The following is a 72,089-nucleotide window of genomic DNA, read 5'->3' on the forward strand; positions in this document are numbered from 1 at the left end:
ACTTAGTGGAATATGTGTGCTACTGATAGCCATGTCAAAGGAGCAGCAGATGGTATTTGTCTTCAGGGGATCAGCCCACCAGGAAATAAAACTCTGATGGTGAATCTTGGATAGGCAAGCCCCTTAGAGCCTCAGCTCTAGAATATTTCTTGCTACTGCTATGTATTTGCTTGATTGCTGCTGCCATTCTTCTCTAGTATCCATCTGATATAATGTGAATGGGCATGGGGAGATCCCCACTGTCCTTAATGCAGTATGATTATCCCTTGGAAATATCCTATTCTACTGGGGATTTTTACCTGTGAATTATTAGGAAGATAATTTTCCCTTAAGCTGTATTGTTTAACTGAAGCAATGATTTCATACATTAATAGTGTTAGTTGAAGCAGGATTTTGATGATTGATGGTTTTTAATAAATATAATAAGGAATTATGATAGAGGTTAGTTTAGTGGAAAAATTAACACAGGTAAACGTAGGATAAAATGTTGCCCCAGCCTCTGATAAAGTAGAGGTTTGCAGAGGATAAAAAATAAAACAAAGAAATGTCATAGAGCTAGACCACTTGAGTTTCTATTGATGAGCTGTATAGACTGAGGCTTAGGTCAATGATTAAGAAAACCAATTGAGTCCCAGTATCCCAGCTAGCTAAAATTCTTTTAATGTTGGGAGATGTGTTTACAGATTTCAGAGTGCATCAGAGCTGAAAAAAAGCTTTGAAAATAGCTTAAGGTTAGACTAGGACATTTTTATCAAATAGCTTTGCGGTGAAAAGCCCAAGAAGACAATCTAAAGTTTTAGAAAGGTACATAATTGAGTGAGGGACTCATTAAGGTCAGGGAACAAAAACAAAGCAGCATAATTATTATTGGCTGACATACCTTCCTTACTAGGATTGTTGGCTGGTGATCGAAGATGATGATTAATTCCTTATGCCCATTTCTGCCCTCAGCTGAATATATATACTTTTGATGAGTGGGTATATACCCTAAGGATTTAAAATAGAGCTGGCTGATTCTATAAAAGTTTAGATTTGTGATTCTTCTAAGATTTCTTATATGATTACCTTTTGAAATAATAAAATAATTGATCATTTCTTTGTAACTGCAAGTGCAGCCTGCCAGCAAAAGAACTGAGAAAAGTACCTTGCTTGCTCATATTCTGTTAATTTATAACAAGTTGTTTAGACATGAATGTGCATTGATTCTTGGGACAACTTGTTTTTCACCTGTAATACATAAAATATTTAATCATATAAGGAATATGAAAAAAGATGCTGTTTTTTCTTGTATTCACTGTAATCATTCACTTGAAAAATAGAATGTAAGCACATTGCAATTTTTATTATTGCTTGAAATATTTTGCAGGGTATATAAGCTGTAATGTAAAAAATAATGTTAGTTAGAAGGAAAACATCAAGAATGAGGAAGGAAATCACCAGGAAAGATGTAGAGGAAGAATACAGAAGAATAAACAAAAAATCAGAAGCAAACTATCAAGCGTGTGTGTGTGTGTGTGTGTGTGTGTGTGTGTGTGTGTGTGTGTGTGTGTGTCTTTCTCTTTATTCTCTCAGATAAAAAAGTACACCAACTCGGTGGATCCCCTTTGAGCCCTGTACTGCTGTAGGCTGGTCTCTATGACAGCAGTAGTATGTTTTGCAAGCTCTTTTTCTTATGTGTTCTTTAGGCACTAATGATTTTAAATGAAAGTGAAATATAAAGCAAAAGGACTTTTAAAGAGGACTCAATGTGAGTACAGTGCATATCTCACTGAAAATCATTTGTGAGTGAAACAGTTTAATAAAAATTTTGGGATCAATTAATTATACATTAGCAGGGAAACATGGAAGCTAAACATCAAATCTGTGGGTTCCTAAAGTTCACTAAAGAGCATCAAAATAAGTGAAGAAAAGTTGTATTTGTATGTCATGGTCTTCCACATGCTTGATGTCAGTGGTCACAAATAAAAAATGGCTACAAGTAGTGAAACTAATAAGAAGAAATTAATACTTCAGTGGACTGTGCACAGGGAAAGAGCTTAATGATAGAGCAAACACATCCATGCCTCTATGATCTGTCTGTCCCTCCAAAACTAAGGTTGAAACTTAACTCAATATACCAGGTGAAAGTTGAGCCTTTCAGATGTACTTAGATGGGAAGGGGTCATGAAACTGTGATCCTATAAAGAAACTGCTGGTTTTTTTTATTATTATTATTATTATTATTATTATTATTATTATTATTATTATTATTATTTTACAACACCATTCAGTTCAACATAATAGCCACAGAATCCCCTGTTCTCCCCCTCTCGCCCACCCCTCCCCCCAGCCCACCCCCCATTCCCACCTCCTCCAGATCAAGGTCTCCCCCGAGGACCGGGGTTGACCTGGTAGACTCAGTCCAGGCAGGTCCATTCCCCCCTCCCAGACCGAGCCAAGTGTCCCTGCATAAGTCCCAGGATTCAAACAGCCAACTCATGCAACGAGCCCAGGACCTGGCACCAATGCACAGCTGCCTCCCAAACAGATCAAGCCAACTGACTGTCTCACCCGTTCAGGTGGCCTGATCCAGTTGGGGGCCCCTCAGCCCTTGGTTCATAGATCCTGTGCTTCCATTCATTTGGTTATTTGTCCCAGTGCTTTATCCAACCTTGGCTTCAACAATTCTCGCTCATATAAATCCTCTTCTTACTCACTAATTAGACTCCCAGTGCTCCACCAGGGGCCCAGCCGTGGATGTCTGCCTTCAGATTCCTCAGTCCTTGGATGGGGTTTATGGCACCACTATATTGAAGAAGATCTCAGAAAATGGAAAGATCTTCCATGCTCATGGATAGGCAGGGTTAACATAGTAAAAATGGCAATCTTACCAAAAGCAATTTACAGATTCAATGCAATCCCCATCAAAATACCAACACAATTCTTCACAGATCTGGAAAGAACAATACTCAACTTCATATGGAAAAACAAAAAACCCAGGATAGCTAAAAGAAACCTGTACAATAAAACAACTTCTGGAGGCATCACAATCCCCGACTTCAAGCTCTACTATAGAGCTACAGTAATAAAAACAGCCTGGTATTGGCATAAAAACCGACATGTGGACCAATGGAATCGAATTGAAGACCCTGACATTAACCCACACACCTATGGACATATAATTTTTGACAAAGAAGCCAAAAGTGTACAATGGAAAAAAGAAAGCATCTTCAACAAATGGTGCTGGCATAACTGGATATCAGCGTGTAGAAGGCTGCAAATAGATCCATATCTGTCACCGTGCACAAAACTTAAGTCCAAGTGGATCAAAGACCTCAACATAAATCCAGCTACTCTGAACCTGCTAGAAGAAAAAGTAGGAAATAGTCTTGAACGCCTTGGCATAGGAGATCACTTCCTAAATATAACACCAGTAGCGCAGACACTGAGACAAACAATCAATCAATGGGACCTCTTGAAACTGAGAAGCTTTTGTAGAGCAAAGGATACGGTCAACAAGGCAAAGCGACAGCCTACAGAATGGGAAAAGATCTTCACCAACTGCTGGTTTTTATAAGAAGAGGGAAAAAAATGCATGTGTGGCACACTCCATGTTTCTTAAAAGTGATGTCCAAAACATGATACAGCCACAAGGCCCACACTGAATGCCAAGAAAGTGCTGGTACAATTTTTTTTTTTTTACTTCCCTAATCTCAGTTAAAAACCAAACAAAATCTTTACCAAAGCTGCTCTTTGGGCTCTCTCATTAAAGCCTTCTTAACCATGTGTTGTAGCAGAAGGAGTAAGCTATGGCTGTAGAAGTCAGGAAAGCTCTTTTATCACTCTCCTACTGTGTCCATGTTCCAGCTGGACCCTCTCATTCCCTTATGTTCTCACCCCCTATCCCTACTCTCTATTACCTCTCTCACCCCCAGTTTATTCATGGAGATCTTATCTATTTCCCCTTCCCAGAGCGATAAATGCAAGGGGCATCAAGATCATGATGGGGATACCTATAGAGACAACTGAACCAAGCTAGTGGGAACTCATGAACTTTAGACCAACAGCTGGGGAGCTTCCATGCTACTGGACTAGGCTCTGCATAATCGAGACAGTTGTATAGCTTGATCTGCTTAAGGAGCCCCCTGGCAGTAGGGTACGAGCTAGCTTTTTGGAGCCAACTATCTACTGTGGGACAACTTGCACAGCCTTGATGCAGGAGGAGCTTGGACATGCCTCTACTGAATGTACCAGGCTCTGCTGACTCCCCATGGGAGGCCTTACCTTGTGAAAGGAGGGAATGGAGAATAGGTTGGGTGGGGGAAGGCTGGAGGGGGGGAGGAGGGAAGAGATGGGTATCTGTGGTTGGTATGTAAAATGAATAAAACATTTCTTAATTAAAAAAAAGAATTCACCAAAGCAATATAAGGCCATCAGAGTATATAAAAAGGTACAGTCCCTCCATCCCTCCCTCCCTCCCTTTCTCTTTCTTTCCCTCTCATTTTTCCTACCTCTCCTACATCCTTTCTTCCCATAACTTGATGGCACCATGCCGGGTTGATGATCTGGAAGTGGTTTTACTGCCTCCCTCCCTTGCTAATCAGGCATCACCTTCCTCCTTTCCTGATTTTTATATTTGTGCTACTGTTTAAGATTTTTGATTTTGACAGAAAATTATCTACCTTTGAAATAAAAGTGTCTTCACCTTTATTATGAATAATTGTGCAATTAACTATTTAATTATTAACATATAATGATAAATTTTAAGGTTTTTTGTGAATATTCAAATATTTTGGCAGCTCTGAGATCAGAGATCTTATAGATAGATTCAAGATTATAATTTTGGCATCTTTCTATTTCCTGCCTGAAGTGGGAGATAAATCAATTTCATGATCAAGAATTCACATTGTAAGGCTGGGCAGTGGTGTTGCATGCCTTTAATCTTAGCACTTGGGAAGCAGAGGTAGGTGGATTACTGTGAGTTCGAGGCCAGCCTGGTCTACACAGTGAGTTACAGGATAGGCTCCAAAGCTACACAGAGAAATCCAGTCTCAAAAATCAAAACAAACAAAGAACAAAAAAGAGGAATCACATTGTCATGGAAGATTTACCAAAATTAGTTCATATCTTAAGGAGAACTAATTAGTTGAATGTTAAACCTTTTTACAGAGACCAAAAAACTTGAAATGTTCAGTATCTGTAGATGTTGCAATATTTTTAAGCACAAACCACTGCATCTGTAAAACTTAAACCTATGTTGGGACAATACAAAATTCTGCGACGTTTAATAGGCTATATTCTGTGAGCACAGTGTAATTTGTTAAAAAGCAATCATAAGAAATATCTAGGAAAACTCCACTTATTTGAAAATTATCAAAATATATCCCAATGAACAAAATATTAAATTATCAAAATACAGAAAAATTTGAAAAATAAATTTATAACTCAAACAATAACACCTGTAACTAAACAAAATGAGAATGTAACATACTTGCAGGCATAGTATACAAATAATATATTGTTAGGAATAAATTTAGGAGCTTATATCCTTTTAATAAGAAAAGTAAAATCCTTAAAATTAAACATAAAACCAAATCCACACCTAAATGTGTACTTTTAGAAGTTAGAATGCATATCAAATAAAAAAGTCCAAAGATAAAAGAGGAAAAGGGAAAAACAATAGCAAAAATAATAATGGGAAATAGTGAAATCAAAAGAAGATACAATGGAGATAGAAACAGCACATCTAATTGTTAGTTATCTGAAAGTCTAAAATAATTGACAAATCTACAGCATGATTAAGAAAAATAAGACAAAGTATCAGAATGAAAGGAAGGCAGAACTAAAAGCTTACATCATTTTTTAAATAAGAATATCAGAAAAGAAAAATATTCCTCTTGAACTTGATTATGTAAATAACGTAACTTGTGTTCATAAGATCATCATGATACATCTGGCAGAAAGTAAATAAATAATCCATCATGACCCATTTGAAGGTTCACTTGACATCAGCAGACAAGTTATTGCAAATCAATGTTATGAGATGATTAAAGAGATATAGGGGAAGCATGCAATGAAAGTTGGCATCCCTTTTTTGATAAAACCTCTTCCAAACCAGCAACTGTAGAAAACCAGTCATGCACATGGCTTCTATTTGATTTCAGTGTGGATTGTACTTTTTATCTACTTTGAGCATTTGGCTGCACATTTCTCTGCTTTGGGGATGTTACTAGAAAGCATGAAGGCTCTTAGTCTTGGCATGAGCAGCCCAGAAAAATGCTAAAAATTCATGCAGAGTTGCAATACTTAACTACTGGATTTGAGACTATTTAGTAAAGTGAGTGGATTCAACATATAAGTAAAGAACTTGGAATAAATTGATTCACCACAATATAAAATTCTCAGAGGAAGGTTTTTCTCTAGAAAAATACAGAAGTTAGCGTACCCCATTTTGGCTGACAGAATCTGCTTTGTCAGAAGAGTGACTCAATGGGGAAGCATAATGCATAGCATTCCTGTGAAGGTCACATGGAAAGACAGCATTGCAGCATAACCTTTCCTAGAGAAAGATGAACAAGTAATCTGTTCACCTCACATAGGGCACTATTGACGCACCCAATGAATCCACCCAAGTGAAGCTTAGCGAACCACTGTGCTTATTGAGTTCCTTACATGGGTGACTTAGAGGCTACTACATCACCACAAAGCCCACTCAGCATAGATGGTCAGTCATGAAAGCTGCATCATAGAGGTTTTCTCTACAACCGATGGGTAGCTCTATAGAAGACTTCTCTCCACAAGAATTATTTCTATAACCATGTGGGAGTTAGACAGAGATGTCCTGTGAATTTTAAAACTTCCTTATTGTTTCTTGTTATTATGTTGTTGATTTTTTTTTTTTTGGTAAATTTCTGTGAGTTTTGTGAGCCTCTCATCTTCCCTGGATGAGGGAATGTTTCAATCCTGAGAAATAGCTCCTGAACAAGAACCTGTAGCTCATTAAAACATTTTTATATGAAACATTAAGATAGAGATCAAGTTGAGTGTTAGGGGAACCTACTGAGTGAAGCATTTAAGGTTGTTTGAAGGAGATTGTTTAAAGGAAGCCTTCCTTAGCGCGGTGTTTGAATGCTAAATACAGTTCGCATTGCATAAGCAGGGAAAACCGATGTTACCTGGGGAAGAGAAATTGAAAAAAGGGCATCTGTAGGAGTAACAACTGAGTCATTCATCTCTAGAGTAAGGGGTATGGTGACAACAGCTTCTTTACCTGTGGGCAGTGACCCCATATGGCTCCTGCAGCAGTAAGTGGAAGTTATAAAAATTTGCTAGAAAGAAGAAATTTCTCAACATGCCATGACCCAAACTGCATTTAAAAGTAAATGTGTAATAAATTTGGGACGTTACAGCAGCACTCACACATGTTGCATTGTGTGACTCCACCTCTGGCTGTGTTCTGAATGTACCATATGCACACTCTGGACAGCATGCCTTCCCATTAACAGAAGCTGCCTCCAATCCAAAGACTATTACACCTTAGGAACTGCACTGTTTTTACTGCTTGTGTGAAGTTTTCTGCTCTTATAGAAACATGCAAGGTTAATTATGGAAAAGAAAAACCACTTTGAATATTTTCCTTCTCTAATTCCTTAGCATGTAAGTATCAAAGTTGCCTGTCTTTTTATTGGACTATGTGAGGATGATTAATTTTTAAAACCACTTCTTAATTTGCTAATGAGGTTCAGAAACATTGTCAAATTAATTTGGGGGATTAGGACAGGATTTTTGACAATTTCTGAAATGATCCTTAACATGCACCTGCCATTTTGTACTATGTGTTTAGTAAACATATGTTCTTGCCATTGGTTATTTTAAAATTAACCCATCAATCAACTCTGAAAAATGAAGATGCTCTACTTTTCTTAATACCAAATATTCAATCAAAGTTTAATGTCTTATGTAAAAATAAGGAACAGAGCCATTATGGTAGTATGCAGATTGCCTTACATCCTTAATAAATGAAAAAGATATATGCTCAGCAAAAAAATTATTTTTAAATAAATTTCTTTGAGTTTTTATCAGTAAATACTTAACATGAGTACCTGTTTGCTTTGAATTATGAAAAATTCTTAATATAAAAGATCTCGTGCCATAAGATTACAAAGCCCTAGGTTATACCACCAAGAGTTGCATTCGTGCAGGCCCTGGGAAAATGGGCACATTTGAAATATCTGAGGAAATAATGACATAATAGCCTGGATTCTAGATACATGGGAAAACAATAACTGAAAGGTGAAAGTCTTATGGATTCTGGGGAGAGAAAGATGGAGAGGAGTGAGTACCTGGAGAGACTGTGGGGATAGGTGGGCATTTAGGTAGTGATATGGAAATCTTGTGCAGTGGAAACTTTCTGGAACATATGAGGGTGGCCCTAGTAAGGACTTCTAGTAATAGAGGATATTGAGCCATCATCTATAGGCTCCCAGTGGTGAAACCAAGACACGACCAGCCACAAAACCTTCAACCCACAACCTGTCCTGCCTAAAAGATGTTCTGGGGCAATAGTAGCTCAGAGCTTGTGGGAGTGGCCAACCAATGTCTGGTCCAACTTAAAGCCTAAATCATGAGAAGGAGCCCATGCTGGACACTGCCAAGATGATCAGAAAGTGGAAGCTAGATGGCCAGAGACCTAGGGGAGAACCAAACACAACTGACAAAAACAACCAAAACAAAACAAAACTAATGTGGGAATTTAACAAGGCAACCTCATGTAGTTTATCAGGTAGTTATAAGGAGGTTTATTTTGGAGTAACTTACAGCCAGAAAAGGGGTTGGCTACAGGATCTGGGAGAGGTGAGGTACAGTCCAGTGGGGTTCTTTGAAGAACTCTGACTTGATCTGGCATCCAGCATCCAGAATCACGAGGAGCCAAGAGGCATATAGGATCTTAGATCTTGGGTCTTAAGGGCTCCTGTCTTGGCCATGCCCCAGTTGCAGGTCATAGATAGGCATGGCAGTTACTGCCTGCCTCACTGGGGTGGTGCTTCAAGGTCAAAGCTGGAACAGCTACCCACTACACAAAACAAAAACAAAAGTCAATGAAATAATTCCTAATGATATTTTGATATATTCATAGGTCAATGTCTAGCCCAAATGTCATCAGAGAGGCTTGATCAAGGATCTTTTGGAAGCAGATGCAGAGAACCACAAATAAACAGAACTTGGGGAACCCTGCACAAGAGAGGGAGGAAGGGTTGTAGGAGCCAGAAGGGTAGAGGACACCAGGAGAATCAGACAACCCTCAAAATCAGTTAAGCAGGGCTCATAGAGGCACATGAAGACTGATGCACTAATGACAGAGCCTGCATGGGTTTGACCTAGGTCCTCTACATACATGCTGTGATTATTTAGCTTGGGGTTTTTGTGGAACTCCAAACAGAGGGAGGGGGTGTCTCTGACTCTTTTGCCTGTTTGTGGTACCTTATTACTTCTCCTGGGGTGCCTCATCCAGCCGTCATATGAGGGTTTGTACATAGTTTTATTAGCTCATGTTGTGCCCAGTTCAGTTGATACCCCTGAAGGCCTGCTCTTTTTCTGAATGGAAATGGAGGATCTGGGGGAGAGGGGATGTTGGTGGGGATGACTGCAGGAGGGGCGGTTGTGGTCAGGTTGAGAGAATAATATTTGAATGAGAGAAAAATTATAATATGAGATAAGAATAAGTGAAAAAAAAAAAAGAAAAAAGGGAAGTTCCAAACTTCACCTCCTCTGGGAGAATGAGGCATTAGCATGTGTTTTAGAACCTTGAGGGATGAAGGAGAAAAGGAAGACAGAAGTTAGGATGAACCATGTTTCTTTTTTTTAATATAAAAGGAAGCAAAAACAAATGTTAATGGATAAAATTTAAAACATGAACTTTTATAATTTAGATGCTTAGCCTAGGTGTTTTACTCAGTACTGCATAGCAGATCTCTGGAATCCATGATTAAACATGGATTAAATCATTGCATATTCATCTTAAGTACCACATGTTCTTCTAAGGATATGACATATCTTTTAGGAACTTGATTGGATATTAGAGAAAAAAGGAAAAGAAAAACCTTCTTCAAAACATTCAAGAATTATTGTATAGGCTAAACAGAATATTTTTGTTTCTTCAGCATATGAAAATATCCTAATTTTGCTTACACCAAGGCATATAAAATGACTTTTCAACATAATGAATCTCATTAGACCATTAACAAATGAAATTACCTACAACAGAGTTTAAATACTCTTTTAGAAATGAAGATATTCTAAAGAGACACTTCTGCCTCTCAATTTAACTACCAGACTGTTGAAAAAATGGAACCCAAAGAAATGAGAATTTTATTCAGAAATTTCATGCTAGGAGAAGGGAACAGCACCAGAAAAAGGAGGAACTTGTCTCCAGGAAAGAAATTTCACCAAGTTCTACTTGTCAGACCAAGGCTGAAACTAACACCCAGAAATCATTGGGTCAGTGGTGGTTGTCACCATAGCTTGACTGAGGCTACTTAGATATGTTCATTGGCCATCTATTTAAACTTTAATCTTACTTCAGAACCCTGAAGATGGACTTGGAGGTTTCCCTAGATCTCTCTGTTCATCATCCCAATGTGTTCACATGGAATACATCTTTCTTCTTTTCAGTTTTAATTTGGCTTTTTAGAATATTGGAGCCAGGTGGCCAGACCTGATTTATGGGGAAAATTGTGACACTCACATTCAGGAACAAGAGGACTTTTTTCTTCCTGTTGCTGAAATGGAAAAGTGGGGAAGAGAAATGAAGTTACACACACATTGTCATAGCAGGCATACTAGACATGGCAAACCAGCCTGAAACACCAATGACTCTGGCTTACAGAGATCTGATGCTTCAAGTGATGATAGAAGAACTATATTCCTAGAGGATGATGGAAACAGTGCTTTATTTGTTAGTGCTGCACCTGGTCCAATGGTGGCATTTCAAGTCTCACCAACTTCTCTTGGTAAAAATCTGAGCAAATGTCTTACTTCTGTTTTATCAGTGTGATCATTTCTTATGAGGCAATACTTTGAGTTATATATCTACATGTTTCCCAAGTAAAGAAATAATTTAGTTAAATATTTGTATAGTAGGCAAACACATGTGATGTAAAAATAAAAGGGCATACAGTAAGGGTGGAAGTGGCTAAGCAGAGGCAGAAAGATTTAGAAAAAGCTGGGGTGTTGGGAAAGGTCAAGAGAGAACAAGTGTGTATGAAAATGTTATGAGGAAACCAGCTACTTGCATTTGAAAATTTGAAAAAAAAAATTAAATAACTTTATGGAGATTTAGATATTTCATAGATTGCCAAGTATCCTAAATTGACTCAGTCTACCACACCACTTTTTATTCATGTTGTTCTAGGGTAGTCAAAATATCCTGAAATGTTTATTCAGCATATGCTAAACTCTTTCCTCTATTTTCTATCATAAGAAATTAATTAATGGGATAAAGTATGCCTAGAGGTCTTAGAAAATTTCAAAGATGTTGATATTAAATTGAACTGTATACTCAATAATTCTTGAGTTGAGCTCTGACTACAGTACACACAGTGTATCCTCATTTGGAAGTTGTCGGAACATGGCACTTGAATGAAGCTGTGTGAGTAGTTTTCTGAGAGCTTATGAGAAAACTCCAAATAAACAAGAAAAGAGTGTTGTAACCTATGTTCCTCTATAAGATAGATTTGTTCTTGAAATGTGCTTCTGTGCCCTTCCCAGGTGCCCCACCTGCAGGACTTCAACGGGTTCTCGACCACCCTAAGGAGGGATTGTAGGGACAGGAGATACAAAGGAAAGACACCAAGTCTAGATTCTGATCAAGGTGCCACTTTATTTCCTTTCACAAGGGTTTATATAGTTCCACAGGGTGGGGGGAGCAAGAAGCTGTCACCTGGATAAGGTGGGGCAAACTAACAGGATGTTTGTATAGGATGTTTACAGGGTGAAAGGGTCAAGGGCTCTGACTCAATGTCCTGTTGCTAGGCAACCTGACTGTAAGCTGATCTGGTTCCCTGTCTTATTTGGGGTCTGTATTTTTCCACTAACTAGAGATTCTGTCCTTGTCCCTGACACCCAGGTGTAGTAAATAGGAGTGGGCTTGCTTCAGATTATACAAGACTGCTTACTTTTGTTATTCAGATATTTCCAAGAATGGATTGTCATTGTCACTGGATACAGCCTAAAACCCATGTGAACGTTGCTTATGACCATGATTGGAAAAAGTACGGAGAGAGCTAGCCAGACTAGTGGGAACACATGAACTGTGAACCAATAGCTGAGGAGCCCCCATGGTACTGAACTGGGCACTCTGGATAGGTGAGAGAGTTGTTTAGCTTGAACTGTTTGGGGGACCCCCAGGCAGACCTGTCCTTGGTGCATGGGCCGGCTTTTTGGAGCCTAGTGCCTATGCTGGAACACTTTGCTCAGCCTTGGTGCAGGGAGGAGGGCCTTGGACCTGCCTCAGATGAATGTACCAGGCTCTGCCTACTCTCCAGGAGAGGGAGACCTTGCCTTGGAGGAGGTGGGAATGGGGGTTGGGTTGTGGGGAGAAGGCTGGGATGTGGGAGGAGGGAGGACAAGGGAGTCCGTGGTTAATATGTCAAAGGAATGGAAAATCTCTTAATAAAAAAAAAGAAAGAAAGTATCAATGAAATATTATATTTCTTAATGCCTATGTGTCAAACACAAGAGCAAACAAGTTCATAAAAGAAACATTACTGTAGCTTAAATCACATATCCACCCTCACACAGTGATAGTGGGTGACTTCAATACCACACTCTTGCCAAAAAAAAAAAAAAATTAAACAGAGAATACCAGAGCTAATTGATGTCATAAGCCAAATGGACAAAAACCACATTTATAGAACATTTATCCATAACCCAAAAGAATATACCTTTTTAGTACCACATAGAACATTTTCCAAAAATTGACCAAATATTTGAACACAAAGCAATTCTCAGCAGATAGAAGAAAATTGAACAATGCCCTGCATCCAAACTTACCATCACAGATTTAAGTTGGATATCAAAAAAGAAAGTGTAAGAACTCTTGGAAACTGAACAACAAATTACTGTATAAAAAATGTGGCAATACATAAATTAAGAAAGAAATAAAACTGTTTAAAAATAGAATGAAATGAAAGCACAACATATCCAGACTTATGGGAAACAATGAAAGTGGTTCTAAGAGACAAGTTAAGTACCAACACAAAAATTTGGACAGATCTTTTAGTAGCAACTTAATGGTACATTTGACAGCTCTAGAAGATATATTCCCTGTGGGGGATCAGCTCCCACTTTTTCTGGAATGAGATATTAGGTAGAAAGATAGAGAAGAGAGAAACAGAAGCACAGGATAGCCTTAAGAGGACCTGGATTATTATCCACTGGCCCCCTTCTGTCTCTTCTAAAGGGCCTTTTATACGAATGCCAAGGGGTGGAGCAAAAGACCTCCCTCTAGCACAGCCAAGTACAGACCCTTCCAATCACCTGGTAACCACACACGTGGTCAAGCAATTCTCTAATGCAACCCTGCTGGGTAAAGCAAGCTCAGATCTCACTAGAAAACCTTTGTGAAATTGTGGAAATTGCCTCCACAATTTCAAAACAGAGTAAATGGCCAGAAATAATCAAACATAAGGCTTAAGTCAATACTATCAAAATGCTACCACCAACAACAAAAACAATACAAGAATGAGTGAAACAAAGAGTTAGTTCTTCGAGAAAAGCAGTTAAGATTGACAAAACATTAGACAAATTAACTAAAAGGTATAGAGAGAAAAACACAAATCAACAAAATTAGAAATAAAAAGGGGTAAATAGCAATAAACACTAAGGAAATCCAGAGAAACGTAAGGACATACTTTAAAATCCTGTACTGCACTAACTTGGAATATCTAAAAGGGATAGATAATTTTTCAATCAAGATTAGATAAGCAATTTGAACAGACTATAACTCCTAGTGAAATAGAAACAGTAATTAAAAGTCTCCCCTCAAAAACCAAAAACAAACCAAGGCCCAGAACCAGATGGTTTTAGCACAGAATTCTACAAGACTTTCCAAGAAGAGTTAATTTCAGTCTTCCTTAAATTATTCCACAAAACAGAAACTGGAGGAACATTGCCTAATTCTTTTTACAAAGGTACAGTTACCCTAATACCTAAATCACATAAAGACTCAAGAAAGAAAAAGAATTACCAACCCATCAACTTTCCTTATGAACGTAGATGCAAAAACTCTCAATAAAATGCTTGTAAATCCTATCAAAGAACACATCAAAATGATTAGTCACCATGATCATGTAGGCTTCAGGGCAGACAGATTTTTCTTTGGGATGGCAGCTCACAAAAATGACATCGAGACTTGTTATTAATTATGAAAGCTTGGCTGATAACTTAGGCTTGTTTCTAATTAGCTCTTATAAACTTAAATTAACCAATATCTTTTAGTCTATGTTCTTTTAGATTACTCAGTTATTTTTACTATATAATATTCATTCTGCTTGCTCTGCATCCTGGTGCTTCTTCCCTTCTTTTATCCAGCATCCTCTGTTCCTGGTAATCTTGCATAACTATTGGCCATTTAGCTTTTTATTAAACCAATCAGAGGGACATATTTACACAGTGTACAAAAAGATTATTCCACAACATTTCCCGTTTTATTCTAAATAAAAAAGACAGGTTTTGACTCTAACACAGTAAAATTATGTACAATAAGAACAATTATCAGGTAAGAATTACATTTATAAGGTCAGCAGTCCCTTTGCATTGGGCAAATTTAGAGAAAATATCCATTATCTGTCTTATCTTAGTCCAAAGTTTTATACCTAAATAATTTTTGTCATAACTTGTATTACCACCCTAATATCCTTTTAGATAAACAAATTAAGCTTTTATATTTCTCAACCATATAAACTTTACATCTCTTATCTAAGTTTTTTTCTGAATTTGGTAATAAGGAAAACTGCAAAACTATAGATATCTAGTCTTCAATCACCATCATCTACCCAAGAAGGATAAAATATTACTTGAGTAAACAGAAGTGCAGAGTAAACAATTTTCAAAACTAAGAAATGACAGAGACATCAAGCTGCCTGGACAGTCGCCCCAAGGTTCTTCTATAACATTGGGACAACTATCTTTGGCCTATAGGCCTAGAGTATCTGACAGATTTTTGCCGTGAAGCAGGAATTTTGAAGGATTGTCCTATATTGTCTTGGCAAAGTTTGGCATACACTTATCTTTGTGTCTTGCTTGTTCAGTTTGGACAGTATACTGTCTGCAACTGAGGCAAAGGCAGTTATGTTGCCCAGTGGCTTTTGTCACAAAGAAAGCAAGCTCCGTATGGAGTTTATTCAATGCCCATCATCTTCATCTTCACTGGGCCTGTGTTACTGCTTATCTGCAATCTTTTTTTGTCTACATGAGCAAAATCTTAAACTACCACATAGATTAGCTCATGGCATGCTGGTGGCTTAAGCTCATAGGCATCAGCCAGGAGATGCGTCTCTGTACTGTGGCCCACATGGGAGACTGTGAGACAGGGAGCCATGTTTGTCTGTGGCTCCATATTTGTGTATTTAGAATATTTTTAAACTTCTCAAATCTTATGTGGAAATATGTAACCAGACCTTGGATGCCATTTTATCCCAGAGATTCAGGCATAATTCAATATATGTAAAATGATAAATGTAATCCACTATATAAATAGACTGAAAGTCAAAAAACCCTTAGTTATTTTCACTAGGTATAGAAAAGTCTTTTGATAAAATTCATCACCCCTTATGGTAAAAGTCATGGATAGATTATAAATACAAGAGACATACCGCAGCACTGTAAAAGCAATCTAAATACAGGAACAAGGCAAGATTATCTAGTCTCTTCATATCTATCTAATATAGTGTTTGAAGTCTTAGTTGGACAAGAAAACAACTAAAGGGGATCTATGGGATACAAAGAGGAAGCACAAAAGTCAAAGTATATTTATCTTCAAGTGACTTAATAGTATATACAAATGACCTAAATTTTCCACCAGGAAACTCCTTCAGCTGATAAAAACTTTCAGCAAAGTAGCAGGATACAAAATTAATACACAAAAATCAATATCTTCTTATATACAAACGACAAATGGACTGATAAATCAGGAAAATAACACCTGTCATAACAGTCTCAAAAAATATATTTGTGAATAACTGTTGCAGGATATTTGATTGCACTGTTTAAAGATATGTCACTGTGATTGGTTTAATAAAAAGCTGAACAATCTATAGCTAGTCAGGATTTCCAGGCACAGAGGCCCCTGAGAAGAAGAGTGGAGTTGCCAGGAGATGCAGAGGAAGCTGGTCATGGAAGAAATTAGACAACAAGCCATGAGCCACATGGCAGCATATAAATGACTAAAATAGGCTAATTTAAGTTACAATAGCTAGTTAGAAACAAGCCTATTCTATCGGTCAAGTTTTCATAATTAATAATGTCTCTGTGTATTATTTGGGAGCTGGCTGGCAGGACAGAGAATGACTTGCTACAAATAGTGTCCAATGTGGGGACATGTGTTGCCACATAAGACCTGAGAAAGCTTAAAAACCAATCCCAAACACACCAAAAGGAGCAAAATGTGGCTTCCTAGTTCTTTAATCTCTCATGCTGGATTCCATACAGAGAGAGGTCTCTTGGCCATTGCCTGCCAACTTGAACCACCAGTGCACCATGAACTAAGCTGCCTGGCTGTGGTGATATTTCATTTGTGCTGAAATGTGGTGATATTTTATTTGTGCCTTAATAAATAGAGCTTGCCTGGAGATCAGAGGAAAAAGTTAGCCATTATAAGTAAACACAAAAGTCATGCAAAAGTAGCACATGTCTTTAATCCTATCACTTGGCAGGCAGGGATCTGTCTAAATTTCTGTGAGTTCAAGGCCACACTGGGAACAGAGCCAGGCGTGGTGGCACATGCCTTAAATTTCAACATTAGTTAACCATGGAGGTCTGGAATTCTGTACAGACAGACAGGGAGTGACAGATCTGGGCAATAAAAGAAGTAATGTAGCTGGACAGAGAGAGTAAATCAGATGGCAGAACAGCAAGGCATATAGACGTGGGTAGACAGGAAGTATCTCGCTTTTGGAAGCTGCAGAGTTGGTAGGTGAGGTTAGCATGTGGCTGTTCCTGTTCCTCTGATCTCTCTCAGGTTTTCACCCCTGTATCTGGTTCCACGTTTTTTATTTAATAAGACATTTTAGAAATTCATCTACACCTGGCAGTTTAAGGTTTCACATATGCAGAGAGAAAAGATTCAGGTTCAGACAGAAATAGAACCTACTAAACAGTTTATAGTGTGTTTAACAATTTGTGTAGGCTTAAGGAAAAAAGGATACAGATAGTCATACAAAATAGTTTAAAAATAATGAAATTAAGTTTTTAAAGAGAGAAGTAAAGTAAAGTAATAATAATAATAATAATAATAATAATAATAATAATAATTAGCCACATAGAGATGGGAAACACAGGGAGTCTGGATCCTGCATGGTGTTGTATTGGCTTTAAATGTTTTGATTGCTGATGAACAAACAATAGCTACTGAGAGACATTGGATTATAAAACTTACTAAATTAAACCAACCTATATATTTTAAAAATGTCTTAATTTCAAAATGGAAGTAAAAAAATGTGTTGCATTGGATAAGATGTGATGCTTTTTTTTCATTAATAGTGAAAGACTAGATTTGTTCAAAATTAAAAAGGATCATATTTGATTGGGGGACATCCCCTGAAAATCCTGGCTACAGATATAAAGAAATATAATATATATATATATATATATATATATATATATATATATATTTACCTGCTCAAACATAAAACAAAACATCATCTTTAACTGACTTGTGCACACTACACATTCCATATTTGTGTTAATGCAGATACATATGTTACCTTTGAAAATTTGTGTGTTTTCCAGCTAGGGACCAGAAACCAATGAAAATGGGTGGCTCAGGTCATCCAATCTCTCAGACTGCCTTTGTTGCAGTTTCCTCAGAGTTATACATTTAGAACAGTTTCAAGGCTGCTGGCTGAGATGATCCAGCCTCACAGACTATTGTAGCCAGGACTTGACCATTTTCCTAATTATCCCAGGACCCTCCAAAGATGCCAGGGCCCCCAGACAACAAGAAGCAGTCTGCAGAACACAGTGCCCATATTCCCAAGAGATGGGGTAGATTGTTTTTGCTAATTTGATGGGTTATGTATGTTTGTGATTGTTTAATAGGGGTTTGTTACAAATTGTTGGTCAAGGTTAAAAAAAATTGAACAAAGAAAATTAGATTCAGGGATCTCTTTATGGAAGGAAGATGGGGATATAATATAGAAATAATGGGATAAAAATGTAGGTTGTTGAGTCTACTTCTAAATAACCAATAGTCTCAAATATTTTACACTGGTATTTATTTGGCATATTGATAGAAATTTAATGTTATTTTTGTTATACTTAATGTATTTTTCTATTCTTGTTTGGGGTATTGAACTTATGCAGCTCATTTAAAAATGTAATATATATTTAAGAAATGTATGTTAATAGTTACTCATTCATAACAATCAAACTTGTAGTAATATTAGGTATGTTTTCAAGGCTAAATAGATACCTACAGAATACAGCATTTAAAATGCTTTTAATGAGACATGTCTGCTCATCACAACATCAATTTACTTCAGAGAAGATGGTGGGCATTGAAGAACCTCCTTATGGAGTTTATCTTCATGTGGCTAAGCTGGCCATTTGAGCAGGATACTGCTCTTGCCTTGACTGCTGACAGTATGCTATACAAACTGGATAAGTAGTATAAAAATGGAAAAAGACTGTAGAACTTTCCCAAGATAAGGTGGAATAGTCCTTCAAATTCCTGCTTTATAGAAATCTACCAGACATTCTTCAGAATACACACAAAAGTAACTACTGAATTTTGCCAAGACTTGGTGGGACAGTCCTTGAAAATTTGTGCTTCATAGAAGAGCCTGCCAAATAATCTAGGCCTGTAGGCTGAAGACTAGAGCCTCTAATGCTGCAGAGGAACTTTGGGTTACTGTCCAGGTAGCCAGATGTCTCTGTTGTTTCTATATTTCTGAAAGTTGCTTACAATGCACTTTGTTTAATCCAGTAATATTATATCCTTCTGAAGTCTTTGATGAAGTGAAAGACTAGATAGTATAGTTATAATTTTCCTTAATTATGATCGAAGATAAATTAGGTACTAAATTTGAACTCATCAAGATAGGATAAATAATGAGAGTATTTTCTTTGAAATTGCCAAATACAAATGGACTGGGCAATGTAATGTAATTCTTACTGGATAATTGTGCTTATTGTATATAATTTTACTATGTCAGAGCTAAAACCCTTTTCTTTTTATTTAGACAAAAGGGGAAAGTGTTATGTGATATTTGATTATATGTGTAAAGATATGTCATTGTGATAGGTTTAATAAAGAGCTGACTGCCCATTAGCTAGGCAGGAATTCCAGGCACAGAGGATTCTGGGAAGAAGAAGGGCAGTGTGCCCAGGAGATGCAGAGAAGCAGATCATGTAGGAGATTAGGTAACAAGCCATGAGCCCCATGGCAGCATGTAAATTAACAAAAATTGGTTAATTTTAGTTATAATAGCTAGTTAGAAGCAAGTATAACCTATCAGCTGAGCTTTCACAATTAATAGTAAGTCTCTGTGGTTATTTAGGAATTGGCTGGTGAGACAAAGACTCGCTACAGATAACTCTAACAAAATGAAAGACTAGTAAAAACTTGCCAGACAATGAAAGAAAAAAATTGAAAAATAAATCAGAAGATAGAAAGATTTGCCATACTGATGGATTGGTAGTGTTAATGTAGTAAAAATTGCTATTCTACCAAAAATGATCTAAAGATTCAATGCAAACCCCAACAAAATTCAACACAATTCTTCAAATATCTTGAAAGAAAACTTTCCAGCTTCATATGGAAACACAAATACCCAAGATAGTTTAAAAAAATTCTGAATAATAAAAACATCATGGGAGTTATCACCATCTCCAACCTCAAATTTTACTACAGAGCTATAGTAATTGAAAAGAGCATGGACTGGGCAGTGGTGGCGCATGCCTTTAATCCCAGCACTCGGGAGGCAGAGGGAGGTGGATCTCTGTGAGTTCAAGGCCAGCCTGGGCTACCAAGTGAGTTCCGGAAAAGGTGCAAAGCTACACAGAGAAACCCTGTCTTGAAAAACCAAAATAAATAAATAAATTAATTAAAAAATAAAATAAAATAAAAAAATAAAAACAGCATGGTATTGGCACAAAAACAGATACATTGATCAATGAAATAGAATTGAAGAGCCAAAAATAATTACATATACCTATGGACATCTGAAATTTTCTAAAGATCACACACACACACACACACACACACACACACACAAAAAAAAAAAAAAAAAAAAAAGACATCATCCCCAATAAATAGTGCTGGTCAGACTGAACTCAATGGCACAGAAAAACACAACCTGAAAAGAACATAGTACAGGCATTATGAATAACATTAACAAATGGGATCTCATAAAACTAAAAAGCTTCTGTGGGGTAAAGACAAAATCATTTAGACAAAGCATTATGTTACAAAATGTGAAAACATTTTTACCAACTGCACATCTGATAAAGGGCTAATATATAAAATCTCTTAAGAACAAAAAAAAAAATGAACATCATAGAAACAAATAACCCAATTTAAAAATGGGGTACAGCTTTAAACATAATCTTTTGTTTATAAACTATCTTCTGCTTCATCTTACATGATGAAACAAAAATAGCTAAGAAACACAGAAATACTCAATATCCTTAGTCATCAGGGAAATACAAATCAAACATGCTTTGAGATTTCATCTTATAATAGTTAGAATGGTCAAAATCAATAAAAACAAATGACATCTCATTGTGGATAAGTTGTGGAGTAAGTGGAATTCTCATTCATTGCTTATGTGATTGCAAACTCATGTAGCCACTATGGAAATCAATGTGGTGGTTCCTCAGGAAACTGGGAATTGATCTGCCTTAAGATCCAGCCATACCACTCTTGCACATATATCCAAAGGATGCTTCATTGACTACATAAAAACTTGCTCAAACATGTTCATTGCTGCTCTATTCATAATAGCCAGAAATTGGAAGTTACCTATATGTCTGTCGACATATAAAATGGACAGCAAAAATATGGTACATTTACATGGTGGCATATTACTCAGTTGTTAAAATAAAGGAAATTTGCTGGTAATGATAGAGCTAGAAATAAACTATCCTAAGTGAGGTAACCTAGACTCAGAAAGACAAATATGGTATGTATTCACTTATATGTGGATATTAAATGTTAAGTCATTGATAAGCAACCTACAATTTGTGTAACTACAGAGGTTAGGCATAGAGTAGGGACAAGGGGGAAGGGAGAGCCCTCGCTAAGAAGGGAAAAGAGAATAAATAGTTGTGGATGGATGGGGTGGGCAGAAACAGAATAAAATAGGGAGAGGGAGAAAACAGGGAGTCAAGAAAGGGGATACATAGAGGGACGTCTAGAACTAAGAATGATTGGAGGGATCATATGGAAAGCTAATACAGTATAAACTTCACAAAATATATACACATATGTAGGAGATCTAAATGAAATCTTCAAATAACAAGGGAAACAGCTCCCCAACTGGACATTTTCTGTCACCAAAAAAAGCTTGCAGTACTAATAATGGGCTACTTCTAATTGAGCTATTAGCCAAACGGGTCCCATAGGAATCCCCATACAATCTAGGCTATTTTCAAGGTTACTGCTTGCTATCTACAAATTGATTGTGAGACCCTATTGCTAAAGACAATACCTATACAACTCACTGAACACAGAGAAATCGAGTTGGTTCCAACTTAGAGCCTTCAACCCTATAGATAAATGTTCATAGTACTAGAAGGTACTCTACAAACTACCACAGGAGAAAGGTAAAGACCAACACGGCTACAAACAGTGAAATCTGCAATAGTGACTTTGCCTGAAAGATAAGCAAGCTAATACAATAATGGCACAAAAGTTGTGGGAGTAACCAATCACTGTCTGATTGGATTTAAGGTTTATTCATTGAGATGGACCCATACCTGGATACTGCTGGGGGACCAAACACTTGCCACTAGATAGGCCATAAGGCTAGAAGAAAACTAAACTTAATGTTCTGCTAATAAAATGATTCCTAAAGACATTCTGCAATACTCATAGATCAGTATCTTATTCAGTCATCTTCAGAGATGCTTACTCCTACAGTAGATTGTAACAAATACAGATACCCGCAACTGAATGATGTACAGAGAGGGAGAGAATTTGGGAGACTCAGTTCTAAGTGGGGTGTCTCCAATAAATCCCTCCCCTTAGGGCTCAGAGAACTCTATATAAGAGGGATCAGAAAAACTGTAAGAGTCAGAGGAGATGGAAAACAGTGAGGGAATACAGCCCTCTAAACACAACCTAACTGATGCATATTTAAACTCCTAAGGACTGTCTGTGATAGCATTCCAAGGGCTTGCATGAATCAGTAGCAGATGGTCTTTGTAGTGGTTTGAAAGAAAATTGTCCCCAAAGGGAGTGGCACTATTAGGAGGTATGACCTTGTTGGAGTAGGTGTGGTCTTGGAGGAAATGTGTCACTGTGGATTTGGTCTTTGAGGTCTCATATGTGCTTGAGCCATGCCCAATGACACAGGCCACTTTCCGTTGCTTGTGAGTCAAATGTGAGAACTCTAGCTCCCACAATTAAATATTTTTCCTTTGTAAGAGTTGCCATGGTCATGGTGTCTCTTCACAGCAATAGAAACCCTAAAAGAGAGTCCTAGTTCTGAGAGAAGAAGTGAACACACACACCCATCCCTAACCCACAAGCTAGCTCCAGTTGATTACTTTCAAATGAAAAATTAATTTTCTCTAAGGAAGTCTCCCTGGGGAAACAAACTACTCTTAAGCATAGGCCCTGTGCCCAACATTAGATGGCTAATACAAAATGAATTCTCAATGCCATCTTTGGGAGTTCTTTGTCTCATAATGTTGTGTTGGGCATTTTTTCCTTTTTAACCTTATAGATTCTTTTTGCAGGTATACTACAGATTACAGTTTTGTGCTTTTATGGGGTTCCTGTGTGTGTGTGTGTGTGTGTGTGTGTGTGTGTGTGTGTGTGTGTGTGTGTGAACATGTGTTCTCAGCTTTTTCTTTTACTCTTTTTCTTTTGTTTGTTTTTGTTTAATCTTTTTCTATTTTATTATTATTCCTTAGATGTCTATTTGTTTTCTAATGAGAGACAAAGAGTGTGTGGATCCAAATGAGAGAGGAGGAAGGGAGGAAATAGGAGTAGTTGGCAGAGGGAAATTTTTAAATAGACTATATTGTTTGAAAAAATGTCAATTTTCAATAAAAAATATTTAGAAATTGGCAAAACTGCCTGGACTGGAACATATTTTAAAATTTTTGACATTTTATGTATTTATGCTGAATGAACTAGGAATGATGGAATTTATTTGGGCAGCTCTGCCAATTTGGGTAGTAATATATGGCTAAAGAGTCTATCACATAATGCTGACACATGCATATATACATATGTATATATGCATATATATGTGCACACAAACACCAATTCAGAGGAATAAAGACAATAAAAACTAGTTATAACTAAATATAAAAGTAAATGAACAAAAAAATGCAAAATGTCTCCAATTTTTTATTCTAAAAATTGTTATGGAGACATGGAACATGGTAGAAAAAGTTACAGATTTCCTCTCAATGACAGAATTTTCTCATTTGTGTATATTATGTTTTTTTCTTTTATGTACAAGTGCTGCTGTAAGAGACTTCTGGAAACTTTCCAAACAGCTCTAGTTGAGAACTCTGCAGACATTCCAGGGGAAATATTTGGTATTAGTATTCAGTGGCATTTTACAGCTTTCAAAATCTACATGAAGCATACAATTCAATCAGAAATTTTGCAAGTCAAGCACCTTATCAGGGCTGTTTTGAACTCTTGGTTTCCTACTGGGCAGGATTATATCTCAGCAAACACAATAGATGTTTAATTATGTTGGATCTCTTTCTAGAAGAAATTTATTTTCCTTTAGAATTTCAATGGGTAGGGTAGAAGTATTTATTAGCTCAATTAAATATTGGGAGTAGAAAAATTATTTTGAAATGTCAGAAACAAAAACTCTAAAAACGCCTTTTTTGTTATTGTGTATATTCATTTTAATGGTTATTGATTTACCTGCTAAATAGCCAGATACAAAGTAACAGGAAAATAATTGAGGTTTCTCTGAAATTCTTCTGAATAATTCTCATAATGTCTATGTTTGTAGCATTCATGGTAGCACAATGAGAAAGAGGGAAATCAATTTGATTGCTTGCCTGAAGTTCTACTTAAATTATTTTTATTCTGAACACACCATACATTCTGAATTGGACTGCTTCATTTTTTACTTGAAATTTAAAACATTTGACTGTTTGTCAAGATGTCATCTTTCTATATAGCTCAGTCTATCCTCAAAATGGCAAACTCCAGCCTTGGCCACTGCACCACAGTGACCTGCGTCTTGACTAGCTTCTAAACACTCCATCTTCCTTCTGAAATCTTCCCAAGATTAGGGCTACTCTTCTAAAACTTGACCACTTCGACACTCTGATAAGTCCCAAGCCACATCTGTGACATCATTCAGAGGAAAGAAATGCCTACATTTGAATCAGCCATGAAGTAAAATGTTCACCTTGTAAAACTGAGAATATACCTAGGGGATAAGAGCAAGGATTCCTGAAAAGAAGCTGAATTTATTAAAACTACAGTGATGTAGAGAGGTTTCCATTGGATTTAAGGCCTGCTCCATGAACTAGAACCCATACCTGACACTATAAATAAGGCAAGGAACTGGAAGCTAGATAGTTCATGGGCCCTAAGTGAAGAACTTCTATTGTTGTGCTAAATTGACATAGGAATAAAGTGAGCCCTAATGACATATTGCTATATCCATAGATCAACCCTCATTGAAGAAGCTTCTCCTAGAAGTACATGGCATTTAACACAAAACCCTACAACTAGTCAACATGAAGAGAATAAGAGACTTAGAAATGCTCATCTTTAAATGAGATGTCTATATCATGACTCTCCACATTAGTGCTCAGAGGTCTACATATAAGATAGAGTAGAAAGATTGTAAGAATCAGAGTGGTCGATGATTCCAAGGAAAGAGTGTTTTCCAGATACAATAGGACAGATGCACATATGAACTCCAAAATAAAGTATCTCATCACTTTAAAATGAGAGCTAGGGATTTTATAGTCCATTTTCAAGGAAACAAGCTCTCTGGTATAGGGGAGTGCTTATAGCACACACTACATGCAGAAGATATGCTGCATCTCAAGCCATACAAAACCCAAGAAGAGTGTTCCACCCCTAACTGAGGAGGTATTGACATTTGGTAACTACTGGGAGAGGAAAAGCAAGTTTTCTTTAGTAGAATGACAACTTTTTGCTAAAATTTCTTCTTAGATATGGAGTGAAAGGGCAGAAAAGCATCGTCTACCCCTTCTCTTAAGGTCTAAACAACAAACAGTTCTACCACACTTCAGTCTGTAGAACAAGTGAGTTGGTTCTTCCTGTGATTTACTTACAGAATATAGGTGAGGAGTCACAGAGATGTTGACACTCTCTTCCTCTAGCAGGCCACTCCTGAAAAGCCTTACACAGAAGAGATAATAGCTTCTATGTAACTGTGTAGATGGATCTCCACTCTGTTCCTTCCTGCTCTTTAATATTGTTGTCCCTCTTCCAGGCCACATTCAGAGATGCCAGGATATAGGCAGCAACTAGATACTCAGGTGGGAATTTCATGCCTTATTCTGGTCCTTTCTACTGTAGTGTAAACTATCAACAATCCCAACTGGGATGATACTTTACAAGGGGGCACAGATGAGTGGTCCCAAGAAGACAGTTGGATCAGAAGAAAATCACTCACAACACATTTGGATTGTATATGGACCATACTCTAGGCTAGGTCTCACACTGCCCAGGAGAATTTGGCCAACATATATACTGGACTCCATTGTTGTCCTTTAAAGAGAAAGAGAGAGAGGACATGAAGTTGGGCAGATAGGAAGGTAGTGTGTAGGAAGAAGAAGATGAATATGATCAATTTATTATATGATATTCTCAGTGAATAAATAAAAGCATTATTTTTTTGAAGTTTGTCATTTGAAGTATGTTTTTGATCATGTTAACCATTCACATGTGTTTGTATATATCTTCATGATGACACATTGCATTATGTAATGCAGATTTTCTTCCAAAAAAACAAAAACTCATAATCCAGTTTCCTCAAGAGCCTCTTTTCAGTTCTGTGCTTCACAACATAATTTCCACTTTCACTTTTGTTAAAGTGGTTGAACAATCACAGTTCAGGAATGAGCTGAGTTATCAAAGCCAAGACTGAAGACTAGCTGTGTGGGCAGGATTGGGTTACTATGGTATAGGAAGCTACTGATGAAGATGTCACTTAGATGGCTAGTGATGAACAATAAAGAATTTGGCAAGTTCAGTTATCTCTAGTAAGTAGAGCAAGGATTAGTTTTAACATCATAACAGAATAGCATAAAATGGCATAGGATTAAGAAATCTAGAAGCCCATTAATAACAAAATTCATAACAAATTATAATGCTAGGGTTAGGGTTGGCAAAATTTTTCCTATAAAGAGTCAAACATGAAATGTCTCAAGGTATGAAGTATTGGTACAAGCTATTCAGTTCTGTAGATATGGGACAAAGTCAGCCCAGGGCAGCAAATGACAAGTAAATGAGTGCACATGGCAAATTCTAATGAAACTTCATTTGTGACAATGACATTTGAATTTCATGCAGTTTTTCAAGTGGCAAAATATCTTTCTTTTTTATTTTTTCACTACCTCAAAAGGTAAATCCTATTCTTAGTTGATGGGCCGTAAGCAGATGGTAGGCCAGATTCTTTTTTCAGCCTGTTCTAAACAGCCTTGGTAATAATATACACGGTTGAATTAGGAATTTTGAAATATGAATGAGTTTATAAAATGTTAATTAAACTAGATAATTTATATATTTTTAATGTTGCTTTATTTCTATAGATCATGTACTGAGATTCAAACTAGATCAGCAACATTTTTACAAAGGCTTAGTTTAAGATACCAATTGAGCAGCTGTAATTGGCACATGTATGGCATGTGAAATTCACTTGTTACAACTGTATGGTTTGTGCATATTCTACTCCTAAAAAATCAATCTCTTACAATATATTTGCATTCTTTATTAGCTATGTAATCACATATAATTATTCAAAATGAATACATTAATAGATTTATAGTAAGTTTAATAAAAATATATAGTAATGCTCCAGTCATAACCACAAACATTAGTTCATGGAATTTTAATTTTTTTCTCTAAGGTAATATTTATATTTTCTATGAAAAGAAATAAAGTGATCAAATGAATCACTTTTCTAGTATTTCGTAGCTACTCTTTCCTATTGAAAGGCTACTTAAGTTTCTCATTCTCCTATATGTTTTTCTGTAGTAACAAAGGAGAACTTAATTCCTGTCAGTCTTGGACATACTCTGAATATAGCACATGTCAATCTTCTTGTTTTGGGGAAATATTTTACCAGTATTTCTATGCTAATATAAAAATTATGAAAAAAAGAAAAACTAAATATTCAAAGAGATGAAGACCAAGATATTTTAATGCCATAATGAAATGAATAATAGTTTTATGACTATTTCCAGGGATAACATATTTTAATCATATGCCTATTCAATACAACTTAAATATTTTGAAAGATTTTAGTATGCTTATTAAAAAAAGCAAGTTGCTCATTCATCTATTTATTAAATCAGTAAATATTTATTGAGTGTCTACATATGCCAAGCAATATGCCATGCTTGAGAATTCATGGTTGTAAAAGACAGACACATCCTCTCTTTCCCCATTTATTGTTAAAGATATTTGTTAATCACACACATATTTTTAATTCATACTGAGAAAAAAATAAAGGTTATCTGTTAAATAATGGGTTTATTCTGGGATGGGACTCAGGGAGGACTTGTGAGATGAAAGTCAACACAGCAAAAGTTAGACGCAGAGCAAGGCCAGAAATAGTCACTCAAGGCCTGGAATATTAGTTTGTCATATAGCAAAGGGCAAGGAGAGTGTCAAAGCTCAGGCCATAATCAGGGGTTGGGTATGATCATTCCAATGTTAAGGGATTGCTGAAATTTAGGCCTTCAAACTAGGAAATATGGGATAATCTCGTTTTAATTAATTAATTTAATTAGAAATTAATTAAGAGATTGTGTCACTAAGTAGCCCAGGCTGGACTGGAACTTGTGACATTTCTGTGTCAGTTTCCTGAGAGCAGGGTTCACAGATGTGTACCACCAAGCACATATGAATGGGAAACTTGGCTCTATGAGCCACATTTCCATCTGCTCTAATCTATTACCTTCCTATACTGAACTCATTATGTTTGAAGTCATCTTCTCTGTGACATTGATAATTACTTTGCCTCAGAATTATGAAGGGTACAAGGTTGTCTCTGCTTATGTAGCTTTCATAGTTTCTCTTCTTATTCTCTATTTGTTATCCATTGTAGATGATGCTCTCAGTGAGAAACTGACCTGGTATTACTGGTTTGCTCCCTACAGTTTCTATTCCCTCTTCCCTGAGGGAAGTGAGCTTGTCCTCCTCATATTCTCCTACTGACATTGCTGGGACTACCCATTTATTATAAGATTGGGCAGTAGAGTAAGTACAGATAACCTGGATGAACTACAAAGCACTGAACAGGAACACATTAATTATTGGTGAATCCGTGCATGGAGTCAACAAAATCTGCTATTATAATTTTTCCCTTAGATGAAAATTATTGTAAAATAAAAGGAGGGGGTTTATACATGGCTTTTGGCCCACTGTTTAATTTTTTATAACTCTGCTGTAACCACGGCCTCATTGATAACTATTCCCACTAACTGAAGCTGCATGGGCTGCCAGTGAGTTTCTGTTATGATTTGACCATGCCTATTATGTAAATAACTGAGTGGGGAAACAACAGATGCTAAAGAGAACACAAGCTGTTTTGCAAAGCAGAGACCTCTGTATCATCTTCCAAGAGGGGATAGTGAGTAATTTCTACAGCATTAGAAGATTAACATAAGCAGGAAAATTAAAAACTATTGCACATCGTAATTTATATATCAGCATTCTAGCCTCAGACTCCCTGTTTCTCATCTTGTCATTGTAGCAGATAGAGCAGAGTTGAAAATTGAATCTTCTCAGGAATTGTAAGATTTCTACATTTATGTTATAATCCTAACCCTCATTATTTACACTCTTCTGGCTGCATAAAATGGGAACATCCATACATTCTGCAAAGAATAATTTTAACTCTCATATTTCTTTTTAATTACTGATTCATTCCTATCGGCTTTTTATTCATTTATTCTTCAATATTCAAATGCAGCAGCACTTTTATTAACAATCTGGTCACACGGAATCTGATCACAAGGAAATAAAAGCCTGAAATAAATGATATCTTGCGTGGCATAAATGAATATCAAACATAGGGAGGCACCCCAATGTGCATCTCATAGCTGTTGAGTGTGAATTCAGTTTGCTAGCAAGGAAAGACAAGAGCAGTTTCTACTCCATAAGTGACCTGCAAACCAAATTACTTTGAGAAAAGTAGTGAAAGGTCAGATCCCATAACAGAAAGCAGAGCCATCTGAGTGCTAACTGGGCCAAATGCTCTTGTTAATTTTTAATAGCGCCTGATACTGTTACTTTTAAAATAAAGAAGTCAAAGTTTACGTTCTTGATAGTGGCCATTAAATGTTCTTATTAAGAAGCCAAAATTCATTTGCCCTCAGAGCACTGGTCTAAGAGTCAAGTATATGTATCATTGATATATTTGTGGAGGTCTTCAATGGAAATGAATAATCTGAAATTGAAAATAGCAAGGGCATAGAAGAGTCAGGTTTGTTCACATTTGCATACAAGTGAAGAGAATCACAATCCCAGTATCACAGAACAGAGAACTTGTGGTAAAATTACTTTAGACATTGAGTGTTTCTGGCCACTTTTTTAATTAAACACACTAATATTTCAGGAAGATTCCTTTTCATCTCAGATAATCCAAACCAAGGACTTGGATGCACAGAAGAGTCCACATTTAACCTACCCAGGGCCTCCTAACACATAATTTAAGGTAAGACTTAAAAATGAATGTATGTCTTTTCACATTAATTGAAGCAGCAGAAACACATTGTATTTAAATTCCGGGAAACCTTAGATAATGTGTCTGACACTCAGGCATCTTCAGTTTCATAATTTGTGCAAAGCTATTTTGTGAAGTAGGCTAAACTTGATTAGTCAGTTTGATGAAGTTCCCATGTGAAGTACAAGAAATCATTTCCTGACAATGGGGATGGAGGAGGGAGCTCTGGGCTTCTTGCTGTGTTACTTTTATTATGTTGGAAAAGCCAGGAACTCTGGATTTAAAACAACCTACAACAAGTACATCACAATCACTAGCCCCTTTGCCTCCTTTCTCCTTCTCCTGTTGCATGTTTCTGTTTTGTTGCTGGGGCCCTGGATGTTTCTGGTGTCTTGAGGTACGGATTACTTTAGAGGCAGGTATTGTAGCAAGGCAGGTCTTGGTGAGTTGGGTGGGCTGTTCCCAGTTTTACTGGTGTCCAGTTCAGAGGAAGTTCCTGCTGTTGCTCTCTTTGTTCTTTTTCCAGTCTGGTTCTTCTCCTCACCCTTCTTTCTTCCTAGGTAGTAAGAATGTTTTTGCATTGATAGCCACATTTTTGCATCCGGGGTTACTTTCGGGTCATAATTCTAAGGCAGTTTCTTCTTCTTCTTCTTCTTCTTCTTCTTCTTCTTCTTCTTCTTCTTCTTCTTCTTCTTCTTCTTCTTCTTCTTCTTCTTCCTCTTCCTCTTCCTCTTCCTCTTCCTCTTCCTCTTCCTCCTCCTCCTCCTCCTCCTCTTCCTTTTTTCATTTCTTCTTCCAAAGCTCCTTGTTCTTGCTCTTTAGGTTGATTTTCTCCAGTACCTTTCTCACCCCTCTTTCAGATGTATGAACCACCAAGAGAATTTTCAAGAGCCTTAATATCTACTTTTAAACATCTACTATCCGCTGAAGGCAAGCATTTACTAAAGGCCTTTGCTTTCACTGGGTCCATAAGCAAGTAAGCAAAAATAACACTAGCTAGGGTATAAATATCTTTTGGATTTTGTTTCCTTAGCTGTTCTAGGTCAGTAATTACCTTTTACTTACTTCCATATTTGAGCTTAAAGATTGCAATTTCTCTTATCAAGGACAAATTAGCATAGAATAAGGGTTGATGGCTTTGATACCACTGGATGGCTGTGTGAAAAGCTCAATGGTACCACCAATATCTTCTTTGTGGCTATACATGACCACTAAAACAGGTACCATATTTGGTTTACAATTTAACTTCTCTGTTCTTCTAAATATTAGACAGGCTTTGGAAATATTACCTCCAGAAAATTCAACTGTAACATGGTGAGCTAGATTTCAACTGTATTTTCTGGATGTTGGTCAGAAAATTCCTGAAGCAGCACTATTGTTTTTGAATGTTGCTTTTCATGGAAGAGATGGGAGCTCGGATTAACACAGGCAGGAGATACTCAGGATGTTGGGACTTCAAGTTGGCAGATATTTTTTGTGGCCTTTTTCTGCCTGGTTTGTATAGATAGCAAGCAAAGCTTTGTTAAACTGTTTTAATTGCAATTGTTTCCTGGAAAGCTTAAACTCTACTTCTGCATTGGTTAATTTCACTTTCTTTCTTGCAGTTAAAAACACTTTGGTCCTTATTAATGATAATGAGGCTATTTGCAATTAGGGCCAGTAATACTACATCTGTTGGCTTTAGTTTTATTATCTTGTAAAGTCGCAGAGCCTCTTCTGTATGACCCTGAAACTATAGGAAGTAACCATTTGACCATGAATGATAGGCAGTTTTTCTCCCTCCTCACTGTTGGAATTCAGATTTCATGCCAGAAATGGATAGTCGATAGTTCTTGCTTTGGATGCCAGGGGTGCCCAGAATATTCACATTTATTGTGTTTGGAGGCTTCTGTGAAACAGTGTAAAATCATTATGCTTCTTATTCTTTTTTGCTTACTTAAATTTCTTATTCATTTCTTGCCTACTTAAAAAAAAGTGAGCCTGGGTAAAAAACATCACAAAACACAAAGAATTGTAGCATGCTTTTCAAAGTTAATAAAAGTACTCCAGTGTTTCCATTATCAAAGAACATGATTCATTTTACAAATACTTCATGACTATTCTGTGCAGCATGATGGCCATTAACTAATGTGGTTAAGGACAGTGTGACAATTTGACTTCAGTGATGGAAGACCTGAATTTGCAATTGAATTGCTGTGTGATATAAAGGTAAAGTAAATATACTTTGGTTCATGAAAGCTTAGTAAAAAACAAGTAATATTTCTCATGATTAGGTTTTTATTTGATTTCATGTTGAAGTTTAAATGTATTTCAATAAACAAAATTTATGTTTAAAATAATCTCATCTATTCTTTTTACTTTTTATTGCAGTGGCTAGGAAATCTTAACTAACATACAGGATTCATTTCTATTGGGAGTGCTTACACATAAATTTTACTCTCTGATCTCCATTTCTCTCTGTTTCTGTTTCCGTCTTTGTCATTTTTCTACCCCTGAGCCATTACCAAACCATTTGAAGGAAGATGATTATCATAAATGAATCAACACTATACTACTAATAAAATGAAAGAAAAGTTAAGCTCTGAAAGGCAACAAAATGCCAAATGGCTAAGATACCTTAATTATGGTAATGGTACATTAAGGTTATGAGCTGAAGTCTTCAGATGGCATGATCTGTACTCAAATTAATCATTTGATATCACTTACTATGTCATTATCATGTGTTGGGATGAGATTCCAAACACATTCTAGATGACATCTCATAATCATCACCTATGGCTCTGACTCATGATCATATTTTCTTTAGCTGCAGCCTTCAACTGATGAAATTGAATGATGAATTGATCAAATTAACTTTCCTATTTTATTTGATAAGTGATACTTTTTCTCACATAATACCATTAATTGATAATGTTTTGTAATGGGGAAACCTTGAGCAAATCATTCCTTTGGACTATATGGATGGAAGCATGCTTCATTTCTGCAAGTAATTTGGAGCCTCCAGGGGCATTGATGGTTTGAAATCTGAATTGTTGAGATGGACCCCAAATCATTAAACCTCAACTATGCTGCCATGAGATTTCTGTGTGTAGTAATGCCCAAAACATATTTTTTAAAAGAATCCTGTATTTTATTTACCCACAGATAACATAGAAATAATGGTTAAAAAACACAATGCACAGGTGTATGCAACCTTGAGTCATGTCTCAACTCCTTCTTTACTTGTGAGAACTTGCAAAGGCTCTTTAGCTCTGGAAGTCCACATTTTTCATCTCTAAAGTAGAAATTATAAGAAAGCTCCATGTGTTGGAATGCCATGAAAAATGATGGGACATTACATATGAAGCACTTGGACAAATACCTGTCACATAGGAGGTGATCACTGTAACATTGTACACAGTCGCTGTAACTATCACTATTTCCTGTCATTGTTAGATTTCCGGGCAGTGAAAAGTGGAAAGGCAAGATGAGCTGCTCAGTAGCAGAGAGTGACCACCTCCCCACATCTGTCTCAGATGGAGTTGATTCCTACCAAAATAGCAAGGAAGAAGACACAACAGAGCACCCAGGCCATTATGGACTATCCATACCTAAGCCTAGAATTAGGCATTTGTTACAGTGTTGTGCAGACAAACTCTGAGAGTACCTCAGAGGGACCCTGACTTCCCTGTCACTGAGAAAGAGTCTCTACAACCTTCAGTGAGGCACACTGGACCTGAGTGAAGAAAAAAGGTCCTTCCTGATGAGTCAATCAGGCCATAGCTGCAGTAAAATGTGGAAAGGCAGCAGGTGAGACAGAAAAGTTCATCTAGAAAAAAAAAAGGAGTGAATACTTCTTGTGGGTTACTGGAAGCCAGAACACAAAGCATATAAGAAGTCAAAAGAAAATAAATGAAAATGGGCAATGTGCTGCTTTTTGATGGAAAATAACAAAGCTTAAAAGAACAGATCAGCAACATGTAAGATGTTTAGCGCTTGATGGTGCCACATATTTTAGGAAATAAATACCTTTATATTTTGCCCATTAATTGTTGGAATCTTCTCAAGGAGGAACTCAACAACATCTATTGAACTCTAACATAGGTACATTTAAATTTAATCAACCCCCCTTTAGAATTTTTCTCATAGAATGAGTGGAATTTAAAAGTACCTGGAGGAATTCAACATAGAAAATCAGTGCAAATGCCCTTTGGCTGATGCCACAGCTGCCTGTGGGAAGTTGTGGTAGTGCCTGCAATGGCAAGGGTTTGTGGTAGGAAGACAGAGTAGGAGAGGTAAGGCAGAAGCCCATATAGATCAGGGCTTTGCTCATTTAATTTGATTTCCAGTAGAAAGCAAACACTAAGCCCAATTGCAAATATTTTACTAATCAGTCAGTAAAGGTCTTGCCACACAAGCATGAAGGGAGGACCTCAGTCTGATTATCAGAATTTATTTAACAAAGCCAGGAATGATGGTAAATCCTTGTAATTACAACTGTAAAGATAGAGATGGGCAGATTTCTGGGCTTGATGGTTAATCAGCCTAGAAACATTGGGAAGTCTCAGGCTAATGAGAGCCCATGGCTCTCCCATGGAACAACACCTGATGTTCTCTTGTTTCCATACACAGATGTATACACACCTGAACACAAACATGCGCTCATGTACACATGCACATACATATACACAAAACATAAATTAATAAAACCTAAGATCACTCTGGATAAACCCAGAGAATACATTAGGGGTGTGATTGGGAAGGACAAGTGTGAGAGATTCTGGAAAGAAATCTGTGAAAAGCTAAATCAGAGATGTTTTTTGTGATGGGCATCAGAAATCTACCTCAGGGTGTAAAACAATAAGTATTTTTCTTGAAAGGAAAGGAAGGCTTTCACATGATCTAAAAGACCTCACATCAGAGATTTCTAAACCATTGAACATCATCAACCTTATGATTGTAAGAGAGGTTGCTCCCCACCCCCAGTTGGTACAGGACACACCCAGACACTAAATTTTCAGTATAAAGGAGATTTATTACCCCAGAGGGGCAAGCATGGGGCAGGGGTGGGGTTGTGGGGTGGTGGTGGTGGTGGTGGTGGTGGTGTTTTAAAGGCAGAGAGTAAGTAACAAGCAAGCAAGCAGGTGTTTTTGAGAAGAAAAAAGGGGAGTCTGTGCTAGGGTGATGTGCCAAATCCTGATTGGATGAGTTAGCCAAATAATGCATTTCAATTGTTGGACCTTGGTGTTTTTTGTCAGGATTGAATCAGTGGCCAAATAAGGGAATAGACCTTGGGGACTAGCTTTAGGAATGTAGTCTTAATGGTTTTTAGCAAGGGAGAGGGAGAGGAAGTAAAGGGCAAAACCTGTCAACACCATTTTCATCATGCTCAGGCCTCCTAGAGCCAGCCCTTCAATAATCCCACCTTAGTCTCCTATGTTTTGGCAACACAGATGCTTGTCTATGTCTTTATTTTCCTTTCTTTCCCTCAGTACATCTGTACATTCTTCTTCTCCCCACTCCCTCTCTCCCTCCCTCTATCCATCCCTAGCTCTTCTCCCTGTCTCTCTTCTCTCTCTTTGTAGATGACCTCTAAATAATTCACTCAAGAAGTTGGGAGATTGGCAACAGATCCATATGTAAGTCATTTGTTTTAACAAAAGGAGAGCGAACAAAAGCTAGCAACATTTTGTACAGCAGTGATGAGGAACTGAAAGAAAGGTGAGTTCTTACCAGTGGAAGCTCTGTGAGCTCATGGGTAGGCTGCTGGACAACTCTAGCCAGAGACACAGTGGGACATTCAGTCACTGGGAGTATGACTCTACTAATAGTCCTCTAAAAGGGAAAAAGAAAAGCTAGAACTTTAAATTAATTGGTTTTCATTACTGATCATTTATCAATTATCAATTTGTTCTGCAATATTTACCTTTTATTGAAAATGGATTTCAACTCAGATCATGAAATCAGTTAACAATGACAAAGTGCCATAAAGGAGTGGGTTGTTTCTTCCACTCTGGGATTTGAGAGGCAAACTCAGGTTGTGAGGTTTGTGAAACAAGAACTTTTACCTACTGAGCCCTCTTGCTGGCTGACTGCTAACAATTTTTAATATCATTCTATGGAATGCTTGTGATTCTCAAATGTTGTCTTTTGTGTTTTCCTACAAAGAATAAAAATCACAAGTGAAATTTAACTAAAGAATTATGAGTCATGACATGGTAAAAATGAGATGACTCTTTTTTATCATTCTGCGACTGAAAATCTGTAGATTTTTGCCTAAAGGGTTGTGAATGACAAAGCTTTTGGGGTTAGAAGAAGGAAAGTCAGAGAAGCAGATTTTTTCCTCCTCTTATTTCCATTGTTTTCCAGTTCAGGAAGCTTCAAATGAAGAATAAGAAAGCATGAAACCTTGCAAGATGAAATGATGAGTTAGTCCATCTATCCTTCCCAGCACTGACATCCACACAGTCAGCAGATGGACTGTTTCTACCAGGAACCAGATCTTGCATTATTTCTCTCTCTACAATTTCCTGATGCCTTCCAAAGACCATCTCAGTGTCATTCCAGGGCTCAGGAGCTTACTTGCAGGTTTTCTTGGTTAAACATGGTTTCATACGGAAACCCAGAGTTGTTGGGAGCACAACTCGGAACTTTAAAGCCCGAAATGGCTTCATTCACACATGTATTTAGATCACTATGCTTTTTACTCTTCAAATGAAAATTCTAAGATGTAGGTCAGGTTTTGAGAGAAATTTGGATGCCAACCATGAATAATGCCATTAGAGTTGGAAAAGACAACTCATGAACTCTACACATCAGATGGTATCAAATGAGATAACATGGGATTAAAGGTTCTCTGAGGCTATTCAACAGGCCCACTTGATTTGTGGCACAAATATGACTTAAATCATAAAATTATCAGTTTGTCCTTTCTGATGTGGTGGAAAAACTAGAAAATGAATTTTGTACCCCATTAACTAACTAGAAATGAGCCAGAGTGCCCCTTCTTTATCATACACTTCTTTTATGCACTGGCAAGGAGTGTTTATAAGGCTATTATCCTTCAAAAGTCTATCTACCATCAAAATGACAAATGTCGTCTGGCAAAACAAATATTTCAACATGAATTATTTTAAACCTTTTCATGCATGACCCATTATGTAAGATATAGAGTAGGGTGTTAGCTACTCCTAGGAGTCTGACACTGAACTGACATGCTGGGTGGAATCCTCCCCTGCAACTGTCATATAGTAAAAGCCTGGTGCAGTAGAAACAGTACACCCTATCTTTCTCTTCCCTTCTTCTTCTTCAGTACTCTTCATTATGGCTTCCACAGTCAAGACTCTTTACAATTAGCTCTTTAATGATCTATAATTATGAACATATCACCATTTAAAGGAACATTTACAAGTTGTTAGCTGACTGACTGCCCTGCATACTTAGAAACAGCTGAACAACTTGATCTTCTTGACACTGCCTTTACTCTGGTACTCATATGCAATTGGAATTTGGCTCTTATTTCTTACGTTAATCACATCTTTTACCATCCCTCACTAAATGGTACTGTCAATGAAATGCAGGACCTTTTTTCTTGTTTCCATCAACATATACTCAGCACTTACTATAAGAAAGACCTGGTTGTACACTGGATACTCTGGGAAACTTTGCATATGTAAATTCAGGTAGCATTTACCATGTCATGTAGAAATGATGTTCCTATATTGGTCTTATCCCAAATGTTATGCTTCCAAATGACAAGAAAAAATGCAACTATTCTCCCAAGTCCAAGATGTGACTTCTAAAATGTAGCTAAATTTTGTCGTGTCATGCTTAATGTGAGTAATGTTTTAGCATCCTCAAAGCATGATTTAGTCAGTCTTTCAATACTTTGTGAGATGCAGAAGATTTTCTTATTTACAAGTAGATGAGGCAGTAGAAAGTTCACAAATATTAAATGAAACTATGTTCTCTAACAGTAGATACTGGAAAAGTGAATAAACACTAACTGGAGGCTAGAAATTTCTCAATAAGATAATGGCTCCCACCCCTGATTCCTTTAGGGATGTACTATCTTAAGAGTGTAGTCATATTTCAGTAAGTTCAGATCTACAGAAGGCCTGTGTCCATAGGTACTCATCTATATGTGCTTTGCTTCCTTATCTGATTTAATGGGGGAAGATTTTAAGCTAACCTGTTTGTTTCAGCAACTAGGGCTGTAGAGTTGACTTAGCGGTTAAAAGCACTTGCTGTTCTTACAGAGGACCCAGGTTCAGTTTGCAGAACTTACATGGTGGTTCACAACCATCTGTAACTTCAGTTCCAAAGGATGGAACAACCTCCTCAGACATCCTCTGACACTGTACACATGGGATACACATGCATATACAAAGGCAAAACACTCATACAAACAATAAAATAAATAATTCTAAAAATAAAAAATATTATATATTTTTCCCTTTGCTAACTAAAAATGTATAAACATCATTGAGACAATACCCTGACTATGCAGCTCTCTATAGCTGCCCTTCATGATTAGTAACAGCAAACCGTAGATGACAATCATATGGATCTATACACTACATAGACATCCTTTTGTAGCCATTAATCACCTCTAGATTTCTTATAACACTAACACACTGTACATAGATATTATATTGTATGGTTTATGGAAGAATGACAAGAAAATAGGAACCTATGCATGCTCAAAACAAACATACTTCTTCATAAGCATTTCCATCTGTAGTTGTTTGAATTCACAAGTAAGAAATGCATATATGTAGCCAGATGACTGTATGCAGGTTTTTGGTTTTTCTTTATACAGTTTTAGCAGTTGCAGACCTTGGGTTTGGTTTCTGAACTTGAAACTCCAGAGATACTGATAAAATCTGGTTTAAAACTTTCAATCTGTAACCTATACTATAAGATGAGAAAATAAAAGTTTATTAATTGTTTACTTGGCCAAAATGGTAACAATGATAGAATGATAGCTTAATAAATTTTCCTGAGCAGGAATTCACCTAAGAGAAAAGAGAAAAACCATCAAATGTGATGTCATAAACTCTGAAGTTAGAAGCACACCAAGGTTTGTAGAAATGACCCTTACTTTACAGCTGTTTTCAGAATATCTGTTAATCAATGTGATCTTATGATTTCTTCTCTATACTGATTCAGAATCAGGATTTATTTAGAATTTCCCTCCATCATGTACCGATCAAGAAGGAAATTGCAGACCTTAGGAACCAATTAGAGCTTAACTCTCCTCCTCCTGACCATCCCTCAGCAGCTGTTCCCAGAGAAAGCTGGAAAGAGCTCAAAGAAAAGCTGCTTTGGAACAGACAGACTCGCCTGGAACTCATAGACTCAGCTAAGGCTGCCCTGCCAGCCATTCTGGCATCTCTTGGAGTGGTGATTCCATTTAGCCTGAGTGCGGTGTTCTGTGTCGGGTGCTAAGAAGAATTTAGTTCGTCAATTAGACACGGTTTGTACCCTCAGGAATCTCACAATGTAGTACAGGAAACAAGATAAACAGTCAATTAAGAGAAAGTAGATACATATGTACACATAAAAATATTGATTTAGTTTGAGGAAAAGGAGGGTCTTGATTAACATGCTCATCAAGGAAGTCTTGCATATCAGCCTTTATGGACTATACCAGAGAGGGGAGTCTCTGTGTGCCAAGATGTAAGGGCTGCTTGTCAGGAAGAGGTTCCCCCTTCCTTCTTCCCCTTCTTCCCTATGCTCCCCTTTTCTGTCTCTTTCCTTCTGTCTCCTCCTTCTTCATTTTCTTCTTTTCTTCATTTTTTCTTCCCAGAGACCCAGGTCAAAGAAAAAATAATTTAAATTCAAGGACTGAGAAAGCCTTCCAGAGGATCTGCCCTTTGAGACTTTGGATGATATCTTAGGATATATTCATTGGTTGTCACATGATCAGAGATTAGCCTATTTATGATATACTGTGTCTGTCCTTAGGTCTTTACATGTCAAAGGAATTAGTTCAATATATTTTTTCTCTTTCATCAAAACCATCATTTGGACAAGTTAATAACTGCTATAAAGGAAAGTTAAACTTTGTATTTGCTTTACTAAATATTGTATTGTACCTAATTTGTGGTGGTTGTTCCCAACCTCTATTTTGATTTAGGATGGTGTGCAGGGAGAGTAGCTATCTAGACATTGCAGAATCACAGCCGTACCCTGGGAAATCCTAGAGAACATCCTAAGACCCCTTCACAGTCCTCTCCAGTACCTCTGTGCTCCCCTCATCCTGGTAGGGTAAGATAATTCCACATCCCTTGAACAAATAATGCAGTCCATATCTTTAGATGTCTGTAATGTCTTTCTCTTCTTTTATTTTAGTTTCCAACATTTATGGTATTAAATTTCTCTCTTTTACTTTTTGAATCTAATCAGAGGTTGTTTGCTTTCCCATGTAGTGAGGGGAACCAGGGGGAAAGACACAGATGGCACTGCTCGCAAAAAGAAAACTGAGAAATTACACATACATCTCTCAGCTTCATGGCAAATGTGATGCCAAGATTCTTGGGTAAAATGTGCAGTGTGATACAGGCTCAGGCATACTGGAGAGGGTGAGGCCAGCCCATGGAGGGCAGCACAGTAAATCTCTGTGGGCCGATCCAACCACAGAACATGTGAGCTCTTAAACTCTGGCAGCTATTTTCTTTTTTCCTTATGGAGTTTTTGACCTCGCTTGTACACTGAGATAGGTTTCATCTGGTTAGAACGTGTGTCATATTTAAACTTCCTTTAGATCTGTGGAGTCGAAGTGAAAAAAGATAAAAATAAACCTAGCACAGTCCATAACACACTGAAATGATGCTGGGGTGGGAGAGGGGCAGTAATTGTGCCCAGATAATGTTGTCATACTTTGTAAAGCCTTTAATGCTGGAATTTATTTATTAATGATGCATGGGTTATTACCTACCATCTGTCTTGTGTTAGCAGTGGGCTGTTTCAGATTATGGTAATGTGTTTCTGATTTGAGTTGTGTTGAAAGCCAGAACAAGGCATCTCATGTGCAGTCCTCTTTGAGGCCTGCTGTTTTCAATTCCTCTTCACAGAAAGAGCTTTTATTTGATTTGTTATGGGGATTTTTTTTCTTCTGTTGCCAAAACAGCTGCAAGCCTGGAAGGGAATAAGACACAGAGCCACATCAAACTTGTTAGCTTGTAAAGGAAAAGAGAGAGAGAGAGAGAGAGAGAGAGAGAGAGAGAGAGAGAGAGAGAGAGAGAGAGAGAGAGAGAATGGATTATTACAACAGCAACAAATGTGGGAGAGGAGGTAGAAAAGGAACAGGCATAATTTGCAGTTAATGCACTGTAGATTGAATTGCAATGTATTTGACTGATAAACCAAATAGAACCACTTTCTTTTGGTTATTTTTAACATACAAATAATAAATACAAGTCTTCAATGAGCTGGCTCTCCCTCTATACATTAAGGAGAAAATCCAATGCTTTGAGCTTTGATATATTTTAATTACTTGTTAATAGAGAAAAAGGAATCACCTAACAGTAGCCTCTCCTTACCTACTGTGCATATTTGCCTTGATAGGGTTCTTTGTCTCTTGAGTCTCCCTGTTATTTCAGGGTAACAGTGCTGATGGAATGCTTTGAATCTTCCCTGCTTGATGTGGTCACCACGAGCTACATGTGTTATTAGATATGTGGCCAGAATTACTAAATCTTGTTAAGTTTATGTCACTTTTTTTTTTTTTTTTTTTTTTTTGGTTTTTCGAGACAGGGTTTCTCTGCGTAGCTTTGCGCCTTTCCTGGAGCTCACTTGGTAGCCCAGGCTGGCCTCGAACTCACAGAGATCCGCCTGGCTCTGCCTCCCGAGTGCTGGGATTAAAGGCGTGCGCCACCACCGCCCGGCTCAAGTTTATGTCATTTTTAATAAATTTAAATTTAAGTTAGAACATGAGCCACTATTTCAAGACTAGAATTCTAGGATTAAAAAGTGATAGAATTTTCTGCTACAGCCCCAAAGCTGTGTGATTAGAACTTAACTTCAACCAAAGGAATTTGTTTGAAGACTTTCCTCTGACATAGCCTTCGAAGTTGGCAGCAGTAAACCTTTTTTTCACAAGGCCAATGACAGGATCTTCCTTGAAACACATCCATAAGTGCTTCTGTCTAAGGAAATACTGTTTTATTTTTAAAAAAATGTTTCTTATGGCAAAGAAATAGCTGTCAAGAACTGTAGCTAGCCAGGTGGTGGTGGTGCATGCCTTTAATCCCAGCACCCGCGAGGCAGAGCCAGATCTCTGTGAGTTTGAGGACAGCCTGGTCTAAAGAGCGAGCTCCAGGACAGACAGGCAACAAAATTACACAAAGAAACCCTGTCTTGAAAACCCAAAAACTTAAAAAAAAAAACTGTAACCAGAACTGTCAAGCATTAACAATTATTTTAAATACAGTCTATTTATAAAATATAATGAGTTCACAGAAAAGCCCCAAACTATCTGAAACTCACTTTGTTCCAACAGACCCTTTGTTCATACACTATCTATATTTTATCTAATCAAGTTTTTTTCAGATTGCATTTATTAACACCTAGAAGCATATTTTTTGATCATTTTTGTTGTTGTTATAGATCTGCCTTTCCATAGCTTCTTGGTTGGTAGAAAGGAGACTCTAGAGAGAGATGATGAAATAAAAAGAAGATATGACATGGCAAGATGTGTACTCCCCATTTTGTGATGATGACTCTGTCACCTATACACACATAAATCTGTTTCTCACCTACACATGAAGAATATGGAATTATGCTCACACATTATAGCTAGTGTAGTATATAACTAATATGAGTGTACTTTCTGTATACTTTTCTTCTATGAGAGGCAAAAACTATAGCAAAGTCTGATAGCTAATGGCCTTGAGATGCATGTGAGTGGCAGTTTAGCAAAGCCATCTTTTGTAACTAAGCAAAGTTAGATTGTGAATGAAAGAATGGATTGTTGTCAAGTTAAGAATTACTGAGATTAATCAGATGCATTAGCCAAATGACATCTTAGTAAAATAAGTAGTTAGTAAGCCAGAGTACCCACCAAGGGCCTGCTTGTTCAGTGCTCTGACCTGAGCCCTGCCATCCAGAGCCTTCCTTCCAACAGTCTGCCAGAGTTACACATATTTAGAGAAAATAAAGTGAGACATTTCCTCTAATCACAAGGCCAATTCATATAATATGCTTATTTTGAAAATGTAGAATTGTCATAAAGGTTAAATTTTTATCTAAACATTTTTTCTGTGTTATAGGGTCCAAGTGGCAAGCCAAGCATAGGCCTGGAGCAATGGACCATGGAAAGTACATTCTATCTTCTGCCTAAAACACGACCATGGTAATTTTCCTAAGGCATTAGAGACTTCTCTCTGTACTCTTATGCTATCTCCTTTTGTCTACTTTGCCTCTTGGCAGTCCTGTCTTCATGACCTTCTTCTGCCTCAGATGAACTATATAGCATGTTATTTGGTGTTCTCCATATCCTGTAATCCTACATCCATATATCAGTAACCTATCAGCTTTTCCCTCACTGACCCAAAATTCTGACTTGTTATAATCATGAGAAATTGTTATGTATGTTAGCCTTCCCACATGGACCATGGCACAGGTTTAAACTAAGTAGTTGTCAGAAGGTTGCCAAGAAGGTTTCATTGACTTAATATATGACCCCTGAAGTTCATAGGCTGAAGCACTAGCCCCCATTTTGATATTCATGGTGACATCAGCTTTGGAACACAATGAGATGAAGAGGGTGAGGTCTTTATGATGGGTGAATATCCCTATTAAAAATGACAAAAAGCTTGTTCTTTCTGTATACCATGATTGCAGAGCTGTTTGGTAAAGAATTGAGATAATGATCGTCTATAGCCCCAAAGAAGAGGCCTTACAGTGAAATCTACCTTTCCAGAATTTTGATCTTGACTCACCAGTGTCCAAATTTGTAATAAATAAATTTCTGTTGCTTCAGGTACCCAGCTTTTTTTATTTTGTTGCAACAAACAAGAAGACCAAATAGGAGATGTCAAAAGTGGGGACAACTGTTCCATTTTTTTCTGATTGTTACTGACGAACGGAAGGTGCACACAGGTCAACCAGGACACTCTAGTCACCCTTGTTGAGGAATATTCCTTTACACTGTGTGAAGACATGTCACTGTGATTGACTTAATAAAGAGCTGAATGGCCAATAGCTACTCAGGAAGAGTTGTAAGTGAGACTTCTTCAAACATAGAGTTCTGGGAAGAAGAAAGGTGAAGTTGCCAGCAGATGCAGAGGGAACAGACATGCAGGAGGAGAGGAAAAAGCCGTAAGTAATGAGATAACATGTAGATGAATAGAAATAGGTTAATATAAGTAATAAAACCTAGTTAGAAACAAGTGTAAGCTAGTGACTGAGCTTTTACAATTAATAAGTCTCTGTGTCATTACTGGGGAACCAGTAGTCCAGATGAAAAGGTCCAACTATAGACCCTCATACATGTCTTATTTTTTGATTTTATGGACATGTTCATGTTTGCTTTCATAGTCTTCCTTATTCTAGATATGGGACTCACTACCACTTTCATTATTATGTTTTTGATGCTTATATGCTTTGATAAATTTTATTCAATTTCATCCTTTATATCAGTATCTTAATCTGATATCATTAAGATAAGACATTAATTATGATTGTTAGTATCTCAGTTTTGTTAACATGATATTATGGGTGAATACTATCTTACATGTATGTATTGGGCAGGTCCAATTATGTGTATTTTAATTTGGGGGATTCCTTGTAAGTGATTAAATACATCTTATGGCTTAGTTCCCATAGCCAACATTATATTCAAAATATAATGAGATACTGCATACATTTGCCAATATATTAAGGATACCCAAGAATAAATTTTCAGACCAAATCTAAAAAGCACTCCATTATCTTAACTGGTGAGATTACTCTGGGAAGTTTAACATGGAACCTTTTATTATATGTATATGTAATTTGACCAAATGTGTTATGATCATGAAAGAGCAGTTTATTGGAATAAAAACTCAATTTAAAGATCAAACACTTAAAGTCTGAAGAGACCTACTAGTTGCAATTTTTAAACCTTCTTTCTATATATCAAATGATAATACCCACTGAACAGATGGAGGCAGGAAACTTTTAAGTTTCTGTGGGAAAGCAATAGAAACAAGGAGGCTGGAGCCAAACTATCTCTGAAGGTTATTGGCATATCAGTAGCACAGAGCATATAATATGCTTCCAATTCAGTGACATTTTTACATTTACAGAATAAATTACTGAAAAGCGTCTTGTATTACTCTGATAATTGAATTATTTAGACAACATTTTTATCATTTTGACATTTCTTTTTTTAATATCACTGAAATGCTGAGGGCCTGCAAAAATCCCACAATTACCTAAATGCAGAAATGAGGCAGAAATAATAATGAATTTTAAGTCTAAAAGCATCAGATTTTAAACCCCAAAGAGCCATCTTGTGTGCATCAGAGTCATTTGCTTTACTTATTGAAATGGTGAGAATGGAGCTGAAAACAGAAATGAGGTCAACAGTGTGTCAGAACTCATGTAGGACCCAGGAGATCAGCAGTACCCCAGCAGACTGGTCATGCTGTATTTGCTCCTGTTGCGCATAGAGACTGATTCCTGTTGCTGGGTCTCCAGAGACCTACTAAAGTTTAATTCCATCAGGTTCATGTCTTTCTCTTTCCACAGCCTGATTTTCCTCTATAATTTGTTTTCTACCTGGAAAACCCTGGAATTATCAGTCCAAAGGCATCTTTTACTTTTATTTAAATTACTTCCACGCAATATGTTTTGATCATTTTTCCTCTCCCCCTATTCCCCCAGAGCCTTACCCATTACCTGACTCACCCAACTTCATGCTTCACGCTCCTTCTCTCAAAGACAAAAACAAAGTAAAACAAAAACAAAAACAAAAACAAAAACCCAAAATTGAAACAGACAATGAAACAGCATCTTTTGTGTTTCAGGTTGATATACTAAAAAAAAAAAAAAAAAAAAAAAAAAAAAAAAAAAAAAAAAAGTCTCACAGAGACTATGACAATGGCAGCATGCACAACTTTGCACAGATTCAAACCAGGCAAAATCCCGGGATTGCAAGGAGAATCGGGGAAGTAGATAAAAAGCTTTGCCCATTCCACACTCAAGAAAGAACTATTTCCAAATGGTACCTGCTGGGGAAAGGAAACTTAGCTTTTGGCCAGTGGAGAGTTACTGAGTACATCATCACACTCCAGACCAACCCCATCCCTCAAAGTAGTTGGTTCCCTAATTAACTTTTTTTAAAAAAAATTTTATTCATTTTTTAAATTTAATTTAATTTTATTTTACAATACAATTCAGTTCTACATATCAGCCACGGATTCCCTTGTTCTCCCCCCTCCCGCCCCCGTTCCTTTCCCCCCAGCCTAACCTCCATTCCCACCTCCTCCAGGGCAAAGCCTCCCCCAAGGACTGAGATCAACCTGGTAGACTCAGTCCAGGCAGTGTCGTGCTAGAAACCCCGTCCAATGACTGAGGGAACTGGATGCAGAGATCCATGGCTAGGCCCAGGGTGGAGCTTTGGGAGTCCAATTAGCGAGAAAGAGGAGGGTTTATATGAGCAAGAATTGTTGAGACCAAAGTCGGATAAAGCACAGGGACAAATAGCCAAACCAATGGAAACACATGAACTATGAACCAATGGCTGAGGGGCCCCCAACTGGATCAGGCTCTCTGAAAGGGTGAGACAGTTGATTGGCTTGATCTGTTTGAGTGGCATCCAGGCAGTGGGACCGGGTCCTGTGCTCAGTGCATGAGTTGGTTGCTTGGCTCGGCCTAATTAACTCTTTTCTTCACCCCTTCAGCAGAAGCTGAATGAAGTTCTTGCTTGTACAATTTATAGATTGTTTTACAGTGTCTCCTAAATACCACCCACCTCACCTCCTTTATAGCATACCTGAATTAAATTTTCTTCATTTTCAATATTATTGAGACAGCTCAACTTTTCCTTATATATTAGGATTTATTAGACATATTTCTTGTAAGATGTAGATTTTTCTAACTGCAATCAATAACTCTTTTAAGAACAGATATGAAAAATCTACACATTTGAAATAATAATTTAAAAATCAAGTAACTCTTTAGTATTGGAGAACTCACACACTCAGGTCAATATGCTGAATACCTAGATTATATGCAGCTTACTTAATTGCTTCATATATTACAGTTCACTAGATATTTAATAGACCCATCATTAATTTTACTTCAAGACAATTTAAAGCTCAAGAGACTCAGAACAATTTTGTTATAATACTCTGTACCACCCTGTGTGGAATAGACAGCTCAATCTGAGTGTAACTTGAGATGGAGATATGTGGTAGGACCCTATTGATGCTGAGAACTTTGAATCCTCAGATTCTCAAGGGTTTATCTCTCCTGAAGAAGTAATCTCTCTACCTTCAGCAAAAGATGTACTGCAACCCCAAACCCCTGAAATATTACCTTTTTTGGCCTTTGTCTGAGGAAATTAATCCTTCATTGTTTGCTAAACTACTAGTGACTTTCCCTGAAGGAGATGCTAGGCAAGACAATCCCTCAAGGTTCACCAATAGTTGTCTCTAAAACTATAATCAGACTAAAAGCTAACTAGGGTCCTATAAGCAAGAAAAAAAAACATAGTCTAAGAGGAGTTGTGATACACTACTAAAACGCTTAGTGAGTTTGTTAATTCATTCAAGCAGAAGATTAGGGAATGTGTGTTGGAATGGATTTTAAGGATGTGGGATAATGGTATAAGAACATTAAACTGGATCAGGCTGATTTCATAGTTATGAGCCTCTTTAGTAGAGATTCTAGGTTTAATATGGCAAAATGAACAATTGAAAAATGTCAAACTTTGAACGTTTGGCTGAAGCATTTGTCAAAAGTGGCTACTGTGGTGATATTTTATTTGTGGTGAAATGTGATATTTTATTTGTGCTTTAATAAATAGTTTTCCTGGAGATCAGAGGAAATAGCAAGCCATTTTAAGTAAACAAAGAAGTTAGGCAGTGGTAGCACGTGCCCTTAAGCCTATCACTTAACTGGCAGGATCTTTGTGTGTTCAAGGTCACACTAAGAAACAGCCAAGCATGGTAACACATGCTTTTAATCCCAGTATCAACCATAGAGTTCTGGAAGCATGTACAGACATGAAGTGACAGAGTTGGCCAAGAAGAGAAGTGATGCAGCTAGATAGAGAGCAAATCCGATGGCAGACCAGCAAGGCAATAAAGGCGTGGGTGGACAGGAAGTAACTTGCATTTGGAAGCTACAGAGTTGGTGAGGTAATGTTGGCTGGTGGCTTTTCCTATTTACCTGATCTCTCTAAGGTTTTCACCCCTATATTTGGCTCTGTGTTTTTTTATTTAATAAGACCATTTAGAAATCTGTCTACAGGCTACTAAAAAGGAGTTGGAAAGCCAGGCGGTGGTGGCACACGCCTTTAATCCCAGCACTCAGGAGGCAGAGCCAGGCGGATCTCAGTGAGTTCGAGGCCAGCCTGGAGTACGTAGTGAGTTCCAGGAAAGGCACAAAGCTACACAGAGAAACCCTGTCTCGAAAAACTAAAAAGAAAAAAAAAGAAAAAAAAAAGGAGTTGGAGATGCCTGATATCCCTTGGCTTAGTGTTGATAAAGGGATTTTAAGGCTCAAGGAAATTGCAAAGCTAGAGTGGGTATGCTGTGAAAAACCTAATCCTCCACTATGGGAAAGCTCAAAAGATATGCCCTTTACGAATTCTATAAGACCCAATATGGTGAGAAGGATGCCAGCACATTTGAGGAGCTTTGTTGTCATCCTTTTCTTGTGCCAGACCTTAGAGTTGGAGATATTGCTGCTTAGTTGGATGAATTAAATGAGATGAGTTTAATTGGGCCTTGAAGTAGCAGAGGCCAGATACCAGCACAGAATTGCCAAAGGCACAGTAATCACAGTTATTTTAATGGGCAGCATAAACAAAGTCATGTCTGTGATGGTGTGACCTGTAATGGACAGCACAGGCAAAGTGAATTTTATGGTCGCATGATTTGTATGGACCTTTGGTACTGGCTAATCAACCACAGTGTTCCACCATGAAATAGATAAGAAGCCTTCTGAATTTTTGTTTGATCTGTAAAGTAGAAACATTCTCAAACAAATGAAAGAAAAGCTACATTGAACAGTGGCAAAATGGAAGCTCTGCTTCTGAAGCAATTTTCAGACTTGAGCCAGTTTGCAGAACCAGAACCCTTTGAATTAAGGGATAACCAGGTTCCCCTGAGTAGTGCCAGAGATCCTTCGGGGAATCTCTTCGGGCTACCATGTCCTGTGATTAAAATCAATGGAAAACTACAACAACCTAATCCAGGCAGGAGGATAAAGGGTACATACTCTTCATGAATGAAGGTATGGGTGACTCCTCCAGTAAAAGAACCAAGACCTGTTGAAATGCTTGCTGAGGTTGGAAGAAATACAGAATGATTAGTAGAGGAAGGTGTTTAAAAATAATAGCTAAGGTCATGTGACTATTTGTAGAAATGAAGATTATAATTGACATGAGTGTTTCTTTCATATTTCGTGAAGAATGGGGTTATATTTGATATTTGTGCTTTTTTCTTTGATTTCTTTAACATGTAATGTAACATCAGTTAAAAGAATACCAGTGGTTATTATGTTTAATATTTAAGTTTTGAGCTATCAAAAGAATATCCCTCAGAGGACCTTGTTATCTATCCTGAAATTTGTAATGTTTTTGCATTTATAGGAGTTACAGTTATATCATGTTAGGCATAATTATTACTTGGTTATTGCTTTCATTTGGAAATTAAACATGATATAAGGGGATATGATAGTTTGCCAAGTTAACAAGGGATGGATTTGTGATGACTAATCTTGATTGTTAACTTGACTCCATATTAATTCAATTTAAAACCTAAGCAGCTGGGTACAACTATGAGGGACATTTTTTTTTTCTTTTTTTTCGAGACAGGGTTTCTCTGTGTAGCTTTGCGCCTTTCCTGGAACTCACTTGGTAGCCCAGGCTGGCCTCGAACTCACAGAGATCCGCCTGCCTCTGCCTCCCGAGTGCTGGGATTAAAGGCGTGCGCCACCACCGCCCGGCTTGAGGGACATTTTTTAATGAAGTAATTTGAAATGGGAAGACTCACACTTAATCTACATATTACAAGTTGACAGCATTAATCCAGATCTTTCAAAGTGGGAAGATCCATCTTTAATCTGGGCCACACCTTCTGCTGGCAGCCTATATAAAAGACATGAAAGAAGGAAGTTTTCTCTCTTGTCTGCTTTCTTTTGCTCTCACTGGCAAGGCCATTTCTTCATCAGCATTAGAGCTAACTTCTTCATGATTCTGGCATATATTGAAGACCAATGAAGACAATCAGCATTGTGTACTAATCAACTGCTGGATTCTTGGAACTTCTGTTGGTAGACAGCCATTATTGGACTAACTGGATCACAGCCTATAAAACATTATATCTCCCTTCATATATATACATATATATGCATATAAATATTCTGTGAGTTGTTTTTCTCTTGAAAGCCCTAACACACATAGTTTTTCCTTTTCTTAATCATTAGAGAACAAAAGTATAAAAATCAGTGCCAGTGAGTTACTTAAGTTGCAGATCTCCTAAGTGTGCAACTAACTGAATACAAAATAACAAAATACTCCTGGGGGCTGATATGAAGTACACTAGAGGAGTACACTTTCATAGTTATTTAGTATCTTTACCATGACATAAAGTATATGGTGTGGCATTGTGGAATCATGGAAAGTGATGAAACAAACACTAAAGAATTCAGTGTATAAATGTCTATTGTGAGTGATGAGAGACAGCCCATGTACACATTATCCTGTAGTGACTCTGCATATTGTTACTATTAGCATTTCATTTGGTAAATGTGTCAAGAATATCTCAAGCCTTTAGTCTTATTAATACTGACTGCTTGTATATTAATTATTTGTAATACTTAAATATACTCTTTTCTAAGTCCTGTGAGCTAGTTCACAAAAAAATTAGCACAATTGTAGTTTGAAAAATAGATGGCCTTCATGGTCTCTTACATTGAATACATAGTCCTAGGGTTCCTGGGGTTCTTTAGGTAGACCTAAGAGTTGTGGTCTTGCTGAAGGAATTGTATACTTGGGGCAAGCTCTAAGAGTTCAAAGACAGTTTGCTCTCTGTTTCCTACTTGAAGTTGGAGATGTGAACTCTCAGCTATTCCTACCACCTGCTTGTTGTCAGGCTTCCCAGCTGGATGGTGCTAGACTCTTATCCCTCTAGAATTGTAGGCCCAATATAACCCTTACTTCCACATATTGACTTGGTCATGGCGTTTTATCACAGAAACAGAAAAGTAACTAAGACAACAATCATTCTCATAATTAATACCATCATCTTTTTTTTTAAATGTTTGGAAAATGGCTGCTAATAACATAAAGCATAAGAAGGCATAAGCCCTGAACATTAGGAAGTCTCATTCCTTGTTCACTGTTGGGTGGTGTGAAACAGCATATTCACTCAGGAAGATGATTTCTTATAAACTGTAGCCTACAACTGAACTCATGGATCTCTGCAATGTTCATCAAACTGTCTGCACAACACCCTGAATGAATAGTGGCAACTTTAACTATAATCGTGAAAACGTGAATGTAGCCCAGGTATAATTTAGAAGATAAATAAATAAATAATCAGTGGTCCACGCAAATGATGTGATACTTCTTAACATCAAAAAGAAATCAGCTACCAAGCCACAAAAAATTGAAGCTATCTGAAATGCACACTGCTAAATGGAAGAAACTATTCTAAGCAGGCTACCCATTTAATTTCAACCTGATGACTTTCTAGAATAGGGAAAACTCTTCAGACAATAAAATTAACAGTTCTGGCCCAGGGATGGAGAAATAAGAGGAGTAAAGAAAGGAAGTACAAGTTATTTTTATGGCAAAAGAAAGCCAATTTTACCTGATACTATATGGAAAAGAATACAATTCAAGAGGTTCAATAATTTTCTTTTATACCCACATGGTCATGACTGAGTAACTCACATGTCTGTGTAAGGTAAATAAAGCCCACCATGCTGTCGGAAGGTTAGCACTTTCATTTAGCTAAACATTAAATAAGAGCAATGCTTTCTGTTGTAAAAAGAGGGAACAACCCTGAAAAGCAATCATTTGGAAGCTTTCTGTTATAAAAATGCTCATGCAAAATGAGTCACATTGATTTTTAAAAATAACTGCTTCAGCTGTCACTCTAAGTTGAAAAGAAACTTAAGCTGTCTATTTGTTTATTTAAATAAGATTTAAACAGTTGGAAGAGGGCCAATGCTGACATTGGTTCTGTGCTCTTAAGGACTGTTTTTAAGTTGTATAAAGTCAGAATTTGATTTTATAGCATTTCTATTGTCTTCTTGTCAGCTACTTTTATCTTTTTCATGCTATTGAATGAGCACATGTTTTTAATATTCCAGTTAAAAGTGAAGTGCTAAACTCCTAGCAGTTAATAGGGTATAATGTGGCATAAACTGCCATAGATAATTAGGTATAATTGTCTAATATAAAAATATGTATATCATTAATACAGAAATACCTCTTGAAACAAATATATGCAAATTTAGATATTGTTTTTATATTAATACATTTTGATTAAGACATCAATTTTAAGTCTGATTACTGCAAACATGAACATCTCCAACTGATTGCTTTTACTGAAGGTAGGATCATGTTATGTTGCCCATAACATAGCTGGTCTTGAACCCAGCCTTCTGACCTCACTGTTCTGACTAGCTGTGACTTCAGGCATATACTGCTACTCATTACAACATCTCTATTTCAAATGTGTGATGAAATTATTTAAGTATGTTGAGTGTTTTTCATATTTTATTTTAGACATAGATATTAAGGCCAAAGATGTGTGTACAGGCTACTAAGTTTTTGGAAATAAAGTGGGACTGATATTTAATTTAAAATGTGTATGTTCTCATGCATTTAAATTTGGAACTATATGTACAGAAAATGTATATTTTTCCAATATTTTCACAGCTCTCAACAACTGTCTTGCCTTTTCTTTTAAAAGCTATATCTGTCTCTCTAGTTGCCTTTTTAAAGTCAGTTTGCAGAACCATGTTTACAAAAATGGCAATGCATCCTCTGATCCTGCTTAACAGACAAGAATGGAGATAGTGAAATCACAAAGACCACATGGATTTGTCAGAAGCCAGATGGAAGTTTAGAGAAAAAGGTGACATTAAAGGGACTAGGGAGCCACTGAGGCTGAAAAGAGAAAAGGTCACTCAAGTTTGTATTTCACATCTCCAGCCTTTCAAGTAGATCAAAGGTGCTTGTCTTTGTGTGACTGATTCTGTGGGGTTGCCAGATGACCACATATGGCAGGCAGCCTGTTTTATGAGCCTATCCTGCATGCTGTTCTCCCTAAGGGTGCTGACTTCCTATTTGCCCTGCCCGCCTACCCTGCTGCTCTGTGTAGCATGGGGAGAAATGGAGAACTTTAATTTGCTTTGGAAATTTTGGATAAACAAATCAAAAGTTCAACAGTGTCCTTTTGTTTCATTTCCTAGGGATCACATGGAATTTTCAAGAAGGAAATGCTTTCTAAAAAACCATTTTTAGAGTCTTTAAAAATCCTATATTTGAAATATTTGGGGCTGATAACACACCCAAGCATTCCTACTAGTCTCAGGTCCTATAAATCTCAGTCTTACTTTCTAACAGACAAATAGATTAATCTGTGCTTAAACTTGGAAACATAGAAGAATGGAAGGGATTGAAGACAATGAGTCAGCTGAGACTTCTCTGACAAGACTAAAACAACTGAAGTTGCAAAGTATCTTTGAATAAAATACGGCTGTCCTAAATTCAAATGTCTGTGGTATCTTGAGACTTAGGCATTCTGTCTTAACTCTGTTTTTAGAGAAATTCCCAAATCTGACATCCCCACTGTGGATACAGTATCACAATAAACAGCTATAAAACAATCTCTTTGAATATGTGTTGCTTGTCTTAAGTCTTCCTCTGGTTTTAGTTGGTTTCCTATGTACTCCCCAGACTTTACCATGCATTTTATGCCTCTGTGTAGAAGAAAAATCCAGTGATCAGTCCTTAAGTCATTTAGACTCATAAAACCCAGTAGATTACACTTCATGAGAATGTGTCTTATTTTCTCCAGCCCATTCTGAGCAACATGCAACAAGCCTGACTTCAACCATGTCATCCTTCCAGATGCTCAGTTGATGTTACAAGGGCTACATGAGTAGATTATGTGGTGGAAGTTTTCCATAGATACCAAGCTATTAATACAAATAGAATGCATTAATGGCCTGTACTGGACATGTGTGCCTATGTCAAGGCTATCTTTACAGTTTGCAGACTTCTAACCTTTAGAAACACTAGTGATAAATAGACATTGAAAAATAGATATCTAGGCAATAAACAAAAATTTTTAAAAATCAAATAAATGAAATTTAAAACATGGGTATCAAGTGGGTTAAAAAGATAATTTTGGCACTTGTTTGATTGGGTTTAAGGCTTGTTCCATGAGATGGAACCCATATCTGACTTTAAAAATGAATTCAAGAACTTGAGAAATCCTGTTCCCATTATTCTGCTAAATGAAAATAGCAAAGAACCACCCATAATGACATCCTACTATATGCAAAAATCAGTGCATCACTCAGTTGTCATTAGAGAAGCTTCTTGCAGTAGATGGTAATTAAAACAGCGATCCATAATTGGGCGATGTGCCAAGAATTAAAGACTTTGAAGCACTCAGCACTTAATGTTCTTTCTTTATCACACCTTCCCCTCAAGGTTCAGGGATCTATGTAGAAGTGGGAGAAGAAAGATTATAAGAGCCAAAGGTCATGGATGACTAAGGAAAAAGCATCTTTTACATACAACAGATTTGATATACACATGAATTTACAGAGACTGTGACAGCAGGCACAAAGCCTGCATGAGTTCAAGGCTGACAAAACACTGATACAGAGAAGGAAGTAGGCACAAAGTCTCATTCCTAAGTAAAAGGCTCTTAGCAATTGAGAGCTGCTGGAGGAGGGGGAAGATTGGTTATCTTTAATGGAGTGAAACTGCTTATCTCAACACTGTCCAGGGCAGGCCTCCTGCTCAGGAGTAGTTGGCCAACGTAAGATGGACCCAAGTTTGTTTTTTAATTTGTGCTATTTTGTGTGTTATTTTGGTTTGTGTTGTTCTTTATTTTGAGGGGAGGGGGCTGAGACAGTGTTTTTCTGTGTAGCTTTGGCTATCCTGGAACTTTCTCAGTAGACCAAGCTGGCCTCGAATTCACAGATAGCCACTTGACTCTGCCTCCCAAGTGCTGGGATTAAAGGCATGCAACCCCACCTTTGGGTGGGTTAGGAGTTTTTAAGAGCAACAAAGAACATGAAGTTGGGTGGGTAGAAAGAATGGGTAAAATCTGGGTGGAATTGGGGGAGAGGAAAGATGATAAAAGTATATGGTATATTTTTTTAAATTTCACTAACTAATTTTACACTAAAACATAACACAGAAATTTATGCTATATTCTAGAAAAAAGAATTCAAAATTTTTTTTTAACTTGGAAACATTTCCATATAATGTTTGATACAGAAATCATCAAATAGAAGTATACAATGTTGACAGGAGGCAGTACATTTATAATTTATAACCCCAAATGTATTTATAAATTAGAAATGGAAAAATCTACAAATGAAATTATGAAGGTTCACCAAAGTCATTTAATCTGTCAGTTTCTCATTCATTTTTATGTCTTAATAATATTCTATTGTATGAGTAAGCCACATTTTATTTCTCTCCAGTATTTGATAGCTATTTGAGTTGTTTTAACTTTTTTACTATTAGCAACACACTGCTGTAAACCTTCATGTACATGTTTCATAGGTGCACATTTTCAGTAGTTTGAGGATATATTCCTAAGGGTAGAATTGTTGAGTAACAGAGTAACAATGTTTTGCATTTTGACCAACCACCAAACTGTTTCACCAAAGTGGCACACCATTTTACAATCTCACCAAATCCTTGTTTTTAAGGCTCTGATTTTTGTACAAAAGCATTCAATCATTCTATCAGACCAAACCAGGAAAAGTAAGCTATAGTTCAGAGCTGTTCTATTCCATTTACTATGCAAAGCCATTCTTGGCGTTTGCAAGTCTCAGCCCTTTTGGGTATTCTTGCAGTGTTCACCTTTTCCTCCACCACTTTTTTTTTCTTCTTTTTTTCTGGTTTATTTCTATCTATTACAAATGTATAAAAAATCCTCCATCAACGCTGCTGATAGCAGCAGAACCTTGAGAAATATACCTTTGGTTTGCCTCAGAAAAGGAACACATATTGCACTGTAAAGTTTATAAAATTGGCGCAAAACATTGTGATAATGTTACAATACCAGTTTTAAGAGTTCAGTGACTAATGGGGAGCCGATGGGATACATGCAGAACTGTGAAAGCGATCTCACTTAGCCAGCTGTACACGTAGACTGTAAATCTACATTCAGATCATTTCTGAACTAAGACTATCATCTCAGTTTATCTGTTGAGGTCAACCAGGAAACCATAGAATATACTTTGATTTTTGCAAAAAAACAAAATAGGGGGAGGGGTTTCTTCAGCATTTCAGTCCACGAGTAACAGTATCCTAACAGGCAAAGTGTTCTCTCACTGTCAACATAGAATGAACTGCTGCTGGAGGTCAACTTGGGCTTTAATTTGCATTAGCACTTACATGCACAGTAGTCCAAGTTGTTGACCTCATGACTTTTAAAAGTAACTCTAAAAAAGTAAAATGGCCCTTCTTGGAAGACTAAAGAAAGACATCCAGCCACAGTTGTAAAAAGTCTCATCAAAACAATATACCCTTTTATGAATTATGCCTCAATTAAAAAAAAAAGTAGCCCCAAATAAGAAGCAGCTCTGAAAAAGAAAATATAACTTAAGATATTTGAAAAAAAAACAAGGTGAATACAGGTTCAAAAGTAATTAAGATACATTTTCTTAAGGCTATCTAGAATTAGGCTTTAAAGAATTCTACCATTTCAAGTTTACCACTAGATACCTATTTACAAACAAGATGTTCACCTTTTTTGTTCCTTTATCAAGAGAAAAATCTACCTTCAGACTATGAGGGTGGTGATGGGGAGGGACTAGAAAACAAGATTCAAACAATCCCATGCAAATATCACATTTTTCAAATGGAAGAACTCCAAACTGCACTAGAAGTTCCAATCACTAAGACACTTTCCATTGAAATGATTTAAGTACAACTACATGGCACCAAGGTTTAGGCCTAATATAGGCCTGACAACCAAGTCCTTGTTTTCTGGAAGAAAGGCCTCAAAAGTCCCACTCAATTCCACATAGCAATACTTCAAAGATCAATTATGTTTTCCTTTCCTTAATATTTTTGTTTTTGACTTCTAATCTTAAAGACTAGATTAAAAATTAGCTCATTTCCCAGAAGGCATTGCTTCCCTTTGCTCTATGAAAGAGTCCACCGAGACCTCTCCCTCAAAACCATCTAGCCCCCAGCCTCCAGCCTGTGCTTGTAATGCATCTTTCTCAACATTCTGAAAAGGTAATGTAGGTAAAATATGCTCATAAACATTAAAACTAGTTGTTAGAAAGACGTTAACTAGCTTTATAATTTAAGTTTTAAAGCATAAATACTTGCAGCTTAATCTGCACTGACAATGATTGTTGAAGCCTAGAATTCAGCATTTACAAATTCTCATTCACACACACAAAACACACTATTATCACACAACTTATGTCTTGAGAGAATCTTCTGCTCTTTAAATCTTTGGCCTCCCAGTCAATCCCAAGTTCAACAAACTTTTCCAAGTTCTGGTAGTTACCTTGACCACTGAGGCATTGCCACAAGACTTCTTCTCTTTTGAAACATCCTTTTTCTCTAGATATTAGGATAGCTACACCAGCTTGTTTCTCCTGTGGTGTATGTTGGTGTGGGATTATCTATTGCTTGATTTTTCATGGATGTGTTTAGCTTCTTTGGGTTGAATTTTCCCTTCTAGTGCTTTCTGTAGGGCTGGGCATGTAGACAGGTATTGATTAAATCTGGTTTTATCCTGGAATATTTTGTTTACTCCGCCTATGGTGATTAAGAGTTTTGCTGGGTATAATAGTCTGGGTTGGCATCCGTGGTCTCAGTGTCTGGATGAGATTTGTCCATGATCTTCTAGCTTTCATAGTCTCTATTGAGTAGTCTGGTGTTATTCTGATGGGTTTGCCTTTATATGTTACTTGGTCTTTTTCCTTTGCGGCTCTTAATATTTTTTCTTTGTTCTGTGTGTTTAGTGTTTTGATTATTATGTGGCAAGGGGAAGTTTTTTTTGGATCCAGCCTATTTGGTGTTCTGTAAGCTTCTTGTATCTTCATATGTATTTCTTTCTTTAGGTTAAGAAAGTTTTCTTCTATGATTTTGTTGAATATATTTTCTGTGCCTTTGAGTTGGTATTCTTCTCCTTCTTCTATCCCTATTATTCTTAGGTTTGGTCTTTTCATGGTGTCCCAAATTTCCTGGACGTTTTGTGTTACGACTTTTTTGTCTTTAGTGTTTTCTTTGACTGACGAATCTATTTTCTCTATCATGTCTTCAGTGTCAGAGATTCTCTGTTCCATCTCTTGCAATCGGTTGGTTATGCTTGTTTCTGTAGTTCCTGTTCGTTTTGTCAGGATTTCTATTTCCAGCATTCCCTCAGCATGTGTTTTCTTTATTGTCTCAAATTCATTTTTCAGATCTTGGAATGTTTCTTTCATCTGTTTAATTGCTTTTTCTTGGCTTGATTTGATTTCTTCCCACTTTTTGTTCATTTTTCCTTCCATTTCTTTAAGGGAGTTTTTTATTTCCTCTTTAATGGAGTTTTTCATTTCCTCTTTAAGGGAAGTTTTTATTTCCTCTTTAAGAGAGTTTTTCATTTCCTCTTTAAGGAAAGCTTTTATTTCCTCTTTAAGGTAGTTTTTCATTTCCTCTTTAAGGAAAGTTTTTATTTCCTCATTGAGGGAATGTTTTATTTCTTCTTTAAGGGCCTCTATCATCTTCTTAAAGTCATTTTTAGGGTTGATCTCTTCTGTTTCTTCTGTCATGGTATGTTTAGGTCTTGCAGGTGTAGAATCACTAGGTTCTGATGTTGCCATATAGGTCTTTATGCTGTTGCCTGTATTTTTGCACTGGCGTCTACTCATCTTTTCCTCTGTGCGGTACAGGTGGTGTCTGTGTCTGAGAGTGCCTGCCTCTCTTGTTCTAATTTTTAGTCTTGGTTTAGTAGGGGTTCTTGGTGCTATTGGGCTGTTTCTTCAGGGACAGCTGATTTCAGTCGGTGAATTATATACTTATGATTCTGGTGATCTGGTTTGGTAACTGGGTAGCACCTTCTTCTGTGTTCCCAGGTCACGTTTTGTTCATTTGTCAACTCCTCAGCTGATCTTGTTTCTTCAGACTTCAAACTGTAGGCATCTGAATCCTCTCCCAGATGGGTTTCAGCTGAGCAGGGTAGTCTCACCAACACCTACAAGTTGTTGGGTGTCACAGGATCAGCAGTTGGGCCCTGGGTTGTCCCCAGACGGAGTGTCCAGACTCGCCCTGGTTCCGACCCATGGAGATAGCCTCTTCCCCAGGTGTTGGGGCTAGGGCCGTCCGCCCCTCTCCGTCCCCAGGCCTGTCCACCCCTGTGGCTCGCTGCCACAGGCCCACCTGAGTCCACTTGTCTACACCGCTGGGCCTGTATGTCCCTGTCAGCTGCCGCTGGGTCTGTCTGCCTCTGCGGGTGACCAATGGGCCTGTATGTCTCTGCCGGCTGCCACGGCGGGCCTACCTACCCCTGCCCGTCACTGCTGCCGGGCCCATCCACCTCTGCGAACTGCCACTGGGCCTGTATGTCTCTGCTGGTTGCTGCTGGGCCTGTATGTCCCTGTCGGCCGCTGCCACCAGTCCCTTCCACCTCTGTGAGTCGCTGACCTGCGTCTGCCTGTCTCCGCCGCGTGGCCTGTCTACTTCTGTGGGCCGCTGCCAGGCCTGAATGTCTCTGTCGGCTGCCACCGCCAGGCCAGTCCACCTCTGTCTGCTTATCTCTGCCACAGGGCCTGTCCACTTCTGTGGGCCGCCGCTGGGCCTGAGTGTCTCCGCCAGCTGCCGCTGGGCCTAAATGTCCCTGTCGGCCACTGCCGCCAGACCCGTCTACCTCCGCCGGCCGCTGCCACAGGCCTACCTGCGTCTGTTTGTCTCCACCTCAAAATTTTTGATACCTCAAAGACAATAACATTTAGGACATTAAAAAATAAAATTATTAAACTGAAGTGGCATAGAATTATAAAAAATATATGGTTTCAAAATTTCTCAGTGGTAATATTCAAGGGTAGAATATTGTTGAAAAGACTAGCTATAAATTTTTTAAAGAAGTAGTACATCCTAATATTTTCATACTGAAACAAATTCCTCAATTGCAAAGGTAAAAAAACATATCAAGAATTTCAGTATGATGATGGGTGTGGTGGTGTACACCAGTATTCCCCAACATGGGAGGCTATGGCAGGAAGATCAGAAGCTTAAGAATAAAGTGTTAGTAGATAATGTAAATTAACCAGACAACCCTACAAGCCTCATACAGGAATGAAGTGATGTTCTTCATTAGCTCAAAAAGGAAACAATCCAAATATTCATCAGTTATAAAAGAATATGTACTTTAAGTAAAGTGTAACCATGCTATAATCCACAGACCCAAAGAAGTTAAGTAACAAGAAAGGCTTGAGGGCTCAGACACATAAATTTCATTGTGAAGTGTAGCTAGAGTTTTCCTGCCTTGCCCACAGTCAGGACAAATCTCTATCACCCGCCAGTCCCACAGCCGCTCAGACCCAACCAAGTAAACACAGAGACTTATATTGCTTACAAACTGTATGGCCATGGCAGGCTTCTTGTTAACTGTTCTTATATCTTAAAGTAACGCATTTCTACAAATCTATACCTTGCCACGTGGCTCGTGGCTTACCAGCATCTTCACATGCTGCTTGTCCTGGCAGTGGCTGGCAGCGTCTCCTGCCTTCCTGTTCTTTTATTTCTCCTCTGTTAGTCCCGCCTATACTTCCTGCCTAGCCAAGACCAATCAGGTTTTATTTATTGACCAATCAGAGCAACTTGACATACAGACCATCCCCCAGTACAGCCAAGTGCAGACCATCTCAGACACCTGCACTCAGGCCCATGGTCCTAATCATCCTCTATGCAAACCTGCTGAGTAACGCCACAAGGAACCCAAGAAGGGCTCCCACAGGACATACATTAACATCCCACAGCACTTCCCCTTTTCTTTTTTTTAAAAAGGAAGGTTTTAACTTTTACATATCTCCAAAGCCAGCTTGGTATATTTGGGAATTTGGGCGTAGCTTCTCTTACTACTTCCTGCTGGAGGGGGGCACTGTATCTTATGGGGACACAAAGAATATTTAAGGATCATGGAGTAGTCCGTGAGGCTGTATCGTCTGAGCCAGTTGCCTTGAAACAATTCTGGATGTTGAATCATCTGGGCCATGGTGTCATCAGAGACCTTTCAGGTGGTCTTGGCTGGTCAAACCTGATGTATCTTAATCTGGAACAAATCCATAGCCTCTGGCTTTCTGTAGAAACAAAAGCAGAGTCTCCTTTCCAAAGCAAAACATCCTTAGACATAAATTTCAAAATTGAAATACCTTTAAAATATACACATTGATTCAACTGAGCAGTCTTTACAATCAAATGTCTTTCTGCAGTTAAAAATCCCAAAGACAATATAATCCAGACTCTCTGTGTGATATCCATCTTTACATGGCTTATTTTTTATATTACTTTTACTTTCTCTTTAAAGACTTTACTATTTTAAAACTTTCTATTTCTTTATATAACTGTCTATGTTCCTTTTCCTCTCTCTTCCAAGCCTATGTACAATTTTACACACATTGTAAAGCATTTAAAGTCTTGTTCCATCTGAATCTGTCTTATTGTGAATATATTGCTTTAAACTGCAGCATTTGTAAGACTGAAACAGCACTATGGCTGCTGGCTCCACCCACCTCAGCTTCCCAACATGGCCGTGGTACGTTTACCGCCAGCTCTGGGAGCCATCGTGGGTCTATGCTTTTATCCAAGCAGCGTGTAGCCCAGAAACCTTTTTTGTTTTGTAACTAGCAAAGGCTAAATCCACCACGCAGCTTAATGTGCCACTTGCAGAGGCCTCATTTCCGCCTTACTGCAGGTTAAGTGCACACGCCAGGAATCCGCCAGTAACTCAAACTGGCAGCTGCCGCTCATTTGAGAGAGACAATTAAGAACTGTTTTTAGCTCCGTTTTAGAATCTTTTTTCTCAGGTTTTAGGTGGAAACTCTTGCCAACACGTTGGGTGCCATTTGTAGCTAGAGTTTTCCTGCCTTGCCCACAGTCAGGACAAATCTCTATCACCCGCCAGTCCCACAGCCGCTCAGACCCAACCAAGTAAACACAGAGACTTATATTGCTTACAAACTGTATGGCCATGGCAGGCTTCTTGTTAACTGTTCTACAAATCTATACCTTGCCACGTGGCTCGTGGCTTACCAGCATCTTCACATGCTGCTTGTCCTGGGGGTGGCTGGCAGCGTCTCCTTCTGCCTTCCTGTTCTTTTATTTCTCCTCTGTTAGTCCTGCCTATACTTCCTGCCTAGCCACGACCAATCAGATTTTATTTATTGACCAATCAGAGCAATTTGACATACAGACCATCCCCCAGTACAGCCAAGTGCAGACCATCTCAGACACCTGCACTCAGGCCCATGGTCCTAATCATCCTCTATGCAAACCTGCTGAGTAACGCCACAAGGAACCCAAGAAGGGCTCCCACAGGACATACATTAACATCCCACAGCAGTGAAGGGGAAACAGAATAGACATCACAGGTGAACGGTGGGGTGTAGATGAGTAGACGAGCATGGGAACAGGAGGAATCAGATAGGGGGAAGTTGGAAAGAGAGAGTATTGAGAAAGACAACTGGAATCAGGGGCATCTCTGGGATGAGGTAGAAACCTAGTACAATGGAAACTCACCGGAATCAATGAGGGTGACCTTAGCTAAGACTCCTAGTTAGGAGATATGGAGCCAGAACTAGCCATCTCCTGTACCTAGCTAAGACTTAACAGTAGACGGACTGGGACCCCAAACCAGCCAGATGATCTATGATCTACTATTTGCCCTGTCTACAAATACACTGGGGTAAAGGTGGTGCAGAAATTATGGGAGTGACCGACTACTAAGTGGACCAGCTTGAGACCCATACCATGGAAGGGAGCCCATCCCTGACACTGCCAGGAGGGTCAGGACCTAGAGGTTGGATAGCCCAGAGACCTATGGTAGAACCAAACATGACTGGCAAAAAAAAGTCAATGAAATGAATCATAATGCTGTACTCATAGATGGGTGCCTATCCCAGTTGTCATGAGAGAAGTTTCACCCAGCAACTGGTGGAAACAGATGCAGACTCACACAGCCAAACATTAAGCAAACTTTGGGGAATCCTGTGGAAGAGGAGGAGGAAGAATTGTTTATTAAAGCCAGAGTGGTCAAGGATAACACATACACACACACACACACACACACACACACACACACACACACACACACAAAAAAAAAAAAAAAAAAAAAAAAAAAAGAAAAAGAAAAAGAAAAACAAAGCAAACAAACAAAAAAAAACACCCACAGAATCCACTAACCTGGGCTGATAGGGGCTCAGAGACTGAATTGCAAACCCGAGAGCTTGCATGGGACTAATCCAGGTCCTCTGCACTCATGTTATACTTGCAATCTTGTTCTTTTCACGACACATCTAACAGTGGAACTGACTCCATTACCTTCCTTTTCTCCTACTGGGTTGCCTGGTCCGGCTTTAATAGGAGAGGAGGTACCTACTCTTACTGCAACTTGATATGCCATGGCTGGCTGATATACATGGGAGGCCTGCCATTTTCTACAGCAAGAAGAGGAGGAGGGGATGGGTGGTGGGAAGGAATGGGAGGAGAGGAGAGTGGGAGGGGAAAAAGTTATCATGCTGAAGAAAATTAATTAATAAAAATAAAGAGACTATGTATGGTATGCTACATGAACCTAATGAAATATTATTCACCAAAAAATACATTAAACACTGATACATGCTACAACATGTTTGAGCCTTGAAAACATCATTCTTACTGAGCAAAAGGCAGTAAAATAAGACTATTTTTTCATGGTCACATATAAAAAACATAATAGAAAAATTTGTGAGTATACATTTTATATTTTTTCAATAATTTCATACATAAATGCTGTGCTTATATCATTTCTAGTCCCCTCTCTTCCCACTCCAACTCTTTCTATGCCCCAAACTCAATCTAAGACCTCTTCCTAGTTAGTGTTGGTTAATATATCAAGGACTCCACCTGGAGAAAACTGACTTTCCCTGTCTTAGCCACCATTAGTTTCCTGTAGATCTTCATCTAGGGATGGAGCCTTGTAAGATTCCCCATGTCTACAAAGGCATGCTAACTTGTTCTGTCCTTTTGCAGGTGTTATTTAGAGGATCGTGTTGTTAAGATTTCATGAGTGAAGTTCCCTATCACACATATAAGATATTATCTTGTACCAGACCTCCTGGTCATCTGGCTCTTACAATCTTTCTAGTCATTTTATTTGATGTTCTCTGAGTGCCAGTTTTAGAGGTTGTGTTGTGGAAAGATCAGTCGGGGTTAGGCAGCATCTTGTTAGTTGTTCTCTATGATGGCAAACATATGGATTTCTATGATGGTCTCAGTCTGCTACAAAAAGAAGCTTCTTTGATCAGCTACACATCTGTGGACACAAGGATAGATATTTACAATGTTATTTGAAATTTGGTAGGTTTAGGAATGTGGCTGTAGTGGGTTCTCCCCTGAGGTCAATGGCCTTACCAGCCATAGGTAATTGGCTGGGTTTACAGTACCAGACATGAATTTCCTCCTATTGACCTCCTATTGAGTAGGTCTTTCAACCAATTAGATGATTATATCCCCAATGTACAAGAGTCACTGTTACATCTTTGAAGATACCTTGCCATGCTGATCTTGTTGTGGTTTGTAGGATTTACAGATGGACTATTGATTGCTTTTTTCCCCTTGACATCTTACATAGCCCTTTCCAATTCTACTAGAGCTAGTCTTCAGAGAGGAGTCTTCTAAGTTAGACCCAGCTCTATTCTTCTACATCCTGTGTTTGAATTGTGGGGTGTTGAGGCAATATCTTTTTATCTGAAAGGCAAATAAGGGCAAAAGCAAAAGCCTATATTATTTTGGGAGTTGTTTGGATCTCTCTGACCAACAACTCATAGGGAGATTACCCATTTCTGACACTGATGTCTTTGTTACATAGTCGTCAATGCCTCTGGGGAAGGAGTGCATAACTTCATTTAAATTATTTATATATGTATACACATATAGTATGTATTTTAAGGAAACAAAATAATAATTCTCTCTATGCCTTTTTAATCTTCCTTAGCATTCTTTATCCCTCTCTTCCTCCTCTCTCTTTGTACTGTTCTCCATCTCAACATTGGTGTAGTCTGCCCAAGATGAGCCAGATGTTTGTCACATTCACATGCTATTTTCACTCTCCACTGAATTGTAATCACCCCTGTACCTCCAACCCAAAAATCAATACTGAGTATATACAACATTCTCATCATTACAGAAAGCTCCTGTCCTTTTGAAGTCAAAATTCTCTCTTCTCCTAGCATGCACCAATCTGTTTTTTTTTTCTACTTATAATCTTGCCACTTCTAGAATGTCCTTTAAGTGACTTTTTTTGCAGTGTGTTGACATGTTTTGTCTGGTGTCCTTTCCCAACATGATGTTTTTGAGATCTGCCTGTGTTGCTGTACATTTCACTGGTTCATTCCTTTCAGCCCCTGAATGGTAATGGACACGTGGCTGTTTCCAGTTTGGAATCATCATAAACAGAGCTGCTGTGAACACTTATACTCTTGGACATATGGTTTTATTCCTTTGGGGTAAACACCCATGAGGAGGAATGCTGAGCTGCACAGTAAATGTATATTTTAATTTATATGAAATTGCCAAATGTCTTCCAAAATATCTTGAGCATATTCGCACATCCTCACCAGATATGTGATTGCACAGTTTGTGCTGTCTGTTCCAGAATGTAAGACTGATCACTGCATATGTACACCAGTGAGTGGATGTGTCCCATGTAATTGGAGAGGTGCACATTGGTGGTTTATTGTGGCTCAAGTGCATTTTTCTAAGAACTAAGGTTGTTAACTTTGTTTTTATATATTTTTCCATCATTATCTCTTCTGGATGAATGTTCAAATTTTCTCTTTCTACTTTACTGAGCTTTTCATTACATTCTTTATATGTAGTGATAATTCTTCACATATCAAATAGACATTCTGTCCCAGATATGTATAGCAATATTTTTATGTATTGAGTGTGCCTTTGCCCTCACAACTAAAAATAATATTAAATTTGTGACTTTCAGTTTCTAAGTCATTTTCTTCTTTGTCAAGCTCAAGTGTTCTCCTTTAGAACTCTTAGTCTTGATGTCTCATTCTGTTTATGGATTTGGGAGTTGTTAGATGAATTTGCAAATGGGTGGTCTCAGTTACAGTCTCACTGTCCTTAATCTCATGTCTTATATAAAAATAAGGATCAGGCTTGTCTTCTTGTGTGTACTCACCCTAGTAGCTATGTGCAGCTTCCATTCTTCAGTGCTTGCTCATTCCGATAGTCTAGACATATTTCTCATAGAACACCACATTGCTTGATTACTGTGGCTTTTATTTCAGATTCTTTAAGTTAGCTTCCTATTAGTTCTTTTGAGTCTTCATTTAAACTTGAAAAAGAGCAGCACATTGCTTGATTACTGCGGCTTTTATTTCAGATTCTTTAAGGCAGTTTTCCTATTAGTTCTTTTAATTCTTCGTTTAAACCTGAAAAAGGTTGTCAGTTTCTACCAAAAGCCTGCTCAATTGATTATGGTTGCATCAGTTAGAGGGAAATTTGTATCTCAACAAAGTGGAGTCTTCCATGTTTAGGTATGTTCACCTATATGTATTTCATGCTTTAGTAATATTGTACATTCAATGTCAACTTAATGCTATTGTAAAGGTGATTTCAATGTCAGCTTCCAGTTGTTCAATTGCACTCCATGAAAATGCTTAGGAATTTTGTATCCCAATCTTTTACTTTATAACACTATGAGACACTGTGATTAGTTTCTACAGTTGTGATTTATTACATATTTGAACAAATTTATGTTCAGTCAATTGTACCATATGAATAAAGACAGACCTTCTTCCTACTTTCCAACTTGGATGACATACTTTAGTCATCTAAGTGTACTAGTGGAAGCTAGTAGAGTTACACCTTAAAGGATGGAATGCCAGCAAAGCTCAACCCTAACACAATCTGCTAAAGGAGTCATGTCTTCCTGAAGAAACAGTTCATTTTATTGATAAGACCTTCACATCTTAAGACATCACACATCTTATGGAGGATAATCTGTTTTGTTGGAAGTCTACTGATTTAAATATTAGATATATAAAGTTACCACAACATAAATGGTCTTTCTTAGTACTACACATAGCCAAGTCCATAGCTAAAGTCATTCTCCACACAGTATCAACTGAAATGATCCTATGTAGATTTACTTCTTATTTTAGCCCCTGTGCTGGCTAGTTTCATGTCAACTGGACACAAACTCGAGTAGTTTTGGAAGAGGGCATATCAATTGAGAAAATACACCTATCAGATTGAATTGTCGACAAGCCTATGGTATATTTTCTTGGTTGATGATTGATGTCAGAGGGCTCAGCTCGCTGTGAGCAGTGCAACCTCTGGGTCTGTTGTCCTGGGGTATTATAAGAAGGCAGGGATAAGCCCTGAGGAAGAAATCGGTAAAGTAGTGTTTATCTTTGTCCTCTTCATCAGCTGCTTCCAGGGTCCTGCCCTGTTTGAGATCCTGCCTTGATTCTTTCAGCAATGTAGTGTAACCTGAGAGTTATAAGTGAAAATAAACCTTTTCCTTTTCAAGTTTCTTAAGGTCATGATGTTTTACCACAGAAATAGAAATCCTAAAATAGTTCCTATATGATAAATTATACTCATTGATTAAAAAAATTTATTTTTAATTATGTATACATATGTGTGTCAATGTAGCAAGATATTTGATTACACTGTGATACTCCAAGACTGCTAAAAAAGATAAACTTGAATCAGGAGGCAGAATCAGTGACTAGCTGACCCAATTAACCATATAGAAGCCAGGATTCTCTAATAGGAATTCCTTAATAGGTAAGATTGAAAGGGAAGAGGGGGGGGGCTTTGAATTCATGCATTCTCTTTGATCTGGGAAGTGTAGAAGGAAAGACAGTTGGTCACTACTCTGCCACTTCTTTGATCTGTCAGGTTTTTGATCTCGATATTTGACTCCCAAGTTTTTATTGATAATAGAACAATAAATTCATCATGTCTCTGTGTGAGCATGTACACATGTAAACATAGGTACTCATGGAGGATATTACATCCCCTAGAACTAGAGACACAGGTGATTGTGAGCCACATGATGTGAGTGCTGAAAACTGAACTTGGATTCTCTGTGAGAACAGTGTACCTCTTAACTGATGATCCATCTCCCTAGCCCTTCATTGCTTTTTTAAAAAATACCTTTTGAGAGAGAGTGTCAATCTGTTGCCAGTTCTGCCCTGGAATTCCTGATCCTTGGCCTCCTAAGTGCTGCAGTGACAGGCCTGAGCCACAGTGTCTGATTTACATTCAGCTTGTATTCAATGATTGTCAAAGGCTGAAACAGTACAACAGAGTTAAAAGAAACTACAGTTCATCATGGTCAGATTTGATTTGCAACTATGGCTAAGAACTTTGTGGGTTTTGCTAGCATCCAACTGAAGCTGTAACAAGTAATATCCAATTTACCCTTTTAAAATAGTTCTTTCATTATTAATTGAATTTATATATTTATGTATGTATGTATGTATGTATATATTTTACATCCTGACTGCAGTTTCCCCTCCATTCTCTTTTTCCATTTCATGCCTTATCTTCCTGTCCCCATCCACTCCTCCTCTGTTTATAATGAGAAAGGGACAGGCCTCCCATGGGTATCAACAAAGCATGGCATATAAAGTTGACACAATTCTTCCCCAATATTAAGGCTTGGCAAGACAACCCAGTATGAGGAATAGCTACCTGACGAATTAGGGACAGCCCTTGTTCCCACTGTTAGGAGTTCCACAAGTATACCAATCTACACAATTGTCACATATATAGTGAGGGCCTAGGTTGGTTCCATGAAGGTTCCCTGGTTTTTAGTTCAGACTCTATTAGTGAATATGAGCCCAGGTTAGTTGTTTCTGTGGGTTTTCTTTTGATGTCCTTGACCTCTCTGGTTTGTACAATCAGTTTGGGGCTCAAAAGTCCAAAACAGATATGATCAGATAAATTAAATGTGTCAAAAGAGTCATGATCCTCCCAGAGACTCTGCTTTCCCTGCAAGTGTTCATACATGCTTTCCACGTTCTTAAGAGAATACTTTAACTTATTACTTATAACTACTATGAAATCACTTTGTAATTATTCTAAATGGAGAGACCTATAATTCTCCTTCTTTCCACTTTCTGCATTAAAAATAAGTTAGATTTTCCTCATTAATTTTTAAATCATAGTCCTGAACAGAATTATAGAAATTACATGTTGAGAGAAATATATGGAGATACATTGTTTAACCCCTATGGATGGACATGCCTTTTCTAAGTTGATAGAGTTAGCCATTGAACTAGGCATTGTTTTCCCACCAATACCCTTGTGAACCTTTTATTTTAGATCCCTATAGAGGTTATCTCACATTCTAGTGCCGATATGTAGCCTGGTGTGTGGTAGCTTTTGTCTGTTTTTCTGTTCTTACCTTATTTTTAGACAGTTTTTGGACTATTGTGTCATGGGGGTCTATCTATGATCATTCCCAAAGATCAGCAAACTTTTAAAGATAGCGAGTGATTTGGTTTCTAGAATATATGTTGTTTCCATCCTAAATTCTGCTTTGTTTTTTTATTTTATAACCCTTTAAAACTGTAGTTTAGTTTCTTAGTTCTGGAGCATTGTCAAAATAGCCTGCTGTGTAGAAGTGGCCCAAGGTTGTCTATTAGCCTCCCCTTGAATTCTGAGGCTGAGCAGATCTCTCGTTGCCTGATAACTTGGTGCTGGGTCTGTAAGGATGAGGTAGATCCCTGTTTCCTTGCCTCCATTCTCACCACAAATGGGTCATCAGGCTTGGCAACTCAGGCAAGGGACTCTTTAAGTTTTCTTGCCCTGGGTCCTCAAGGTGAAAAAAATTCTAGCCTGTGTTTTTGGAGCTTCTGAGGCAGAAGAGTATTATCATCCTTTCCCCTGTATAAAAATAAATCTTTGTAATTTTGCCCCTCTTTTAGAGTATAAGGCTTTTTTTGGAAGTAATAGCTTTTGCTTTCTGAGGATAGGAAATGGTTTTCAAGTTTCCCAAGAGGCAGAGGTGTTTGATTCTCCACTTGGCACAATGTTCCTGAGAATAACAGGGCTTCTGATCAGAACCAAGTCTCCCACTCACAATGTGGCAACACTGAGAACAGAGTTCTCTTCAGCTCAGGGCACTGGAGGGGCCCTACGCAGTCTCTATACTGCCTCTGCTTGAGGGCACTCATTCAAAGATGCTGATAGGAAACTTTGTAGTGAATAGTAATTTGGATTTCCTGGGTATTATAATACACTAGTTAAAATTTGGTCTTTAAAATCTCATAACATTTTAACTAATTTCTACTTGCTTTGCCCCTACTACAGCTATCTCTCCCTTCCTTGCCTTGTTCTTCCAAAAACAAAATATGTATGCTTAGTGTCTCTCCTTAGAAGAACGTGTTTATATTGAATCCCTCTTTGGAATTCAATTCCCATAGCTTTGCTAGAATCTAATCTATGGCAGGTCTTCCAACAGTTTTAACTTCTTACATTATCTGTTGCCCTCTCATAGACTACTTTTGTAGCCTTCCACACCCTAAGGAGAAGTACTCCTATTACTCCACTTCCAGGGGAAAGTGACAATGAATACTTAATAACAGAGTTATAGATTTAAAAGTCATAAAAGCAATGAATTGTTCCTTCCCAGTATTCTAATTGATTTTGATTGTTTTGCTACATATAGATTGCATAAACACTGAAGATGATTTTTGAAAGTATCAATCATCACATATATCTGGAGAAAATAAAACTGAACTAGGGTTGAGTAGTGAAAAAATTGTCAGTTCTATTATTTTTATTGTTAATAAAATTCTTGTTGATGGTAGAATGCAGATGAAATAGCAAATATGTTTAGGAGGAATATTTCATTTTTATGCATTCAGATTAAAACAGGAACATTCCTGAATAGTATAATACTCAATAGTTATTAATTTTAATGTGCATCATACATAATCCAAAAATATAAAAATTAAACTTCTCTAAAATGCAAAACCTTTTGAATAGTATGACACCACAAATGGGAAACTTCAAAGATAATCTCATAGATGGGACTCAGTGAAGCATGTATTTAACACCTACAGTCACCAGCAATGCCATCTTTAACTAACCAGGGGCACTTTTGAACATTCATT

The 72,089-nt window shown here is 37.6% G+C and overlaps 1 pseudogene; it reads right to left on the reverse strand.

Moving 5' to 3' along the window:
* Positions 1 to 7,091: 7,091 nt before the first annotated feature.
* On the reverse strand, positions 7,092 to 36,917 carry LOC102927025 (signal recognition particle subunit SRP72-like; annotated as a pseudogene).
* Positions 36,918 to 72,089: the final 35,172 nt, after the last annotated feature.

Source organism: Peromyscus maniculatus, chromosome 2 (assembly GCF_049852395.1).
Source record: "Peromyscus maniculatus bairdii isolate BWxNUB_F1_BW_parent chromosome 2, HU_Pman_BW_mat_3.1, whole genome shotgun sequence".
Lineage (NCBI taxonomy): Eukaryota > Metazoa > Chordata > Mammalia > Rodentia > Cricetidae > Peromyscus > Peromyscus maniculatus.